The sequence below is a fragment of the Chanodichthys erythropterus genome, chromosome 9 (genome assembly GCF_024489055.1).
Source record: "Chanodichthys erythropterus isolate Z2021 chromosome 9, ASM2448905v1, whole genome shotgun sequence".
Taxonomy (NCBI): Eukaryota; Metazoa; Chordata; class Actinopteri; order Cypriniformes; family Xenocyprididae; genus Chanodichthys; species Chanodichthys erythropterus.
Genome location: NC_090229.1, coordinates 27,046,343 through 27,118,431, shown reverse-complemented (window position 1 = coordinate 27,118,431; position 72,089 = coordinate 27,046,343). Strand labels below are relative to the sequence as shown.

The 72,089-nt window shown below is 35.5% G+C and overlaps 2 protein-coding genes across 2 annotated transcripts; both read right to left on the bottom strand.

Moving 5' to 3' along the window:
* Positions 1 to 4,906: 4,906 nt before the first annotated feature.
* si:ch211-158d24.4 (uncharacterized protein LOC560966 homolog) lies at positions 4,907 to 8,663 on the bottom strand. Its single transcript, XM_067393961.1, has 4 exons — positions 8,293 to 8,663; positions 6,915 to 6,945; positions 6,725 to 6,790; positions 4,907 to 6,087 (listed from the first exon to the last, which is right to left on the bottom strand). Exons 1-4 carry the CDS (start codon positions 8,485 to 8,487, stop codon positions 5,657 to 5,659), a joined length of 723 nt encoding a protein of 240 aa, XP_067250062.1. The 5' UTR covers positions 8,488 to 8,663; the 3' UTR covers positions 4,907 to 5,656.
* A 10,757-nt stretch (positions 8,664 to 19,420) lies between these two features.
* si:ch211-158d24.2 (multiple epidermal growth factor-like domains protein 9) lies at positions 19,421 to 68,525 on the bottom strand. Its single transcript, XM_067393959.1, has 6 exons — positions 67,885 to 68,525; positions 53,497 to 53,695; positions 40,839 to 40,978; positions 37,382 to 37,531; positions 32,383 to 32,652; positions 19,421 to 21,506 (listed from the first exon to the last, which is right to left on the bottom strand). Exons 1-6 carry the CDS (start codon positions 68,327 to 68,329, stop codon positions 21,031 to 21,033), a joined length of 1,680 nt encoding a protein of 559 aa, XP_067250060.1. The 5' UTR covers positions 68,330 to 68,525; the 3' UTR covers positions 19,421 to 21,030.
* Between the last annotated feature and the right edge of the window lie 3,564 nt (positions 68,526 to 72,089).

Genomic DNA, 72,089 nt, shown 5'->3' with positions numbered 1-72,089 from the left:
TTCTTCTTTCAGATGAAAATAACAACAAATTGATGTCTAGCATTCAATAAATAAAAAAAAAAGGTCGCCCAAAATACTTGTTTAGAGCAATTGAAAGAATACAGTAACCAATGTAAACTTGAGGGCTTTAAGCTAACACAGAGAGTGCTTTTCCAACAAAAAATTAACATTGACAGTGGGAGCCAGCAGCCTGTCATGGTGTCCTTCCTGAACCAACAGAATTTAACATTTGTTGAAAACGCATATCTTACTGAAAAAAGTGCATCTTTTAATTCTTCATTCACATAAAAATAACATCAACGTATAGTAGTAATACACTCTGCCACTCACCTTTTTCTTAAAAAAAAAAATACTAATGTAGGTAACTAGAATTTAATAAATGGAACATTATTGTAAAGTGTATCGATTTGTTATACACGGATTCAGATGTCTCATGAGTTCAGTGTTGGACAGATCAGTTGTTTTAACCATTCATTTAAGTGAATCAGTTCAACTGAGTCATTAGTTCGTGAATCAGACATGTCATTATTGGATGTGTAAGCGCTGTATGATTATCCCGGCAGTTTATTTTTTAGCACAACTTTTCAGCAAAAAAATTATCTCAGAATGCTCCATGTGAAACTTTGTTCATCCCAGCCCTGGTACGGAAATAACTACAAGGCCTCTGGCAAATTGGCGCAGGTACCAATACTGTGACCACAAGTGACATATTGCATTTATAGGCAACCCTCACAGGGAAAGGAAAAAAAGGCGAGCTGAAGGAGCAGCTTGAGCCAGAAAAAAACAACGCAATTTTAGGTACAGTAATGTCGTAGTTATGAATCCAAATCCATTGTCATGATTGATTGACAAATCCATTATAATCAATGATTGTATTTCAATGTTATACATTGTCTATCCTGTTTTCATTCATCCCCATGTCTCTTTCCTGTTTTCACAGATGCAGTGAGGGAGCGATTCCCCAACACCGAGGTGGCAGAGATCCAGGCCCTTCTACGGAGGAAGTGCAACAATGAGAGCTACAAGGCCTCTAGTAACTCAAGTCAGAGCTACAGGTGCTGGTCATATAATTAGAATATCGTGAGAAAGTTACTTTTTTTTATTGTAAATTATTTTTAAAAATGAAACTTTCATATATTCTAGATTCCCTACATGTAAAGTAAAACATTTCAAAAGTTTTTTTTTAATTTTTTAATTTTTTTTATTTTGATGATTAGAGTGTACAGCTCATGAAAGTCCAAAATCCAGTATCTCAAAATATTAGAATATTTTCTAAGATCAATCAAAAAATGGATTTTCAAAACAGAAAAGTTCAAGTTCTTGCTTTAGCATGTTCATTTGTGCACTCAATACTTGGTCGGCAGCACATATTACAGCAAATGACTTGCTCCTAGCACAAATTACAGCATCAGTGAAGTGTGGCATGGAAATGATCAGCCTGTGGCACTGCTGAGGCACTATTGAGCCTTCAGATCATCTGTATATTGTTGGATCGACTGTTTCTCATCTTTCTCTTGAAAATATCCCATAGATTCAGGTCAGGCATGTTGGCTGGCCAATAAAACACAGTAATATCATGGTCAGCAAACCACTTGGAAGTGTTTTTTGCACTGTGGGCAGGTGCTAAAGTCCTGCTGGAAAAGGAAATCAGCATCTCCATAAAGCTTGTCAGCAGATGGAAGCATAAAGTGCTCCAAAATCTCCTGGAAGATGGCTGCATTGACGTTGCACTTGATAAAACACAATGGACCAACACTAGCAGATGTCACGGCCCCCCAAATCATTACTGACTTCAGAAACTTCCCTCTAGACTTCAAGCAGCTTGGATTCTGTGCCTCTCCAGTCTTCCTTCAGACTCTGGGACCATGATGTCAACATGAAATGCAAAATTTACTTTTATCTGAAAAGAGGACTTTCGACCACTGTTCACTGTCCAGTTCTTTTTCTCCTTAGCCCAGGTAAGATGCTTCTGACGTTGTTTCTGTTTCAGAAGTGGCTTGGTAGTCCTTTTCCTGAAGATGTCTAAGTGTGGTGACTCTTGATGCTCTGACTCCGGCTTCATTTGACTCATTTTGAAGCTCTCCCAAGTGTTTGAATCGGCTTTACTTGACAGTATTCTCAAGCTTGTGGTCATCCCTGTTGCTTGTGCTCCTTTGCCTACCCAATTTCTTCCTTCTAGTCAACTTTGCATTTAATATGCTTTGATACATCACTCTGTAAACAGCCACCCCATTCAGTAATGACCTTCTGTGACTTACTCTCTTTGAGGAGGGTGTCAGTGATTGTCTCCTGGACCATTGCCAAGTCAGCAGTCTTCCCCATTAGTGTGGTTTCAAAGAACAAGAGATACCCGGAATTTATACTGTAGGGATGGTCGTTTAATGAAACTCAAATGTAAATATTCTAATATTTTGAGATACTGGATTTTGGACTTTAATTAGCTGTATGCTCTAATCAACAAATTAAAAAAAAAAAAAAAAAAAAAACTTTTGAAATGTTTTACTTTACATGTAGGGAATCTAGTATAAATGAAAGTTTCATTTTTTTAAATAATTTACAATGAAAAAATGAACTTTTTCACGATATTCTAATTATATGACCAGCACCTGTAGATATGCATGTGTAGTAAGTTGTTTGCCATTGTTCTGTTCCCGGCATTTCAGAGAAAGTCGACTGTTCAAGGTTCCTCCTTTTGCCAATATCTGCTTTTGTGTGTTACTTTAGTGTTAATAATAAAGATCCTTTTCTGAAATGCAATTTGTAATCTGTTGATTTAATGTATTTGAACTGAATTGTAATGTAATACACTTGTAGTGTAATACCAACATTCATGCTTAAGTATAACAAAATGGGGATAAAATTACCAATGAAATGTACTTTCAATTTGTTTCTACCTTACACTATAACAACATTGCACTGAAAGTACGTGTCTATGATGTTTAGGTTGTAATTGAACTTCACTTCAAAAACATTATTATTGTCATAGTGGGACACTTTAAAAGCACTAAATATAGTTAGGAAGTGCATTTGTAGATCACTTGAAATGTTACAGAGGCATACTAAATTAACTGTTTATAGTAATTATAAGTATGATAGCAGTATGCACAAAATGTACTTAAACACAACTATAATTTGCACTGCAATGCCTTTTTAAGTGTATTTACATTAGAATAGCAATACAATGCAATTGTACTGTAAGTGTGCTTAATTGCTCATGAATCTTGATTTTCATTAGTGTATTTTAGTGCACTTGAAGTTTAAAAAAAGTTGTTCCATTTTAGTATACTATTTACACTAGAAGTGTAGTTAAATAGATGTTAAGTTGAAGTTAATACATAATTGAATACACTTAACTATACTTGGATTTGACGAAAATAGTACAAAATGTAGAAAATATACTTAGTACACTTTATTAAAGTATATTTTTAATATAATTCTTTTTCACCTGGGACAGTTAGGGTTATGGTTTGGTTTAGGGTTAGTTACTTGTAATTATGCATATATTTTTTTACTGTTATTACTATAGTAAGTACATAATAACGTGTAACTATGGCATTGTTAAAATGTTACCATAAATTGTTCCATTTAAAAATACATCTTATATATATAATACATAAGTTCCACAATTTGAGTTGAATTTCTGAAATAAATACAATTTTCCACGACATTCTAATTTATTGAGGTGCACCTGTGTATATATATATATATATATATATATATATATATATATATATATATATATATATATATATATATATATATATATATATATATATATATATGCAGTGGCATGAAAAAGTATGTGAACCCCTTGCAGAATCTGTGAAAATGAGAATTATTTTAATAAAATAAAAGGGGTAATAAAAAATGCATGTCATTTTTTGTTTATTACTGTCCTGAGTAAGATATTTTACAGAAAAATCCTCCAGCTCCTGCAGATTCATCAGTTTTCAAGCATTTTTGCATATTTGAACCCTTTCCAGCAGTGACTGCAAGATTTGGAGATCGGAACCAACAGAAGATACTTGCATGTTTCCTGGCAGAAAAATGAAGTACAATTTACCTTGATATTTGAATTCAAAAGTTTTCACCCCTCAGCTCTTAATGCATTGTGTTTCCTTCTGGAGCATCAGTGAATGTTTGAAGCTTTTTTTAACAGTTGTGTTTGAGTCCCTCAATTGTCCTCAGTGTGAAAAGATGAATCTCAAAATCACTGCTGGAAAGGGTTCAAATATGCACAAATGCTTGAAAACTGAAGAATCTGCAGGAGCTGGAGGATTTTTCTGAACAACAGAGCTCAGTTTAACTGCTCAGGACAAACAAGAGACTCATGAACAACCATCACAAAACATAAAAACAGTCGTGGATCATCAGGTAACCACACACAGTATTGAGAATCAATGTTTCACATACTTATGAATGGGGTTATTTTAATAAATGTGTGTGTGTGTGTGTGTGTGTGTAAAATAGATTTTTCTGACTATTATAAGATTATTAATTTTTCTTCTAATGTAAATGTATCATTAGAAATGTTTACTTATCACTCGACTGGTCCTCAGTGCCAACAGGACTATTTGCTAAGTTGATATTGTAGTTTTAGTCTCTTATCAGTCAGACAGCAATTCTAAAGCAAATGCTGTCAAAGCATTTTAATGTGTCTGGAATTATGACTATATGCTTTTACAGTAAAGATGAAACATTTGACTCTAATGTGTACTATATAACCATTTTCCGATATCAATCAGATGCCTGAAATATAATTGTTTAATATAAATTAAATATCTAGCAAATGGTTGTTTTTAAGTGACTATCTGGCATCTCGAAAGGCAGAAGAAAACAGTATATTAAAATAGTGTAAAATTTCAGACAAAATATTAAGAATTTTCTGAAACAGTCACAGCCTTTATGTAATAGTATTTATTGATGCTTTATGGCCAGAGAAATAATGCAATTTTGAACATGTATTCATATACATAAAGGATCTCTCATGCAAATCATTATGAAGGTGATATTGTGATTTCAGGAAACTGCTAGCCCTTTAAATCCAAAGTTATAACCTACTAATTCCAATGACAGCGCCCATATATTATATTACTGAAATTGTAATCCTTGCATTAACAGCCCAAATCCTTAACTAGCAAACATAAATAGCATTAAAAAAGCATGAAATAAGGTGACAATGGTATAAATATTATAACATCCAATATGTTTGTGCACATAAAGCTTTGACATCACTGGGAAGAAAACTCACTTTCATATTTTGGACCACTTCAATCAAACTAAAAACAAAATACTTTATTACAATTTCTCCTCAGTTGTAATGCTTTAAAATGTAGCTCTATTTTTGACATGTTCCATGTTGTTCTTGAAAAACTACCCTAGAAGGAAAGAATTTAAGTACTATAGTATATTTCAAAGTACACTGGTACTGACATGTGACACTGTCACTGTACCACATTATTTTTTCCTTCTGTACATGGCTCTGTTATTGATTATGTCTCAAATATATCTGACATCCAAATGATTCTGCTGACCTGACAGAAGAATTGGTTTAGATGACAAGGCAATCACAGACAAATGAATATGATGCATCATGGCAGCCCTTTCAACATTTATGCAAAGGAGAAATGTCTTTTTTGTCCTTTTCTCCAAATTCTCATGTGGAAAAATGAGGATACACCACAAAGACTGTTTTTTGTTCCAATTTTTCTCCAACATCAATGAGGGACAGACTGTTGGTCCACACCTTGAGTTTATCCCCAGATTCAAGAGGAAAAATACCTTCAGAGAACAGACTTTTCCTCCAATATGGGGACGTAAAGTTCACTGTTTCCAGGTAGGTGAGCAGAGGCAGATATCCAACATAACTGTCAGTATACCGATGAATATCATGCTGCAGAATTAAGGTATCATTGCGATTTTCGACTCCTCTGTACGTGATCTGCAAAGAAACTTTGTACGTTCCGCCACGACGGACCGTCAGAGATTCACCGTCTTCATCCAAGGTGAAGTATTCGGGATGGTCTGGATCTCTTGCATGCTTCCATGGCACATGATTTGGTTCTCTACCAAAAGCATCAGGGTTAGCTAGAGAGAAGGGAAATGTGTGATTACATTTAGCCAAAAATGTTATAAGAATCTTTGAGAATAAAAATTGCATATGATATGCTATTGTCAAAAATGACTGGATTAATCATTTTTGAATAAATCTCTTGAATGAATGGTTCAACGACAAATATAACTTTTAGTGTATGTAACTTTTCGCCACCTACTAAAGCATAAAACTGATCATTTTTATATGAAGCATATAAAATTACTCTATATGATCACTACTGTAGACATCTGTGTTTATATCCGAACTACACATTTTTATTCTAAGACCAATAATTTAAATTATTGTAACACAGAATTAGTGATTTGAATGTTTCTCTGTGATCGTACTTGTCAAAGTTTTAGTAGGCATAGCTGAATCGTTGTCATGTAGGAATAAGATCATGTAGGTGTTTGAATCAAGGTCACAATCTTTTTAATGATTAATCATGCAGCTCTAATTAATATTTAATTGTAAACAAATTTAAATAGATGCTTTCTATTTGAAGTGGACAAAATTACAGCAGGTAGGCTTAAGTTAACTGATTAAAGGTACAACTCTTGGTTACAGTTCGTCCTATCATAATGGCAAATTGTGTTTTGTATTTACTTCCACATATGCATTACTTCTTACCTGTCAGACGAGTGACTGAGATTGTTTGTGTCTGGGTCATTTCTTCACTTCCCTGATGCTGCATTCCTGTTTGGATGAAAAATGTGAGAACATGAATTTTCATACCAAGAAGTCATAAATGCATCATGGTACCGCAATGTAACAAACACTCAATGTTTACAATAACATTCAGCTTTAGTAATGAACTCACCATATTTAGCTGCTTCCTTAGTTCCATTTTCCTGTGAAAAGAGGGCAAATGTAAACAGTTTAATACTCACAAATTAATTGAATGAATTCTAAATTAATCAGTATATTGATTATCTCAGGCATAACTGTACATTTACATTTCAATCACTATTAAGTAAGCAAATAATGAGCAGCATATTTTTAGTTACCCTAGTAACTATGTGTCATCACTTCTTTATTAGATAGTACTTATATTTAGTTGCTATTAGTCATACATCCTTATTTTGCCATTGGATTTATTTTGGTATCAGCTATTCACTTTTTACAATTATGCATTCCCTTTACTACTGTCACTTGTCCTTACTAGTAATAAGGTATTAGTACTTACTAACTATCCCAATAGTAATAGTAATTATTTTTTTTCTTTTTCAAACTATGTGAATTACAATAGTTGGCTACACTAGTAAGCATTCAGTTAATACTAAACTTTATTAATCTTACACTCTAAAAAATGCTGGGTTAAAAACAACCCAAGTTGGGTTGAAAATGGACAAACCCAGCAATTGGGTTGTTTTAACCCAGCGGCAGGGTTAAATGTTTGCCCAACCTGCTGGGTAGTTTTATTTAACTCAACTATTGTTTAAAAATTACTGTATTGCTTAATTAAAATTAACCCAAAGTATGTTGGAAATGAACATTTATTAATGTTCAATGAATAATTATTAAACAATAAACAGTCTATGAAATTGCTTATTAATAAATTTATATAAATATTACATTAAACTATTACATTTATATGAATAAAATATTAAAGCTTATTAATAAACATTCACCTTTTGTCTATTATTGTTGCCTCTAATTGCATCTGGTTTTTAATTTCCCAACTATTTTGGGTTCATTTTAAGCTAGCCATATAGCAATTTTTAAACAATAGTTGGTTTAAATAAAACAACCCAGCAGGTTGGGCAAACATTTAACCCAACCGCTGGGTTAAAACAACCCAATCGCTGGCTTTGTCCATTTTCAACCCAACTTGGGTTGTTTTTAACCCAGCATTTTTTAGAGTGTAGAAAACACAAGCTGAACAAGAAGTTATTACAAGGAAAAAATCAGTTACTCGGTATAATGAAAAAGCAATAAAATATGTAGATTTAATCTGGATAGATAAATATCACTATTGGATAGGCTACTTGTGGGTTATTAAAACAATAAAGAGTTCAAGTTCATTCTTGTTGCAGTCGATATTAAAACGGTTATAGTCTTCTGCAGTATGTCATATTTGATTATTAGATATGAAATCACAGTATCTTTTGCAAAGGTGTGTTCAGAACAGCAAAAAATGACCTCCACAGGTTCACACGACTGTTTTACGTTGGCTTGGGAATGTATTTGCGTCTTACCTTGCACGTCGACGGGTATGAGTGATATATGACCGTGAACAGGCAGCAGGTGACGCAGAATAGCACGCAGATGGACTGGATGAAGCATAGCTGTCGCCGCAGTGAGCGGTACTGTGTCTTCAGACGGCTCATAGGCTCGGGCTCCATTAAAACCAAGTAGTCTTTACCAGCTATCTCTTCTTTTCCCATCTCCATAATGGATAGTTTAAAAAGCACCGCTTCATTCCCTCGGACTCCTCTATATATGCTATTTCTCCCACGTGTTTTCTTCAACGCCCAAAAACAAACAGCCTACTCATGAAGTTTCGGCACCTTGAAAACACGAGGCTCTCGGTCCAGTCAATCCAGTGTAGCTTCCTGCTTTTCTCATGTGAGACCTGTACTTGACTCACAGCCAAATTCTTTACGCCTGAGCAAATAAACAAACAACCCTACATGACATGTCGTCATTACTGGTGTTGCGTGTTCAAAGCGTTACAGTAAATGTTGGGGTAAGAAAGGATACAGGCAAAGAATAACTTATTTATTTTATTGTATCAGCACTTTTATTTTATTATTATTATTAATATTATATATGTTTCTGTGTAATCCATGAGAGCCCTCGGTTTCCTTTTAAAAACTTAGAAATGTGCTTAAAATCGGCATTATACTTTCATGAGAACCTGTTATAAACACATTGCATGACTTATAAAAATATTGCATTGGGGTTTCACAAGTTTGTGTGCCCATATAATCCTGGTGTAGCCTAACAGTTTTTGCTTGCTGTCCATATGGAGAAGCTCTGAGAGTTGTTGTCAAACTCAGATTTGTGCCCCAAATTTGCAAAGTAAAATCTGGACAGCAAGCAGGATTGAAATGCTTATTGCTATCTGAGTAAAACTGGCATGTGTAATTGGCACTGCAGCGGCAGTATCTGTTCCCCGAAGGAGCGGTCTTTCAACTGGATGTTTGGCATTGAGGTTGTTTCCTGCCACCAGAGTTGGGTGTAACGCGTTACAAAGTAATGCGCTACTGTATTAATTACTTTTCCTGACAACGCAGTAACGCATTACATTTTAAATTTATGTAATTTGATTACAGTTACTGATGTGAATAAAATTACGTTACTTGCGTTCAAGAAAAAACATATTAGGAAAAGTGCATTTCTAAAAGAAATTATGTTTGGCGCGGATGCGTCATTATGAATCACTGGAGAACGCGTGGAGGAGGATACCCGCTCCCAAGATGAGAGCGGTCCAACCTTGCCTAAACAAGCTAGATTGGATGTTTGTTCAGGACCGGGTGGGATGGTAACTTTTGAACAATACTGTTTTCAAATGTTATTATAAATGTTTTCAGCAATTTTTTCCTATCTTTAATGCAGTTACATACAAACATAAACAGTTAAGCTGCTACACACAGCAAGGAATGTTTAAGCAGTGTCTGAAACTGCTCACTCGTTCACTGATTCACTAATCCCTATGTAGTGTATGTCATTTGAGTGCACTATAAAGAGTGAACGAAATGAAGTGAGTGAATTTGGATGTATATCTGTGTGTCGGAGAGCTGGAGCTGTCACAGAAACGGATCAACATGTGATAAAACTACTTTTATCCTACATGTTACTTTATAAAATAATATTAATAACAATCTCAATTACTTTATTTTGTAATCATACATACATGCCAGCTTTGTAGTTTCATCGATTGTATAATTTTGTCATGCTTAATATGTTCATAATCATTAAATACTATAAAAATAAACACATTAACAAGTGTACAATATTTCATATTTATTAGTTTTAATAAAATTATTTTCAGTTTGTTAGAATCTCACGCTCACAGATGACGTGGTCGTTGAGAGCCCTCAGGCGACCGTTATGATTACATTAGAATGAATAAGCTACATATGATTAACGAATATTTTCAAGTCAAGTTGCTGTTTTCATACTTCTGTAATATTTTTCAGTCAGTATTAAATTACAGAAAGAACTATAGGTTTGTGGTGTATTTTTGTAGTTTTTATAGGTTTTCAAAGTAACTTGAATGTAAATTAGTAATCTGATTACTTTTTACATGCAGTAATTAGTAATGTAATCAAATTACAATTTTAATGTAGTAATTTGTAGTGGATTACTTTTTTTGAGTAACTTACCCAACACTGCCTGCCACTGCATCCATGACATGGAGCCTAGGAATTACATAACGTGAGTCTCGCCAATATCTCAGAAGGGGTAGGAGGTTAAGACCCAGAATAAGCCTGAGGACTCCAAAGTGGGCCACGGCAGACATGGCACACATGGCATTCCCATTCCCTCCTAATAGTTCTTCTGTATAGTTTCTGTATATAAGCACATACTTTAATTTAGGCTAAAACGCTTGTAGATATTCCCACTATTATTGCTCAGTTAAATGCAGCAACATTTGAAGGGATAGTTCACCCAAAAATGACAATTACCCCCTGATTTAATCACCCTCAAGCCATCCTAGGTGTATATGACTATCTTCTTTTACACAAACACAATCGAACACAATCAGGGGCGTGCTTCAAAATATCCACCATGCCATCTGACCTAAACTGGTTCTAATTGGTTCATTCTAAACTTATTCTAAACTTAATTGGCAATCAATAGTTGAAGCTATTAAGGTGTGCTGACCCCAAAATCTTTTACAAACCTGGGCCAAGTTTAAACTAGTAACCTGGCATCACAGCTGGCAAAGGGGCATGTCTGACTTTGACATGTATATATTGCCATTATTATGTAATGAAAATGAAAATTATTATTGCTGGTCTTCAATGATAATGTCAAGTTACTTTAATGTATTTGCACCAAAAAATGATAAGGATTTATGCTGATATCATCCAAAACCACACTTTGCCAGAAGTGTTTCCAAACATTTGGAGGGCAGTGTATATATATGACCCTGATGGTGAATGTGATTTCACCAAGTACAACATGTTGGAACAACCTATCAGATTTGAGGGAAAAGTTTACCTTTTATGTCAAGTTTTGGCTTACAACCTGGGTAAGGTGCTTTCACAGCAGTGTTACTCAACTATCATTTCCTTCTGATATTAGGGATAAGTTATGGGTAGGATTAGGTTTAGGGGTTGGGAAAAGGATACTAAATTTTCGGATAGGACATAATATGTTGATCCAGGAAAATGTCTTACTTGGCAAAATCATGGTGACCATATCTGATTGTGTTGATCTGAAAGAAGATAGTCATATACACATGACTTGAGGGTGAGTAAAGCTTGGTATAATTTTCATTTTTGGGTGAACTATCACTTTAATCATAAAAAAAAAAAAAAAAAAATTGGAACAGAAACAATGCACATTGCCAGGCATGTTAGATTTATAGGTATGTAGAACGTGTTGAAACAGCTGACAAGAGAGTTCTGTCAAAGAGTGTTTATTTTATTGTCATAATCACTCTGTTTGCATAAAGCTACATAACTTTAAATTACTGTTTGTATAGTGCAAGAAAAGAATTTAACCCGTACCTGTGAAGAATTTGTGTGAGAGGTCATGACATTTAGCCCTCTTTTAATTGGAATGGATTAGGGAAGTTTAGGAAATCAAAATGTCACATTTTTGCAAAGTTTCATACATTAAACACTTCCTAAAGGAGACAGCTTGGGTATTTTTTTCTTTTCTTTCCGAGCAGCTGTTATATCTCAGTTGTTTTAATGTGGGTCACAGAACTGCCAACCTTGGAAAAAAATTTGTATGCTACGTGACAGGAAGGGACACGGGATTGGGGGGGCAGGGGTTACTGGGTGGGTCACATATTGTTTTTCATAAATCATTTTTTTTTTTTTTTTTTGACCCAATTAAAAAACGGCACTACACCTGCTCAAAAGCATTTTTTTTTTTAAATTCATGATTAATATTAAATTGCATAATGTGTGTATATATACAAACTGACAACCACATGTGAATCGCATTCAATTATTTAATATGGACTAAAATATTTTTTTTGTTGTTGTTTGCAATTTCAAGTAGGCTATATTTACACACTAGGCTACGACTAACCTGACAGTCGAGTCTTTTATACAGGTTTTGTAATGAAAACTAGTCTAAAATTAAGAAACCCTTAGAAAACAGTAAACATTGAGTTTACATGTGATTCATTTAAAATACTTAGTTAATTTTATTATTCCAAAATCCAAATATGATACTAAATCCCACAGAAAAAAAGGGTTTATTTGTAACGTGCTGTCTTTGAATTATAAACAAGATAAACATTCGCTGAATAAAGGTTAGCAAATACAAATATATTTAGTATAGTAAACAGTTGACAATGAATAGAAAGGACCAATAAGAGCAAAACGTATCGAGCATAGGCTATTCAAGAATATCAAGTAGAAGTTAGTCCGACATATAACGAATCTTAAAAAACACGGATGGATAATTCAAAATGTTTTCTGACAGAAAAAAATAACACAAGCAAGAACAATTTTTAAATCAAGCACGGCAATTTTCATTTTACAATAATCTTCCCTCTTTGTGTGCGCGCGCGTTTGTTTATGAGAAGCTCGCGCGGCACTGACACAACGGTAGGCTACTTTTAAATGCATACCAATGTGCTAGTTTTCATAATAAATTAGGTAGGCTATGTAACATAATTGGGTACTTTAGTTAGTATTAACACAATAACACAACACATGTAGGCTAATACGTTTCTTCAAATAAATAAACGCCTGTTTCTCCAGACTCGCGCTTGTCAGTCAGTCAGTCACACGTATAGACTGTAAAAAGGTCACACATCACAACATTTTCATAATCACTAAGCCATATAGCGATTTCAATTTTAGTTAGATTTGTTGTTCCACATCACTTGAGCATTTTATACCCGTTTACCTCAAGGAGTTAAAAGTGTGCGACTACTGTACTGTCCTCGCTTGAGAATTCAGTCACTGAGACGGCCGGCGGGAGTGGAAGGAGGGAGATTGAGCGGGATTTTGTGTTGTTGTCGATTTGCATGCTGCGTTCCAATTCGCCTACTTATACTACGCCCTAAAAGTATGTACTCTTTCTGTGAACAAAAAGTACTTACTTTTGAGTGTGTAGCAAAAGAGTAGACAAGCTTTGGGACATACTAACACGTCATACAATCGCGTCTTTTCTCTCTGTCGCATCCTGTCACCGTAAACTGGCCTGTCAATCATCTTACTTCCTCCACATTTCATTTAGCTAATTTCCTACCGTATCGGAGTGAAATACAGCACGTTGATCTGCAGTCGCGGGTCTTTCATGTGGAGAACTCTGCTCATATTAATGCATAATGATGCATTTAAAAGTTAATGGCCATTATCGGATCTTCATAAAAGTCCACATTGGTATTTGCAGATGAAAAATAACACGGGTAACATTACATATATATTTTCTATCAGGTTAAACTGATTATTAGTCACTCAAATCTCTCAGCGTCGATTGCATATATCCGCCATGTTTTGTAGTTTTTTAACACTTTTTACTCGTGTTTGTAGTTCTGAACTGAATCCTCGTCCAATGCGCAATGGGTTGTGGGCAATATTAGCCTCTATAGTGTGCACGGATCCACACTTCGAAAATCTACCGGAAATAGTAGACCATCCGGGGACTTTTGCCATACTCTTTTTAACATATGCTTTGGGACACACTTATTTTAATCTCACATACTATTTAGGGTGGATAGTATGGACATTGGAACGCAGGGCCAGTCTCTTTATTGATAGGCCACATACGCATTTGTCAGTCATCCCCTCTTGCTATTCGGGAAATGAACCCAGCTCTATGATTGGTCAAACTATTTTTCTTTAGCTGGATTTGAGTACTACGTGTGCACAGAGCCAGGTTTTTAAGAGTGACTTGTACCAGTGACTTTGAGGTCAAAATGCGTACCCGCTACGCAAAATGCGTACTTGTTGGTAGGTCTGTGGTCCTCTAAGTGGAAGCATAAAATAAAAAAGCCCTGCTTTGGGACAATTTCACTCTTTTCCACAGTTAATCATAATCTCCTGGTTTAATCATTTGACAGTTTAGGCACGTGGTGCTTCTACTGAAACAATCAGGATATAAACTTTGCCCAGAACAATATGGGTAGTGCTCAGACCAATCTTGCATGAAAGGAATTCAGCTTTTCAGCACTGTTTCCCTCCTTTTTACAGTGCAATGTGTTTCGTTTCACTTTTGGGTAAAAAATATTCAAACATATGAGTGCATAAGGTACCTTTCATATCATTTTTGCTGCTCTGAAGGTTTAGTTAATAGTTTCTATTGAATACTTGTATGAACAGATCATAACCTCACACCTCATTTAGCACAAAGTGTTCCAGCTATTCATTTCCGCTCTGATCACAGCGATAGCTTTAACTAAAATAAATAAATAAAATAAAATAAACATCATATTTATAGGTTTTTAAAGAGGTAGTGCAGACAGACACAATAACTCATGGTTTAGTGGCATGATTCAACATTCAAATGTTAAAGATTATCATTTAAAGACATGTTTTCCTGATGTGCATATTGATTGCACATTTTTCTTCAGTTAGTAAGTCTTTATAAATCTGTATTCACTCGAGTGTTTCTTCATGAAGCTAAATTAAGCTAATTGTTTTATCTGTTTAATATGCACAGTGGGATCCGAAACTATGAGATCACAAGACTTGTTGCATTGTGGTCTTTGTACTAAAAGTTGCACAAATTTCATGTTTATGTAAGCCCTGATGATCACATAACCAGTGCGAACATGTCTGTACAGAGTTTGCATGCTCAGTATCACTAATTTACTTATTGATTAGTGATCTAAAAAAGGTGCTGAATCTATTCTTATGCATACAGCATAACAATTCATTAGTTTAGTTTTAAATTACATTTTATCCATGCACTAGACACCACTGTGTAATGAGCAGTGTTACAATATTGCGTTATTCCCTAATAAATAGTAAACTAAGTGCGTTACTTGGTTACATTTTATGGAAAGTAATGTGTCATTCTACATTTGTGTTACTTTTCTCACCTGAGCTCGACTTGGTTGTTTGTTTTTAATAAAAAAAACAAAATAAAAAAAAACAACTATTTTGGCAAATGTAAAGGCCCTTTCACCGGATGGATGGTGCATGTACAACAGGGTATGTGTGATAGACTTGAGCACTTAAAAACAAAGAGACACTAGACAGTGTGCATATGCCATACGCATCTTTCTGCACTCAGGGCCAAGAGAGTATAATTTGAAAGGCTCACCTTCTCAACTATTCACAAGACAAGTTGAATGCGAAAAATGAAGTATACACAGGCTTTAAAGGATTAGTTCACTTACAAATGAAAATTACCCCAAGCTTTACTCACCCTCAAGCCATCCTAGGTGTATATGACTGTCTTCTTTCTGATGAACACAATCAGAGATATTTTGATAAATATACTGATGCATCCGAGCTTTATAATGGCAGTATGTACTGAAGAAAGTGTCTCCATCCACATCCATCCATCATAAACATGTACTCCACATTGCTCCAGGGGGTTAAAAAAAAGCCTTCTGAAGTGAAGCTATGCATTTGTGCAAAAAAAAAAAAGAAAAAAAAAATCCATATTTAACAAGTTATGAAGTAAAATATGTAGCTTCCACCAGACCGCCTTCCATATTCTTACGAAGAAAGTGTAAAATGTTTCAATTCAATGTCTCTGTGTCCCTTCAGTTCTAGTCTCAAAGAAAAACTCTCAGAGTCACAGGAGTTTAACTTTATTGACTAGTAACAAAAGTGAGATGCCAGCTCCACATCTGAATCTCTCTAGCCAGGGCACAGTTTCATACATTTATCTTATCTGTTAAACAGTGTGAGATCCACCCCTACAGTTCTTTTCCATGGTCTCATTTACAGGTGCTCTCCTCTCTTTCTCCTCTCGGAGTATTCCAAGTACTCCCCAATATTTTTACCACAGTCACTTCTCCAGTTAAACTGCAGGTGTTGCTTATGCAAGAGATAATTCTCTTTGTAAGTGTGGCCGACTGTCAACTAGTCTACATCTTTTGACTTAATCTCTCATGGTGGTATTCTGACAATTAATGGTCAACCCCATAGGCAAAATGAAACATTGTGTCAAAAACAATCAACACTCCCGGAGGCAAGAAGCCTTCACTTGACACCCTTAATGATGACTTTATTCATTTCACAGCCACTTGTTGTCCGGTGGAAAACTACCAGCAGTGGCCAAGTTAACTCCTCAGACACATCTGTCCCTTACAGTCACATAGGCCAAGAGGCCTAGAAACATTTATAGCTTTTATAGGAAGCAAACTAATTCTACAATTGTTTTCTATAGGATAGATAAAATACTCTGTCAGTCTCGCGGTTCAAACAGCTTAAGCTATACCTGTTCCGTTTTTTTTCCCTGTAATTTGAATGCGGCAGGTGGTCTGGCGGAAGCTGGATGTTTTACTTAATAACTTGTTAAATATGGATTTTTTTTTTTTTTCCACAAATGCATCGTTTCACTTCAGAAGGCCTTTATTAACCCCTGGAGCCAGAGATATGTTTATGATGGATGGATGTGGATGGAGACACTTTCTTCAGCTCTACTTGTTGATCCTCGCTCACTGCCATTGTAAAGCACAGATGCTTCAGTATATTTAATAATATTTCTCCAACTGTGTTCATCAGAAAGAAGAAAGTCATATACACATATGGCTTGAGAGTGAGTAAAGCTTAGGCTAATTTTCATTTGAAAGTGAACTAATCCTTTAAGCCTCAGGCTTAATGCAAATAATACAAATTCATGCCTATACAGGAGAGGGAGCAGCTCAAATAAACCTTTCAGCAGTGCTGACATTCTTGCAGAAGCATAGGACACAGGAGAAGAATGTTCAACACTCTTAAACAAATAAAAAGAAAATGAAACAACTGTGATGTTGATCTAAAGTAATTTTTGCTAATTGGTGTGGTTGAATTGGATCGTTAAAGGTCAGCAGCAAAGACATTGATTAATAAAGTGAGATTAAATACATAAAGTATATGTATGTGATTTATTTTACATATTTAATTCTTGGAGGTTTGATTAATATTCTGAGGTTGTATTTTACAGTTTCTGTTCATTTTGAGGAATACTGAATCTGTTTTTGTGCAAGTAAGATGAGTAAATACTCACATTTCGTCTAGAACTACAATAACCATCATGTTCACACAGCGCACACAACACCTCTGAACTTACTCCTCATTTCTCTCAACATAGGGACAGAAGAGCTGTTAATCAGTACATGGGAAAACAACATAACTTATGTTACTTATTTAAGAAAATCATTTAAAATATGTTACTTGAAAAAAATAATCTGATTATGTAACTTGAGTTACTTCTAATGCATTTCTCCCAACACTGGTAATAAGTATTATATTTTATTTCGGTCATCAAATTTGATAGATTTTCAAGAGTGCCTATAGCAGCACTGGAAGTCTGGGACAAAACTGTTTTCCCATCAGTCCTCTTGTGTGCTTTACTAGTGGGACACATTTTCGGTGACTCATTCTGTAGGCTAGTTATGCCAATAGGTGGTGACAGTTGACTGAGTGAGTCATTCACGCATCCTGTCTAAAATATAATTTACTCAATATTAAGTTAATGTTGATCGGTTGAATAAATGCAACACTTGTAATGGTGCTGTTGACCTACATACACTACCATTTGGGGTCAGTGTCATTTTTTTTTTTTTAAGAGAAATCTCTTATGCTAAATAACGCTGTATTTATTTGATCAAAAGCACAGTATAATAACTTGAAATATTATGTCAATATTAAGAAATGTTAATTGCTGAATTTTCAGCATCATTACTCCAGTCTTCAGTGTCACATCCTTCAGAAATCATTCTAATATGATGATTTGGTGCTCAAGAAACATTTCTTACTATTATCAATGTTGAAATTAGTTGTGCTGCTTAATATTTTTATGGAAAATGTGATACATTTTTTTAGGATACTTTGATGAATAGGAAGTTCAAAAGAACAGGATTTGAAATCTTTTGTAACTATAAATATCTTTTCTCTCATTTATGATCAACATTATGCCTCCTTGTTGAATAAAAGTATTGGGGGGGAAAAAAAAAAAAAAAAAAAATTTAAATGGTAGTATATCAGCATGATACAGCCGAACAATAGCACTGTTACATTCACCCCTTTCAGGAAAAAAATCACACATTTGAAAGCAAACTCCATCTTTGATCATAATCAACTCATATCAGTATCTATAAAGATTCCAGACAACTATAGGTCTGGCCATCAACCAACATCTCTCTGGTGAAAAGGGTTGGGTAACAAAAACTCTTAGTTGAGCTGCACAGAACTACATTCTTGAGAAACAAAGGCTGTGCTGAATACAAAAACTTCCAATTGTCTATTTTTTTCAGTTCATTGTAAAATCAGATGCCTTATGATTTGGATTTCAACAGTAAGCTTTAGGGAAAGTACAGTGAAACCTAACAAACACACAGCTGCAGGGTGATCAGAGTGCAATATTTAGTCAGCTAATTTGATTCAATTTTTTTTTTTTCTTGAAAAATTATGCACCTATAAAATATATTCAATTACAGATAAAGATATCTTAAAAATGAAGATAACCAAGCATGTCTAAAGTTCTTCTGAATTGCAAAATGTCTAATTTCTGCAGAAATAATGACTATTTTCAAGAAGGATTTCCAAACACACTGCACATTTTCCATACATTTAGACAACTTTTATTAATGATTGCTATCAGGAGATTGTGAAGAGAATTATTTTAAAATGTTAGGTCACCCCAAAAATAAAATCCTGTCATCATTTACCCACCCTCATATCAAGACAAACCAGCATGACTACTTTCTTCCTGTTGTTGAACTTTAATGTTAACGTTTTTGTCCATACAATGAAAGTCAGAGGGGTCCAAAAATACACTGTCCCATTTACTTTTTTTTTTTTATTGTATGGACAAAACAGTTAACATTAGTTGTCTTTTTTATTTTGGAGTGACATACAGAATGTTCGTTTTTGGTTAAATTGTCTTTTTAACATCGGAAAAGTCATACCCCTTTTAAGCAATCCATTCACTCATTCAGTTTCAAAAAGTGACATACCATCTCTTTGAAGCATGACCTTTGATTCAATAATCCTTTATTTTCAGTCATTTGACAGCTCAGGAATGAGAAAATACAGCATTTTCCACCAAAATCCCATTGTATACTGTGAGTTATTAACACGTAACCTGACTAAATAAATTAGAAAGAAAATAAGAGAAGAAAATAAGACTTCCAACACGTCTTTGAGGTTGTGCTCACAACTCGGCCTACAGTTTGCATTCGGTATGATACACTGTACAATGCAGCATGAAGATTGAAAAAACATTGATAAAGTAAGACCACAGAGACAAACACAAAAGATAAATAAATAGGAATTAACAAGACGAATTAGGAACAAAAAAACAAAACAAAAAAAAACAGTTCAAACACCAGTCCTTTGTCCAAATCATCAAAATGATCCTGAAGAATCACATTTAAAAGGGTCCTTGCAGACAAATGGAGGAAAAAACAATGTGTCCACCGTCGTACCTTACAGGTTCCCAAAAAAGTCTTTCCACTTCACAAAGTCTTCTGAACACGCTCCTCGTGGGTTATTTTACACTTACATGGCTTTCGTGAGTACAATATTGTGTCAAACATTTGATCAGTTTTCGTGAAACTATGCAGCAGAAGAAATCCAGTCTTTTTGTACATTCCTGCGTAGAATCCAGCTCTACACAGTTAGATCTGAAACTGTCTCCACACTCAACACACTCTCTCTCTCTCTCTCTCTCTCTCTCTCTCCAACCACACACCCACTCACACACATAAATACAATAAGGCTGAAACAGGTGCTAGCGTTACAGGTATGACTGTTATGTAGCATGTTCAGTTTGGTACCAATCTGTGACAGGAATCGAGTAAAGAGGAAATCGAAGCGAGACTGCATTCCAAAGAAATGCAAAGTGCCGCCATCGATATATGAAATAGTCTCTGTCAAAGACGTACCCACACACAGGTTTCCATATCAAGGGCTTTTAACTGGCAGTCTTTGTTTCCTTGCTGATTAAATGAGCTTCCTCTGCCAAAGCCAAAGTAAATTTCTCAGTCGGTGCAATTGGGTGAGTCTAAAAAACTTTTTGAGTTTCCTATACAAACAGCAGTTTTATCTTGGCATGTGGGTCCTCTTTCATGTATGTAGAAGTAGCAACTGAAAGTTAGCGTCCTTACACCCAAACACAGGCTCATTTAAGAGGCAACATATTCGCAATTCATCAATTGTTGTGTCTGAGGGCTACCGTGACGTAACATGTCAATGGCTTGTCTTGTATTTCCTTGATTCCTCTTTAATGTTACAGGAAATATTTTACGAGAGAACACTTTGCATGAAGATATCACAAAGGAAGCAATGGGGAGCTATATAGCGTGTAGAATCAAAGAAGATAGCTTTGGCTCCCAGGGCATCTTTTATAACGTCTTTCATCATAATTAACGAGATAGTTCACCAGAAAATGAAACTTGCTACTTTACTCATCCTCATGTTGTTCAAAAAATGTTTAACATTGTTTCTTCTGTGGAACACAAAAGAAAAGATGTTGGACCACAACGACTTTCGGTACAAACACAAAAACAGGTCTTCACAATTATGTTCCACAGAAAAAACAAAGTCATACAGGTTTGATACAACATGAGAGTGGGTAAACACCAGAATGTTCATTTTATCCCTTTTAAAATAGATACAATCCTACCGATGACTTCACGCTTTGTACATGTTGGCGGCAGTGGCGAGCGCTAACTGCCCATTGGCCGCGACCACGCACGGCTCCTCCTCCAGTAGTCCGTTGGGATCGGCGTGCGGGATGCTATCGTGGTAGCTGCTGAAGCTGATGTTGTCCTCCTTCAGCTCAATGGTCCAAAACGGGGCATTCAGTTTTCGGTTGCGGTACTCACGATACGTATACACGCCTCCGACGAAGCCCATGAGGAGAACGACGACCACAATGATGACGGCGAGAATGATGATGTTAAACTGAGTCCAGGACACTACTGTTAGAGCAGAGGCTGTGCTGTTGTGTCCCGCAGAGTCTCCTGTGCCGGACTGCAGGGTGGGTAGGCTTGGGTGGGTGGTGGGGGAGGAGAAAGTGAGGAGACGAGAAGAAGAAACGGAACTTGTTGATTTGGGGAATTCTGTTGTGGAGGTCTTGATGTCTTGAGTTGGGGAGATCCTTACAGCTGAGAGAGAGAAAGCAAAAGAGTCAATGATTAAAATAGCTGGTGTGTCTGCAGAGGATATAAATGAAAAAATGATTAACTTAGAGTGATTAATTGAACAAGTATTCGAGATTTAATTTATACAGTGAAGATAATATGCGGTGTTATTTTATATTTGATTATTTTATTCATTTTCTGTACCTGAAAACTACTATAAAACTATACCTGGAATACCAGCTGTTGCTTGTAGTTTGATTATTTGTCCCTATTTTCTTTATCTTTATTTGACAGTTTTTTCCTATTTTCCCTGAACATAGCACATATACTGAACTGTACCGAAACTGTGACCCTAAAACTGTGCTAAAAACCGAATTGTGAGTAATTTGAACCATTGCACCCCTATAATATACACATAAAGAATACCGGCCGATATATAGATAGACTTTTCTTACTCCCTAATATCGGTATTGGCCCCCAAAAACAAAAAAAGTTTTACCATAAACATAAAATTATCCATTTAAATGATAAAGAATTTTTCCTGTTGTATGGCTGTCTGCTTGAGCTACTGAGAAATACAGACAATAAAATAAAAATACAATTATTTTTACAGGATCTATCTAAAGACTGGTCATTAATTTGCATATTGCCCTAAAAATAATCATCTTCTATTTTGTAATCAGTGATTACATCCTTTGAAGTGACACATAAAATCCACTGCAAAATGAGCAATCTAAATTTAAAATAAGATCCCCAAAAAGGAAGCAGAAAAAACATGACAAGCATTTGAATTAGAGTTTACCTTCCACTATTTGTAATATTTCCATGTTCATGTTGATGCCTCTATGACAGAAGTTATTAAATGCATTAATAAGCATAAAAGAAGTTAAAGAGGTCATTGATTGAGAAATCAAATTTTCCTTTTGACATACAAGAGGTCAACTTGAAACTTCCTCATTAGTCAGTTAAAAGTTTTTTTTTTATTTTTTTATTGAAACTAAGCTACCAAAAGCCATGTTTTGGATTTTGTCACATTATGGCGTAATGAAAGCCCTCCTCTGCAGAAGAAAATCAATGCCTACTTCTAGACCATTGCCTTTTTAGCCCTGCCCATCGATACGCACGTCATGTAGTGGTAAATACAAACGCAGCAACAAAACGACAGAAACCCCTCTGAGGAATACAAGAAGTTTTGAAGTGCCAAGTTGTGGAAAAACACAGTCTTTGCATTCCTTTCCTTGTCATCCTAATGTTAAGAAAGCACTGATGAACTTTATTTTTAACAAAGTTTTAGATCACATCAGTAAGACACTTCATTTGTTTGCTTCATTTTACTGCGGATTCATATTTACACAGCTCCGTTCGGCGCAGGCTCTTCAGTGAGCCTAAAAATAAAAGATGATTCAGTGACAGCTATTTTGGGTCTGACAGTAATGTTGCAACACACAAGTGTGAGTGTTTTTACCATGTGTCACTATTGCTTTGTCTGTTGCTACCAGGGTGCTTTTGTTATTGTTTTGACCTAGGCCATTCACTGAATTTCTGAATAAAAGTGAGCGAGATTTTCTGTGTTGTCATCAGTAAGACACACTACTGGGTAGTAACTAATTACATGGAATCTGGATCATGTAATGAGATTCCAAAAAAGTACTTTTTAATTAGATTATATTACATTTTAAAATACTCGTAATCAGATTACAGATTACATGTTTTTCTCACAATGGTGGTAAATTATTCATGAGCCTATCAACGAAAACTGAGAGTCACACAGCACTGGATGTATAGAAATCATTTCACTTTTAAGAAGTGTTTTCTCAACATCACATATCTAATTAGCTCCTGACGAACACTTTATTATTATTTGAATTCTCAGTCAGTGAGTCATTTAACCATGAATACCATTTTTGGAAGGCTTTTGTCTTAACATCATTTCTTTTTTACATCCAATGCAGGGAATCCCCAACTTTTTTTGTCAGCTGAACCTCTTTGACCTAATATATTTACTTGGTAACTTAGTAGCCTCTGAAAATTTAAGTTCATAAGTTAAAGACAGGTTTGCATTAAACTCAAGAACCCCCTGGAGTTTCATCAGAACACCAGTCTAGGAAACCCTGATGTATATATGAATATATATATATATATATATCTCTTTGTATATTTGTATCAGTATGGTATATGCAAATCAATGTGATAAACGAGTTAAGTCAAAAGCAGTGTTATAGTCAAGACCACTTAAAACGAGACTAAGACAAGACCAAGGCTAGTCGAGACTGAGTCAAGACCAAGAACAGACTAGCACTCCTCAAATTCATCTGAAAGAACCACATTTACTGCCTGAAAAATGTCTTATTTTTAATCAATAATTACAATTAGAATAATAAGACACTATATAGAGCTGTTACCAATCAATTGAAGTCACTAACAATAAAATTCTCTTTATTGAACTTTTGTAAAAAAAAAAAATAAAATAAAAAAAAAAAAATATCACATTTGCAATTGTGCTCATATTTGTGAAAACAGCTCTCTTTCTAGTGATATTGCTAATTATATCATATGTTATAATATAAATATCAAGATACAAGTACTTTTTTGCAATCATATATTGAATTATGTGGGCATTTGTATTAATTTTGATGACATTTTTTACATAATCCCTTGTTGATTTCTGACCCGGCACAACAGTAACAAAATGAATCATATTAGAAATAAGCTATTGATTGCATTTGAAGCAGGAAGTTTTACATCCAATCATATGAATGATGTTAAAGAAATGGGACAATTTAGCGATATCCCGGCAGTTGAGTTCTTACTCTTGAAATAAAATCCTGAGTCCATTTAGTCTGAGACCAAATGCGGCCAAGACCAAGACCTTCAGAAAATTGACCATTTTTTAAGAATCAAAAATAATCTAAAAGTAACCAAAATGTAGTCAGATTATATTACCTTAAATGTGTAATGTAATGAATTATTTATATACAACTTGTCATGTAATATGGAATCAGTAACTGATTTCAATTTGTAAGTAATCTACCCAGCACTGGTAGACATTACAACAACTATCATTTTATTTAAAACACGACACTGAACTAAACTATGAATAGTTAATAAGAATGAGTTAGCCTATGCAATATGCATAAATATTTCACAATGATGGCAAATGTTTCAACTATGTAACAAGATATTTTACAACATCGGAAGTTTTCAAAGCAATTCCATGTAATGGCGATATTTTTAATACATTTTCAATAAATTGAAAATTATTTTAATATGCAAAACTGTTATAGCAATCACAGCAGTGGGCATTTACTTCTAAGTCTTGCATGAGGCATGCCCATCAAAACTGAGTGTTTGAAAGAGACAGTCAAAATCAGGATAGAAAACAGCGTATTACTTCTAAATTATGTTGTGTTTTGATGTTAAAATCTTGATAAGTAGACCTCAGAGAATATTACAAAATAAAAAATAAAAAATGCAGTTTACTTTAAAACCAACTCTAAACCTTGAAAAAACACATAATACAAATATATACATTCAACTTTATGTCAATCTAATGTTAGACACCATAAATAAGGCGTTGTCAAAGGTATACAGTGCCTACACAGGAAATCTACACCAATCATAAACAACTGTCCTTAACATAGATCCATATCTCCAGTAAGGTGAAAGTGCGATCAGTGTAATAAAATCATTAAAAATTATCCAGGTTACGTCAAAGCTTGCAATCACTATTCGTGAGATCCCAGCAACCACTTCAACAACAAATTCACTCACATACCATTGACATGACATCAGTGTGAGTTACTAATTAAAAGAAATACAGTGACACATGCTTTTACATCAGTGGGACGACAGACTCCCCCAGTCTATCAATGACACCTTGATACTAGAGATGCACCAATACTAAATTTATCAGCCGATACCAATACTGATTATTCAGAATGATATCAGCCGACACCAATAGTTTGATTTTCTGGAGGAAAAAAAAAATCTTTTCAAACAAATGCTGTAAACTATACAGGGAACCCTCTCATTTGATACTGGAACATAGCAGACTTGTGGAGAGCAAAAATCTCTATTTGCAGAGATTTTTTTGTAGCAGCTGTGTAAATCACAGAGATGTAAGCCAGGTAGCAAAGTCCAGTGTCAAACACCAAGAAAGCAATCCAATCAGGGAAAAAAAATCGGAACAAATCCAAGAGAGTGCACGAAATAACTAAACAGATAATCCAACATCAAGGTAAGACACAACAATGGGAAAATGCTCAGAATTGCAGACCTTGCAAACAATACTTTGCAATGAACAAAGGGAATCAGGCCCCTTAAATTGGAAGGAATAAAACATGCGACAGAAACAGAGGATAGAGTTCAGTATAAAAGAAGAGGGCGCCCTCTGGTGGTTAGGAGGGGGAACCTCAGGTCGGGATGTTACAGGTTCATTGCTATAATATTATAACAGTCTATATTCAACTGCTATTTATTTTCAGATATAATAATTACACTATAAAACTGAAATAAAACTGAAATGTTTGTACATTGTAGATTGTACATTGTACATTGTTTATACAACTCATTTTCATAAACACTTGTCTTCATTACAAATTTACTCAATCATACGTATCTAATAAACAGTAGGGTAGGGTGAGGGGAAACGTCCCCTCTGTCATTTTTTTCTGTGAAACAAAAGTTAAATTTGTCGAGAATAGCTATCATAGTTTTAGTGACAATTACAAAAAATTATAAACCAAGTATGAAAAAAATATGTAGAGTTTTCATTAAATTTGCCAAGGGGCCGTTAAATGTAAAATGCCCCATGGGTGGGGTAAAATGTCTGACAAGTAGCTTTATACATTTACAGCAAAATCAGAGTACAGGCAGTCTTAGCTTACAATAGAAAAGAATATAATCAATAATTATGATTAAAAAACATTTAATATCATATTTGAAAAATATTGTTGGCTGATGTTAACTGGCTAGCTAACTAGCTACCTGATGCTAATTTGAGGTATTTTTTAAATATAAAGTCCAAATATTTTCTTGCATTTGATTGAACAACAAAGGATTAGCTGTTAAAGACTACAGTAACTATGATGTTGATTTTTTTTTTTTTTTTTAATTATATTCTGAAAATATAATTATATTTTCCTTAAATAGCATAGTCCAAAGGTGCAACAAAATGTATCTTGACTTTATCTAGTGGTTATTTTTTGAAAAAAAAAAAAGAAAAAAAAAAACTTTGGGGGGGGGGGGGCTGGGTGTTTTTTACCCCACTCTACGCTAAATAAGTTCCTCTCTCTCTCTCTCTCTCTATTATATATATATATATATATATATATATATATATATATATATATATATATATATATATATATATATATATATATATATATATATATATATATATATATATATATATATATATTCGTGCTCAAAATTATTCATATAGTAAATATGACCAGAGAAGGCTGTGAAAATAAATCTGCATCGTTAATACTTTTGATCTTTTATTTAAAAAAATCTACAAAAATCCAACCTTTCATTGGAGAATAATAATGTTAAATGGGGGGAAAATCTCATTATGAGAGAAATGTTTTTCTCTAATACACACTGCTCACAATTAATCATAGCCTTTTATTCAATACTTTTTGCAACCTCCTTTTCCCAAGAGAACAGCTCTGAGTCTTCACCTATAATGCCTGATGAGATTGGAGAACACCTGACAAGAGATCAGAGACCATTCCTTCATGCAGAATCTCTCCAGATCCTTCAGATTCCCAGCTCCATGTTGGTGCTTCTTCTCTTTAGTTCACTCCACTCATTTTCTTTAGGGTTCAGGTCAGGGGACTGGGACGGCCATGGCAGAAGCTTGGTTTTGTATTCAGTGACCCATTTTTGTGTTGATTTTGATGTTTGTTTTAGATCATTGTGAGATTTCCCCCCTATTTAAAATTATTATTCTCTAATGAAAGGTTGGATTTTTGTAGATTTTTTAAATAAAAGATCAAAAGAATTAACGATGCAGATTTATTCTCACAGCCTTCTTTGGTCATATATATATATATGTCATATATATATATATATATATATATACATACACACACACACACACACACAGTGTATATCAATACCGATATATATATCCAAGTAATACATGTGTCTTCTTTGAAACACAATGTTAATCTGAAGTTACACCTGCCTCCTGGTAGGTTTAATTTAAGCCTCAGTTTAGTCCTGGAGTATCTCAAGTCTTTTTTTTTTTTTTTTTTTTTTTTTCCCATCCAATGCAATGGTTATCACTATGTCAATAAACACAATTTTGGAATCAATCCCACATTTAAATATACACAAATCCGCCGCGAACTCTATGGGCGCCGCCATCTTGCCTGCCGCCATTACTGCGTGCCTGCGAAGTGTGACGGTGTGACACTTGCCGGTGCCCTTTAATGACATTTCAATGAAAAGCGTATCCTGCTCATTAAAGAAAATGTCTGATGAAAGGGAACATGGGTAGATGATGTCAGGCAGTGGCCAAAACTTACCGATAAAGGTAATTTATTGAAAACATAATGTAATAATGTAATGTAATTAAGAAGTGTATTAATTGATGACAACACTTATTGTGATGCAATAATAAAAATATTTACATTTTTTACGACCTACCGACCTTTTTTTTTGGCTGTTACGGCAAACCAAAATATTTTTAAGGATTAAAAATTTTATTGCTACCAGTTGTAGCAATAAAATACATGTTCTTACAGGTATTCAAGATTATTTTATTAATCATCTGGCATGCGATGAGCATCTCGGTTATGTGTTTCATCCACTTTTGACGCACATCTTGGTCCTCCACTCGACCAGGAACTCTGTGCAATCCGTATGGCCGTAAACATGGGCAGTCAATGTGCAACAAAGGTTCGTGGATTACACAAACGGTTTTATTCCAGGCCTGTAGTTTTGTGCTGTTGTTAAAACAACCAACCACACAACAAGCTCTTCTCGGCATCACTGGACAGCATACGAACTAAAAAAACTATATAGCTAACATCTACTACAGCCTACGGGACCAGCACGCTACTTCTGCTACAAGGCACGCAGTAATGGCGGCGCTGCTTTACTTCCGTGTTTCGCCGGATTTGTCTATAGATGTCACTCCTAAAATTTCGCAGTACTTGAAATTTGCAGCATGGCAAATAAAACTTGTATTCAAATTGTGAATGGATTATATACAGATAGCAAACAAAGAGTGTTCTATATAATCACTGAACCTGTCAATCTCTTCAGTTCAGAGCAGGCTCACAGAGTTCTGCATTCTTGCGAAAACTCCCATTATAATTAATGAGGCTGGCTACACTGCACAAAGAATCTTTTATTTACATTGTTTATACTTTGTTGGTTGCAATGAAAGTATTCACAAATGTGCAGAACTCAGTCATTGAGCTTGCACTGAAAAAAATCAGATGTTTAAGCGGTATTGAGTGGATTCTGACTACCTTAAACACATCTGATTGGCCACTGGCACTCACACAAATACGACTGGGAGTGTTTGAAAGCAGCTGCCTATACTTGATTTTTTTTAAAATCAAGTATAGACTTGACAACAATCAGAACTAAATAAAACAGGCTGTGTGACTGCTGTAGCTTGACATGCCAACAACATGCTTAAACCGTATCAAAACTATTAGTTAGCAAGTTACTGGATTAATGTTAACAAGGTTAAGTAGCTGCTTACCAGCTGACATTCGCTGCAAACATTTGGGCAGCTAATAACATTAGCAACATTAACTACTGCAAGGGTCAACACATCATCAAACACAAGAAGAAACTTCATCATTCAAAATTCCTCTCTAACATGTTAAAACTCAGCTGTCCTGTTTTGGGCCATTTGTTCTTGGCTCAAGAATAATTTTCCATGACAACAACATTTACAAGGTCATTTTACTTTCTTTTCCAGGACGTACTGTATGGTGCAAGATATTTTTTGGCTCTCTGTCACCCTGCTTGTGATATCATGTTCTGCTTCAGCGTGAGATCCGATTTCCAGTAATTGTTAAGAAGACTAGACTTGCAACATGATTTAACACTTGGCTCGGCAAACTAACAGTCAAAGGACTATTGTATATTCTGTTTTTGTATCCGTGTAAATATCCTCTGCTTTTCTGTATTAAAGGTCCAGTGTGTAATATTTAGGAAGATCTACTGACAGAAATGCAATATAATATACATAACTATGTTTTCAGCGGTGTATAAAGACCTTATATAATGAACTATTATGTTTTTATTACCTTAGAATGAGCCATTTCTATCTACATACACCATCTACATCTCCTTACATGGAATTCGCCATTTTGCGCCACAATGTTTCTACAGTAGCCCTAAATGGACAAACTGCTCCACAGAGCACGTTTGCTTGACTGGCTGCTCTCTGCTGTCTCAGACGACGACATCTTTGTCCTATGTCAGCTACCGTAGCTTCTCTAAGGGAGGGGTGAGCTGTGGACTTTCGCAATCTTACCACTAGATGCCGCTAACATTTACACACTGCACCTTTAACTGAGAATCAACTGAAATTGAATACTTACATACAATATAGTATGCAAAAAACAGTACGCCAACAAAGTAGTATGTCCCAATTCATAGTATTCGAAAAAAAGTAGGCGAAATAGTCCCTGGATGACCTACTACTTCTGGAGAGATTCTGAAGTGCGCATTTGATGGACACTACTATCCAATGAGGCCACCGGAGAGGATTTATGAATGGAGGTGAAGTGTTGCAACTAACTCTGGCAGGTCACATGATAATGACAACATGACAGATGTATTATGTCCAGATTACATTCATACTATATAGAACATACTTTTTCAATAGTTGCGAAAAGCTGTAGGTAATCAAAAAATGACGACCAACACCAGAGCTTAATTTTGTGCAGAAAGCCAAAGCTTTCTAAAGCATTTCAACCACAGCAAGTAAGCGATACCCCTAGATGATTACAGCATCAACCAATTATTGGAATTATTTGCTCATTTTTACGTCACATGACAAATTTTATTCTGTCCGCCGCTGCCACTGTTTATGTTAAGCTCTATTTGAGAAAACAGTTATTTTGAAGAATTAATGGTCAGTCTGTAAACTTATCGACCATGCACATATGCTGTAATTCTGCACAAGTGCTAAATTTTTCCCAAATCATAAGTTTAATACAGCCTGTTACATATATTTAATCGGCTACTGTGCCAATCGAATGATAATTTTTATTATCAACATTGCTTGTTTGTGGTGATGGATTCCAAAATGCCATGATCGCTGATCAGTCAGTGCTTTGGTCTGAGCGCTGTCATCGGCTTACAGTACATTTTTTTGGCTTTGTGGCCAGTTGCCACCATATTCGGAAGAAAACCACAGAGAAAAACAACCAATATGGGGAAGTCCCAGAGCAAGCTAAGGTTAAAAAGGGATAAACCATTGTGGTTGGGACAGCTCTGTGGTAATACAGCTAGGGATGCATCGGGATATATCGGCCACCATATTGGTATCGGTTAATTTTTAAAGGTGCTAAAGACATACATTTACATTTTTGCAATATTACTTGAAACTGTCTTTACAAACTGATAAAAGACTATTTATTAGGTGCACTGAAAGGAATAATATTAATATACATCTGTGCACGAGGTAGGGCCTTAAAAACATCAGCCAATCGTTTACGCGATCAACACCGCATGCAATGTTTTTGTCAGGAGACAGGAGTAACAACTGCAGATTATGAGTTACCTGCGGTGAGTCCGACATAATGAATCCACTAACACAATACAGCGAATTCCGGTGGTAAACACTCGTGTTCCAATACTCGTGCACGAGTTTTGGGAGGCGTTCCCTCGAAAGGAGGGGGGTTGTTCTTACGCATGCGCTCATTTAAAAAACTCAGTAACAGTCTTTGGTTTCTCAGTCGACGAAAAGATCCTCTTTATCACCTGTTATTGTTATCGGCCCAATAAAAACAATTTGGTGCAACATGTGCAGCACAAGTCTATCATATAGGCTTCATAAAATTATGATGAGAACATCATAATTGTGTGCTTGAGACATGGCAAAAATTATATAAAAATTTGGATTTAGATTTACCTGCCAATATATCGGTTATCAGCTTTCAAATATAAAGAATTATCGGTTATCGGTATTGGAAAATTTCGTATCGGTGCATCCTTAAATACAGCGTTGATAAGATATCTCTGGGAGAAATTGAAACCACGTGGTGGTGAATGGTTCTAGTGGACCCGAAGTCAAGAACCAACAACTGGACTGGGTTTAGTCTTATAGCTCCCCCTGGCCTATTTTATTGGAGACATTCAACAGATTATTCAGGCGCCTGAAGAAATCCACAGAGAAGAAAACAACCAATATGGGGAAGTCCCAGAGCAAGATGCATATGTTGTGTTTATTTTATAATTATTTTGAATTACCATTGTGTATAAAATGTGCTATATAATTAAACTTGCCTGTTCTTGCCTATTCCACTGAAATACACACACCGGTTGTGTGATGATGTAATTATTTGTAATGATGATTTGCATTTTATTACTTTTTGTTTAATTTTGTTGATAACTCTCACACTCACTCTGATGTTTGCTTGTGGCATTTCTTGTTAAAAGGTAACATGCAGTAATATAGAAGAGGACACAGTAAGTTAGACTGATTTCAGGCTAAGTTTACTTTTTTCCCGACGAGGGTGAGATTGCCAAGGTTCGAAAGTCACGGGTTGCTTGACACGCAATGTCATGGAATCTGGGTGCAGGTTTTTATCAGTGTTTCCACTGTTTGCAAGCTAGGTTCTTTAGGACAGAAACCCCATCACTATTGTCTGGGCATGTTCGTAACTATGCTCTCACATTGCTTAAACACTTGTCGTACCTCTCAGGGTGCAGTTGTGATAGCGGGCGTCCCCCGTGTATCCACGTGCGCAGATCTCACAGTGTGCTCCTGTTGTGTGGTTGATGCAGCGGTGGCAGTGGCCGGTCTCAGGGTGGCATATTTGTGGCATGGAGCGAGGGTCCGCATTCCCATTACAGTCGCAGGGCACGCACACACCTGCCGATTTAAATAAACCGTCTGTGCACACGTTGCATGTAGGGCCAGAGAAGCCAGGCTTACATTCGTCACATACAGGTAGTCCACTGGAATCTGTAAATGAGATCGAACAGATTTGATCAACAACTAAAGGATTAAATAAGGCATTCATAGCTTATCTTATAGAGCAAAGTTTTAGTGGTCCCTTCCTAATGCTGGACTCATGTTGACGTAGTAAGTAAGTTAAAAAGGTTTTCTTTTTATTCAAGCACTGAAATTCAGAAAATGTTTGCAGCCACTTGTAATTCCAACTCCAACAACAAGGTGGCATCACAGCACTAAATTTCAAGTGCTGTGATGCCACAGCACTTGAAACATTTTCTACAGAAGTGCAGAATAACATAAAATTAAGTAGTAATTGAGAATAAATAAATAAATATATATATATATATATATATATATATATATATATATATATATATATATATATATATATATTATATATATATATATATATATATATATATATATATATGAGCAGCAATCTGGTTTCATACTAAATTGATGGTATCAGATAGTAACACTATGATACTTTGATGTTTACTATGGCACTCAATGATTACCACTTAATGATTACATGGTCTTTATTACTCCAAGGTATCATATTATTACCATAGCACACACACACACACACACACACACACACACACACACACACGCATACACACAACTTAGCTGGTGTCAGCTCTAAAATATTTATGATAGGAAAAAAAAAAAAAACACACTTAGCAGGATGTATGAATGGCTGCACTGGATTAACATCCTGACCTGCCTGACACTCACACTCACTATCTGACCAACAACCACCTGCTATCAGGTTTCAAATCAATAAAATGATGTTCAGAATAAATGTAAAATCTTCCACACACACACACACACACATGCAGTAATGCAATCTTCTCTGCAGTTTCAATAGTCATGACACCACTGATCTGTTTTTTCAATGGCCGCTGTTGCCAGGGCAACCCGTCCCTGAACCAGATCTCTCCCCACACCACCAGCCTGACTGGCCTTACTGCCACAGTCTGTAACATGCACAAATCTGTCACGGGCAAATTAGAGATGCAGACACACTGCCGGGCAGTGACAGACGGAAGTGGCCAGAAGGTGGAGGAATTCATTCCGGCACTCCTCCCATTCAGCCATGCCTGTGCCAGCTTCATGGTCCAGCTACAGACAGTGTGATGCCAACATATGTGAGTTTACCACCATTAACATCACATGAGAAACTACTAAATAGTACAGAAATGTGCACACATGCATTTGGCCTCAAATTTGTGCTCTTTTTGAGTGTTTTTGGATCATGAAAGACCCCATGAAATGGCTTGACATCACAGTTTTCTTTCCTGAGTAAAGTATTGTTTGTCTGTCTGTATGTCGTTTTTCATAATTTGTATATCTAACCTAAATGTATCTTATTTTCTAACCACCATGGAGTACTTTTAGATGTGTAAACCTAAAGAAAGACATAAAACTAGGGGGAAAAAATGTAATTAATCTCATGATCTCCAACCTGTCTTTAGAAAGCAAAATTAAACCATAGTAATGTCAAATTCTGCATTTTATCTTATTTTATTGTTTTGTAGGGCTGGGTAAAAAATACAGATTTCTTGACTTTAATCGATTCTCATTTTTATGATTGGTAAGATATTTTTTTTTTTACATTTTTAAATAACTTTCCACAAAATAAACATTCCATCTAAGCAGGTAATTTAGCAGTTCCATGGAAATTTCCAGGACACTTAGCCTACTTATTATAGGAGCACTTCCCTTGGAGCAACCTGGAGTTAAGCGTTTTGCTCAAGAGCACAATTGCAGGATTTGAACCAACACATTTTCAGTCATCAGCACAGATGTTTAACCATTACACCACTCCACAAAGTTTGAACTTGAGGTGAAACGCGAGAGGTGCAGCTGTGGGCCAGCTGACACATTAATAATCACTGCTGATCTGCTTCATCTCCATCATTTTAAACTCCCTTTCATTTTCACTCTCTCTTCTATACAAGATAATAAAATAATTTCAGCTAAATTAATATTTAATGTCCACTAATTTATTTGTTTGTTAATAGCCATGAAATAAGTGGCTTAATGTACAGTCCAACGATAATCAATATAAATATAAATGATTGGCTGACTGTACATTATGCCCTACATATTTGACCTATAAATATATAAATAATACTGAGTACACTTATATAAGAGTTCTGAACTTTCAGTGCCCTCTCTCTCCCTCTCTCTCTCTTCCTCACACTCGCTTGTTGACTTTCCTCCTCAGGCTCCACTGACCGTAAATGTAAAGTGACAACCCAAAGCCACATCACCATGGCTGTTGCTGTGCAATTACATCCAATGGAAGAGAACCTGGGATGGAAAGAAGGTCTTTGATTGGCTCTTTGGTACCAAAGAAATTTTCAGTTGTAACCAAGATTGAAACCAAGGTCGTGTATCAATCCATCAAGGAATGAACAGGGCGTGGTGTAGGCTGGAAAGTGGTGATCGATGTCACTTGACAGGCGTGGTGTAGGCCGGAAGGTGGTGATCGAGGTCACTTGACAGGCGTGGTGTAGGCCGGAAGGTGGAGATCGATGTCACTTGATAGGTGTGGTGTAGGCCGGAAGGTGGTGATCGAGGTCACTTGACAGGCGTGGTGTAGGCCGGAAAGTGGCGATCGATGTCACTTGACAGGCGTGGTGTAGGCCGGAAGGTGGAGATCGATGTCACTTGATAGGCGTGGAGTAGGCCGGAAGGTGGTGATCGAGGTCACTTGACAGGCGTGGTGTAGGCCGGAAGGTGGTGATCGATGTCACTTGATAGGCGTGGTGTATGCCGGAAGGTGGCGATCGATGTCACTTGATAGGCGTGGAGTAGGCTGGAAGGTGGAGATCGATGTCACTTGATAGGCGTGGTGTATGCCGGAAGGTGGCGATCGATGTCACTTGATAGGCGTGGAGTAGGCTGGAAGGTGGCGATCGATGTCACTTGATAGGCGTGGAGTAGGCTGGAAGGTGGCGATCGATGTCACTTGATAGGCGTGGAGTAGGCTGGAAGGTGGCGATCGATGTCACTTGATAGGCGTGGTGTAGGCCGGAAGGTGGCGATCGATGTCACTTGATAGGCGTGGAGTAGGCTGGAAGGTGGCGATCGATGTCACTTGATAGGCGTGGTGTATGCCGGAAGGTGGCGATCGATGTCACTTGATAGGCGTGGAGTAGGCTGGAAGGTGGAGATCGATGTCACTTGATAGGCGTGGTGTAGGCTGGAAGGTGGCGATCGATGTCACTTGATAGGTGTGGTGTAGGCTGGAAGGTGGCGATCGATGTCACTTGATAGGCGTGGTGTATGCCGGAAGGTGGCGATCGATGTCACTTGATAGGCGTGGAGTAGGCTGGAAGGTGGAGATCGATGTCACTTGATAGGCGTGGTGTAGGCTGGAAGGTGGAGATCGATGTCACTTGATAGGCGTGGAGTAGGCTGGAAGGTGGAGATCGATGTCACTTGATAGGCGTGGTGTAGGCTGGAAGGTGGCGATCGATGTCACTTGATAGGTGTGGTGTAGGCTGGAAGGTGGCGATCGATGTCACTTGATAGGCGTGGTGTATGCCGGAAGGTGGCGATCGATGTCACTTGATAGGCGTGGAGTAGGCTGGAAGGTGGAGATCGATGTCACTTGATAGGCGTGGTGTAGGCTGGAAGGTGGAGATCGATGTCACTTGATAGGCGTGGTGTATGCTGGAAGGTGGCGATCGATGTCACTTGATAGGCGTGGAGTAGGCTGGAAGGTGGAGATCGATGTCACTTGATAGGCGTGGTGTAGGCTGGAAGGTGGAGATCGATGTCACTTGATAGGCGTGGTGTATGCCGGAAGGTGGCGATCGATGTCACTTGATAGGCGTGGAGTAGGCTGGAAGGTGGAGATCGATGTCACTTGATAGGCGTGGTGTAGGCTGGAAGGTGGAGATCGATGTCACTTGATAGGCGTGGTGTATGCCGGAAGGTGGCGATCGATGTCACTTGATAGGCGTGGTGTATGCCGGAAGGTGGCGATCGATGTCACTTGATAGGCGTGGTGTAGGTTGGAAGGTGGCGATCGATGTCACTTGATAGGCGTGGAGTAGGCTGGAAGGTGGAGATCGATGTCACTTGATAGGCGTGGAGTAGGCTGGAAGGTGGAGATCGATGTCACTTGATAGGCGTGGAGTATGCTGGAAGGTGGCGATAATAGTAAAATAATATTTCTGTGGAAAAACACTATACAATGATACACTACTAAGTTTTCTTTTGAAATTTTGGTTCAACAAGGAATCCTGAAAAAAAGTATCATGGTTTCCACAGAAATATTAAGCAGCAAAAACTGTTTTCAACATTGAAAATTATAAGAACTGTTATTAATAATTGAGCATCAATAACAATTAATAATAATTGAGAACAAAATTAGCGAAATTCAGCTTTGCCATCACAGGACTAAATTACACTTCAATATATATTAAAATAGAAAACAGTTGAAATTGGAATAATATTTCACAGTATTATTTTTTACTGTATTTTGATCAAATAAATGCAGATTTGGTGAGCTAAAAGACTTGTTTCAAAAACATTAAAAAATTTTGACTGGTAGAGTACATGTCAAGATCCATTAGTGCACGCTATTCTAGAGAAGAGACCTTATATGCCTTCTATTTTCTGCCCTCTTGAATAATTCCCATCCACTTTCAGGACATGATGTGCTGAAGCCAGAAGCTGCCCTGAACCCTGTCAACATGTCACAGAGATGCAGACCCACCGAGATGGCAGCTGCCGCTGGAGGTCTCAGAGGAGCAGGGACAAGGCAGACAGGCGTCCGTGGACCCCTCACCCTGACGCCGGTAAAATTTGGGCAGACACTCCTCACAGTTGTGGCCCTGAGTGTTGTTCTGACAGTCCAAACAAACACCTGGAACACAAGGAGAATATACAGAACAACTGATTATTAGCAATAGTATAGACAGAAAATGACACTTCCTGCCTTCCTGAGAGTCTTATGTAAATCGTTATATAAGGTGAGAACTAGTTTAGCACAGTGAGACTTCAAAAGCTGTTTCTAAAATAAAGAATTCTGCATTTTAAGAGAAGAGCCCTTCACTGAAGCTTAACGTGCTCTCATTCCTAAATGTGCACTGGGTCATTTTTTGATGATTAGGCCCCAGTCTGAGAAACACAGCACTATTTCTCCAATTAGCACTATTCAAGACCAGGGATTTTAAGTGGAGGTCTGTGGAGGTACTGCATGGGCTCCATGAAGAGATATGAAACAAAGTTTCTGTCAGTGTTTTTTGTTAACCAAAACTAAAACTATTCGAAATGTTTGCATAGTCTTTGCATATAAAAATCATTTTTGCATATTGTTGAGAGCTGAAATGAAATATAAATATTAGGTAAAAAAAAAAAAAATGAAATGTTACTTCGGCAACTAACTAAAATAAAAAAAAGTTGATGAACTAAAACTAAAAATCTAAAAATAAAATAAATTAAAGCTAATTATAAATAAAAATAAAACAAATAAAACAGACAAACATCACATAAAATTCCTCAAACTAAAATTCATATGAAAGCTGAAAATATAAAAATAGAACTAATTCAAAATATTAATAAATACTAGAATAGTATATAATAATACTAAACAGAGTTTTTAATTCATGACACTAAACATAAAACAACTAATATTACACAGAAGTTTAAAATATAGGTCAGTCAGTAATTAAATTTTTTTAAGCTATATTCAGTAATCAAAAAAAATATTATTAATATAATATTATTATTAATATAAAAAATATTAATAAATAAAAATACATTATTTAAAATATTGTTATATTCAAAATATATTTCTAAGTGTGGTCTGTTTTATAACTTTGATTATATTAACAAACAAGAAATTTATTATATTATATTAGTTTTTGGTCCATGCTTCTGATGGTCCATGAGGTTTGTAAATTATGCTACAAACATACTATTAAAACGTAACTATGATATTTTTATGGACTAACCATTTTATAAAAGTAATAAGCCCCATGAAGCCTGGTTTACAGTTAAGTTAGAACAGCTTTCATATTATATTATATACACCAATTTTGCATACAATTTTATGCTTAAGTATCTGAATGCAAATCAACAGATAATATTACGCATATATGTGATTTCATAATGTTTACAATATTAATGAAAACTTCAGATTGTTTTATAGAGGGGTCCCTGGAACAACACATAAGTGAGCAAAGGTTAAAACCCCTTGGTTCAGCACAATGTTAATATGTTGTATTTTTTTTAGCTCTGGTTTGATTTTTTGTTCATATTGTGGTTGATGAGAATATGAAATCTTGTGTTTTTATATCTATAATTTCAGTGAGATTTTACCATATTGTAATTATGTCGGAGTTCACTTTTCTATTCTTCATTCTTTGGTTTAATTACATGAAAATATCTCTTCAGCTTTATTGCATCTCAAGCTGCATGTTACAGTTATTCAGTAAGTGTTCTGTATGAAGAAAGACCGAAAGGCTTTGTTTAGTATGTGCAGTATTCTTCTGGCTCTGAGAGTTACTACTCATCTCGTCTCGTATGTGTGTGTTTGTGTGTGTTATTATGCTGTGGGGCGGGTGTGAGTCTATGAACTGTAAGCAGTCTCCGGAGATGCTGATTGGGTTTATGACTGAGGAAGGCTGTAAATCTGACTGTGGCTCTCCGCATCGGGGGAAAGGTTACCAACTACCATCTGCACACACACCGCGGAGGGAGAGAGAGCCAGGGACAGATGGGTTCCTAGACACATGCACTTGAACAAGCAGTTGACAAACACGTCTATGGCATCAGTGGACTGAGGCCTGGGTGAAATGATTTAAGGCAAACACTCCTACACTTCTCAGATGTCAGCAGGTTTGCTTAACAAATTAACACACACACACACACACCAGCATGAGCATTATGTTGATAGGGTTTTTTGGTTCTGATTCAAATTGAGGTTAATTAAGCCTGGGTTGCCTAGGATACAAGGATGGAGAGAGAAAAGAGAGGGAAGTGTGGAGGATGTTGTGATGGATCGCTCTAGGTGAGTCAATCTCAAGTCTGAAGATATCAGTTTAAAGGAACAGTTCACCTAATAAAAGAAAATCATTGTTATGTATTCATCTTCATGTCATAGTCACATCATGTTAACAGTGCATAAATCTTAAAAGATACAACTTTTGATCTTAAAAACATGTTAGTAAATGTTGAGATTTTCATTAATATTATTAAATGCTGTGAGTATTGTTTATTATTAGTTCATGTTAACTAATGTAGTTAACTAATGAGACCTTATTTGTAGTGTTTTATAACAGATCAGTAATTTATTTTTGCATTAAAAATTATATTATATTATATTATATTATATTATATTATATTATATTATATTATATTATATTATATTATATTATATTATATTATATTATATTATATTATATTATATTATATTATATTATATTATATTATATTATATTATATTATAACCAAAGCTGTAATGCTTTATGAAAACAAATTTTATGCTCGATAAGTCTAATGTTTGTATAACTTTATTTTGATACAATTTTGCCAGTAGTTTAATTATATTAGTGTATTAATGTGTTATGTTTTTATGAATACATTTTTTATTTTTTGATGAATTGCAAGATTAGTCTATCTAAAAAATATGCACACTTCAAAAATAACTTAAAAAAAGAAGAGAAAAAACACAGTAAAATACCGTTTTCCATTTAAAAAGTAATATACTGTAAAAAAAAAAAAAAAAAAAAAAAAAAAGGCATTTTGGATAATATTATTTTTCGTTTTCAAGAAAGTAGCCTATAGACTTAATTTCTTAAAATGACAAATAGTACCCAGGATAGATTGTTTTTATGATCAATCTCAGAATTTTTCTCATTTTCACCTAAGATATAGTTCACAAAAACAAATTATTAATCTATCTTCACATTATTCTAATTTGTTTTAAATAATATTCCATGTTTTCTGAAGAAACACAATAGTTTTGTGATAAACAGAATTACATTTAAGCCATTCATCTTCACCTACAGTGAGATGAACACGAGAACCAGGTCAGTTCAATTCATGAATGAATTAATTTTAACTGGTTTTGTTAAGGAAGTGGATAAACTTCTGGATATAATTCCTTTTCCCCAACTCAAAATTCAATGTTGAGACTTTAAATGATGATAAAAGTGTGCTGGACTGACCTGACTGAGGGTGGCAGTAGGTGGAGTGGTTGTTGCATTGACACAGTTGGCATCCTGTGCTGCTGAAGTGGAAGAATCCAGGGTGGCAGTCATCACACTTGGGCCCGTATACTCCTTTCTTACATGTACACATACCTGAACTGCAAGAGAGAAAACACAGAAAACACACTTGAACAAATCGAAATCTCTGCTTGACACTGGCAGTCTGGAAATTTTGCCTGTTATACAGACAACTATATAGCTCCAACTCCCAACATCCTCTTTGTGCATCCAGTTTTCTGTGGTATCTTATCACACACACATGGTTTTGCCCCAGACAGCTAACAATCCTGGTCTAAAATGCAGTCACGCACACTGCAAAGCAGTCTAGACCTTTCATTTTTAATTCCACCATTTCTACATGTGGGTACACATTAGGGACCTGTGGCGCAGACCACATTTGAAACCATCTGCTGCCTCAGACCTGATTCCAGGAATCCCTCTGTCTGTCTCTCTCACACACACACACTTGTGTTTAATTTCAATAAGCCTGTTAAGTTGTCAACCCCAAACAACAGTAGTCTGGTTACTGAAACTACAGAGGCTGTTGGAAGTGTTACATATGTAGGAAATCACAGAACCAAACAGAGAAAATCAGATACCCAGAACAAATTAAAATCTCACAAAGAACTTACAGTTCATCTGTTTATGTAGAACCAAAAATCACACAACCACTTATATCACTGCTTTCATAATAACTCTAGTTTTACATTTTCTGAAGAAATTGTGAATGGTGCTTGAAAAGCTAAGGCAATTAGTGTGATGTTATGCAGTTGTGTTGCATTGCTAATCAATTGCCAAGAGGCTGATAAGTTGCTTTTAGCCTGCTTTTAGTGCTAGGGTGTTCTGGGTGGTTGCTAGGGAGTTGCTAGGGTGTGATGGGTGGTTACTAGGTAGTTGCTAGGCCATTTCTAGGTGATTGTCAAGTAGCTGCTAAGGTGTTCTGATTGGCTTTCACCATGTTTGCTATGTAGTTTCTAAGGTGCTCTGTGTGGTTGCTAGGGTGTTTCTAGGGCGTTCTGGGTGGTTACAAGGTAGTTGCTAGGGCATTTCTAGGTGATTGTCAAGTAGCTGCAAAGGTGTTCTGCTTGGCTTTCACCATGTTTGCTATGTAGTTTCTAAGATGCTCTGTGTGGTTGTTAGGGCGTTGCTAGGATGTTCTGGGTGGTTACTAGGTAGTTGATATGATGGTCTGGGTGGTTGCTAGGGCATTGCTAAGTGATTTTCAAGTAGCTGCTAAGGTGTTCTGATTGGCCTTTAACATGTTTGCTACGTAGTTGTTAAGGTGTTCTGTGTCATTGCTAGGGCATAGCTAGGGTGTTCTGGGTGGTAAGTAGGTAGTTGCTATGATAGTCTGGGTGGTTGCTAGGGCATTTCTAGGTGATTGCAACCAGTCATGTCAACATGCGGGCTGGCTTTAACATATCATTAACTATTCTCTGAAGCAGGGGGGTCTCAAGAGAAGCCAGGTTATCATGGTTAATATGAAAAATCAGGTACATTTAGCAATATAGCAGGTGAATTATGTATATGATGTATATTACAATGTTATGATGAACTATATGCTTTTCTACAGTTATGTTCTAAGTTGTTCAAACTAGTGTTTCTAGGGATACAGTTTTTTTAGAAGGCAGACTGAGATGGTGTGTTAGCACCACATTATTAGCTGATATATAACGTAGTCAAGCAAAAGGTTAATCATATTACTGTAATTGTGTCCAACGTTGTAGCGAGCGATACATAAAACGAATTACCATTATGATACGTGGACTTGTAGATGAGCCTGTATAATTCACTCTTCCACTTCTTCTTCGGCATCGTTCAAACATATGGCTCAATTAAACCAGTATTTCCACTTGCCATTGTGCAGCGTTTAAACAGTTAAGTTCACCGAGTGGATCTCTGAGCTGGTGTGAGTGAGTGAAGGCGGGGCTAATATGCATATTCATGAATCTACGTATACTAAATAAAGCAAGGTTGTAAAAGGTATAAAAAGGTATAAAAAAAAAGAAATAAAAAAAAAACGAAGATGAGTTTAAAAGGATAAAATTATTGGCTAAAATTATTGGAAATACAATTATTAAAATTGTATTTCCCGGGGGTACTGTGCCCACAAAGAAACTGCCATTGAGATGAATGGGAATGCTAACATGTAGCTATATCCAGGTATTATAGACCTCCTTAGTTCAAATCCCAAACCCAACATATAAGCAATGGCAATAGTTATGCTTGTCTTAGCAAGCCCACTAATGACCCCTTGTGCTTATCACATTTATTTAGTAATTTTGCTGATTATCTTTTTATTTAATGGATGCTTTAGCCCTTACTCTTTCAAAACAGTCATTAGTCGACTCCCCATACACATAAACACTCCTCCATATCCTACAATAACACTCATACTTGCACCCCAGGGCTGTTGCGTCAGGTCTGGGGTGAAGGTTGAGGCGAGGTGGGGCTTCCAGGGGTTTTGTGATTGGTTCCTGTGTATGAGTGGAGCGAGTGATAGATGAGAGAGGGGCAACAATGACACCCGTGGGACAAGCTTAAGGCGCTCAGCCATGCTGACAGGATCTCAACACTGGAGACCCCAGAAAAACAACAACAGCCGTGATAAAAGAGCTGACGCTTAGACCCAAAAATAAAAAAGGAGATCTGACAGAAAGTAAGGAGATTTTGAAAGAGCCAAAAAGAGGGTGTAATTGAGGGTGTTTTTTTGCAATACAGTTTTAAAGGGAAATGTGAGTAACTGTCATTAAAATAACAAAAAGCTATAGATGAATGGTCCTAAAAATAGGGGCAGGAACAACATCATCAGTGTCATCATCACCATCCACCCACATTTACAGATCTACTGTCGATATAAAATATGGAAATTGTGACACATATACATATACATATATATATATATATGTAGCCTACATAACTAGACTGAGAGACCATTTAAAGGCCTTTGCAGGTGTTTTGAGTTGATTAGCTGATTAGAGTGTGTCACCAGGTGTCTTCAATATTGAACCTTTTCACAATATTCTAATTTTCTGAGATACTGAATTTGGTATTTTCCTTAGTTGTCAGTTATAATCATCAAAATTAAAAGAAATAAACATTTGAAATATATCAGTCTGTGTGTAATGAATGAATATAATATACAAGTTTCACTTTTTGAATGGAATTAGTGAAATAAATCAACTTTTTGATGATACTCTAATTATATGACCAGCACCTGTATACACACACAAACACACAGACAAACCAAAATTCAGATACCTTGAACATTTCATTTATTAATACAAGTTTATTCACTATAGTTTAAAAAAATGGTAATAAAATATGACAAGATCTCATAGTTAAACTGTGTCAGAAAAAAAAAAAAAAATATATATATATATATATATTATATATATATATATAAGTTATGTCAGATAACACTTTATTAAAACATGGTCAGGTCAAAGTATCTGAATAATTTTTGGCTCTAAATTTGTTTAGTTTTACTGGTAGTTTTACTGGTAGTCCACTGTATGAAGAAGTTTTGGGTATAATATGTCACAGTTTACTTTATTTTGTTATCCTCACTTACATAAATGAACTAGTGTCCTGCACCCAGTAGTAAAAATATTTTTTATATATCAAAAATGTCTGAATAATTTTTGGTTTGACTGTATATTAGTCAAATTGATTAATTGTGATTAAATCGCATCTAAGATATAAAAAAAAATATATATATATATTATATATATATATATATATATATATATATATATATATATATATATATATATATATATATATATATATATATATGTGTGTGTGTGTGTGTGTGTGTGTGTGTGTGTGTGTGTGTGTGTGTGTGTGTGTGTGTGTGTGTGTGTGTGTGTGTGTGTGTGTGTGTGTGTACATATAAATTTTCATGTAGTATATTTTTGTAATACAGTAATATTAATTTAATGTGTAAAAATTGCCTTATTGTCTTCAAAAAATAATGCTACAGACCTCATTTTCTTTATATTTTATATCTTATTATTTTCTCTTCATTCTGTGGTGAAATATAACCCAGACATTTCCTCATGACATTCTCCTTTCCCTTATTTTCATTTGATGTGAATATGGTCTATATCAAGTTGGTTGCTGCAGTTCCCATTCACTGGAAATGGTGTAACACTTCCTCACATCTTCCTAAAATATGTTGCCACCACAATATATATATTAAAAGCACCTCTGCATTGTTACCTAACACACCTCCTTTTAACATTTGTAGGGTGTTAGTAGATACATTTGCACTTGCTGTGGGAGAGCGTGTGGGTGGGTGGGTGGGTGGGTGCGTGCGCACGGGCCAGTAGACAGGTTGCCATGACGATCGTTCGGCACCCAGAGCATTCTGGGGAATGAGAGTGAAGTGTGACATATATGACCTATCAATCACAATCTCCAAAGAAAGAGCAAGGGAGATCAAGACAGAGAGAAAGATCGTCTGTTAACACTTTTTATACAACCGGAGAAAAGGGCTTTTGTGGTGGATGCAATACACAAACATCTGTCCTTCCTAAAAAACTACGGATTCAAAAAATGAGTCAGTGAGAACATATAAAGATGTCTGTTTCCTAAACACACACACACATACTGTATCACACACAAACAGTGATTATCAAGGTCAGATAATGATCAATCACACCCTGTCTCACGCCCTTCCCCTGCATTCACATTCATTAGCAGACAGACCCCTCGTCTGTGTCTGTGGGCTCTCTAAAGCCAGCTGTTGAACAGAACCATTCATTAGGGTGACACATTTAGCATTTGTGTAAACACCAAACAGGGCGGCGTTTTGTAGCTGTTAGCATCATGATGCTTATTTAAATGCATCCAACCCCGTTCTACAGCAACAAATTTAGCCTTATAAAAGCCATGCGTATGGATGGATAGAAACACACACATTATGTATTAGGACAAGCTGATAAATTCAACTTAGAAAAGGCTGTATTCAACAAAGCAGGCTGCTAAAACCCAGGATGGTGAAAGATGTTGGTTATTTGTTGTCATAATATCAGTAAAAATACTCGTAATACAGGAAATAAACCTGCCCGGCCATTAGCACCATCTCAGCTGTGTGAACATGGCATTATAGTATCGACATGTCATTTGTAATATGATACACCGTCACATAAACATTTCAGCCAAGTGTTACACTGTCAGCAAGCTAACTATCTGCAAGTAGACTTAACTCAGATCTGTGATTAAGATATCATTTTCACTTAATTATTTAAATTGTAAGTCGACCAAGTGTATAACTAAATGACAGTGCCGTGCAAGGACTCCACACAGCCTCAAGTTAATATTTTGAGTTATTAATTTAATTGAATATTTTTTAATTATACTACCATTCAAAATATAAAGATGCATTAAATTGATCAAAAGTTAACGTAAATACATTTATAATGTTACAAAATATTTCTATTTCAAATAAATTTCCTTTTCTATTCAAATAATCCTGGAAAAAAATGTCAATCAGTTTCCACAAAAATATTAAGCAGCACAACTTTTCAACATTGACAATAATAAGAAATGTTTCTAGAGCACTGAATCAGAATATTAGAATGATTTCTGAAGGATCATGTGACACTGAAGACTGGAGTAATGATGCTGAAAATTCAGCTCTGACATCACAGGAATAAATTACACTTTAAAACATAATAATAATGTAATAATACCTTTAAAATGTTACAGTTTTACTGTATTTTTGGTCAAATAAATGCAGCCTTGGTGAGCATAAGTACGGAAGAGGATTGGGGTAAGCAATAATAAAAAAATAAAACCATCTTGAGATTAAAGTTGTTAATTTTCAAGAAAAAACACGATACATTTTGAGAAAAAAGTCGAAATAAAATTGAGATTAAACTCATTAAATTATGAGAAAAAAACGTGTTAAATTTCGAGAAAAAAGTTTAGTTAAATGTTGAGAATAAACTCGTTAAATTACGAGAAAAAAGTCAAAATGAAATGTTGAGATTAAACTCATTAAATTTTGAGAAAAAAAAAAACGTTACATTTCGAGAAAAAGGGCGAGATAAAATGTTGAGAATAAACATTAAATTTAGAGAAAAAAGTCAAGATAAAATGAGTTTATTCTCAACATTTTATCTCAACTTTTTTCTCGAAATTTAACGAGTTTTTTTCTCGTAATTTAATGAGTTTATTCTCAAAATTTTATCTCAACTTTTTTCTCGAAATTTAACGAGTTTGTTTTCGTAATTTTAAGACTTGTTTCTCGTAATTTAATGACTTTATTCCCAACATTTTATTTAGACTTTTTTCTCGAAATTTAACAACTTTAATCTCGAGATGGTTTTATTTTTTTATTATTGCTTGGCCCTAATCCTCTTCCGTATATAAGAGACTTCTTTCAAAAACACATTACCATATATATATATATATATATATATATATATATATATATATATATATATATGGTAATGTTTTTATATGAAAGCCAAATTTACTTATTTGAGTTCTAAAACATGATATTTCAAGTAATGTTTAATTAGGATCATACTATGAATTAAAGAAAAATTAAACAATTAAATAATTAGCAAGGCTTTTTTTTTTTAATTAAAATGATGTAATCACTTGTCAGTGACTGTGCTTGTTTCAATAGAAACCCTTATAATTCACACACTAATATGGTGTTTGATCAAATAAAAACTCTTTAAAACAAAAATCGATCAGCATCAGGCAGCACAGACAGATTTTAGCCAAAGCACACACTAATGCAGCCGGCTTGACACATAATATGTCATAATAACATAACCAGGGGCTTCCTTAATCATTTGGATTGGTTGTTGGTGTGTGTGTACGGGTGTGTTTTCAGAGAGAGAAACTGCGTTGAGCAGGCAGCAGTAGCAGAAACCTCATTAATGTTTCAGAGACCCTGGGGCAGATCAGCTGCATATCAACTAGGTCAGTGTTACACAACGACTGGACCCCCTCTTCCCTCTCTCTCTCTCTCTCTCTCTGCTGCCATGGAGATGCCAGCATCATTCTTCTGCCTGCATCCTTCACAACCATGACAACCGTGGAACTGGGGTGCTCTAAACCTCGTCTGATGCTTTTAAAGTGAAAGGCTTAGATGTTTTCCTGAAGGGGGTAGAATTCAGTCTGGTTTCTAAGCAACTGAAGTTGTGCAGATACTAAAACCTTTACTTGCATTATACTTTACTGACTTATTTAAACCACACAGCACTAGTTCCAGTCCTTTAAATTTGGCATAAAACGGGAGTTGTGATGGTCTTTTCTTCCCTATTATGGGAGAAATGGCTTCTCAAACAAGAAAAACAGAGTGGAACTTGATTTTGTCAATCTGGATTTGATTAGATGGTTGATCATTGTGGTTTGATATTGCTGTGATGTCATGTGAGTGACAGGATGTCCCATCCTCAACAGTAAGCATCATCAGAGAAGAGATGTCATTGCAAGAGAGATGGGTTGTGGAGTTATTTACCAGGGCATATGAATTAAAATTAAAAGCAAGCTACTGAGCAACCTCTGACCCGATGTATGACGAACACGGACACGTGGAAGAAAGAGCAAAACAAATCACCAGTCATGAATTAGAAGTCTAAAATGATATTTTTTAAACAGAAATGGAGGATTTCGATATAAGAGAAGAGGGGCTTGAGTTTGTTGCACAGCCCTATTTGTTTGAACCGCGAAAGGCGTCTAAGCTTACGATGCCCCTACATCCTGCGTCATACATTGTATCATTTGGCGCAAGTCGACTTGTGCAGTATGTGTACGGCTGTCCGCCGGAAGCTAGTTATTTGAATTTATAAAGTTTTAAATATGGATATTTTTCTTACAAAAATGCATTGCTTCACTTCAGAAGGCCTTTATTAACCCACTAGAGTCGTATGGATTACTTTTATGATGGATGGATGCATTTTTGGGGGGCTTCAAAACAGGCCATTTTAGAGCTTTGTAGAGCCAGGATATTTTTAAATGAAGAGTTTGGTTCCAAAACACGATAAACGCCATTAAAAAAAAAAAAAAAAAAAGAGTTTCCGCCAAAATCAGTATTGTATCTAATCGGTATTGAAAAGTCATTTATTAATTCTGCGCAAAATGCAATATCCGTCATGTTATTCTGTAATGTTTTCTCCCTTTCTTTCCAAAACACGACAATTTTCTCAATTTTCTGCAGAACGCGATATATCCACTCAACCAATCACAGCGCACTGTAAACATTGAAGGCTTTTTTAAAAGCCGTTTTTTAATACCAATGTACTCGGCAAATGTGTTTATTTAACTGTGCGGTGGCGCCAGATAGTCTTTAATCAGTAATAACAAATCATTTATAACATTAACAAGATGATGACCCGTTGAATTCATTTTGGGAGCAATGGCTGAATGTATTTTTAGTAAAATGTCTGTATATAAGATAAATATTGGCAAAGTTTAGACTCTGTCATATATGTGAATCAAGTTACTTTGTTGTGTATTTTCAATTTGAAAAATAACTTTTATATTGATGGATTAATTGCATTTTGAAAAAAAAAAAAAGTGTCATGGATTTATTGCATTTTGGGGAAAAAATGATTTGTTTTTATAATAAACTTTTTAAAATCAAAATGTAGATTTGAACTTTTAATGTTTTTATAACCAAAAGATGCTATGTGAAAGTCTGAAACAGAAAATAGTGGTTTTCATATTGCCACTTTCTTCAGAAAACACCTTTTTACTCAAATTAATCAAAATGGAGTTATTGTGTTTTGGAACCAAACTCTTCAAATATATCTCCGATTGTGTTCGTCTGAAAGAAGAAAGTCATATACACCTAGGATGGCTTGAGGGTGAGTAAATCATGGGATAATTTTCATATTTGGGTGAACTATGCCTTTAATTTTACTGGCTGAACAGCCCTGTTGATATAACCCAATCCTTATAATGTAAAATTATAAATTTTACTTTAAAGTACATATGAAATTATACTGTTTTAACAATTTCTGTTGTGCCTTAAAGAAGTACACTTATTTTGATGTGTTAATACTAAAGTGCATATATCAGATGATTATAATATTAGTGTTTTTTTTTTGTTTTGTTATTACATTTCAACATAATATTAATGTACTAAATTGCACTTCATCATTACAAATGTGCATATTTTAGTTTTCCATAAATACTTGTCAGTACATTCAGTGGTACACAAGACAATAGAGTAATAATTAAATTAGATATAAAGATTAAGTCCTACTTAAAGGGTTAGTTCACTCCAAAATGAAAATTCTGAAAAGGGATGGTAAAGGGAAGTCATTATTAATTTAGAAATGTTAAAATTTAGAAAAAAGAAAGAAATATAACCCCAAGAGCCAATGTGGTGAAATGAAGTGCCCATAATGGGAATGCAGAACTGACATTTTACCTCCCACATATTGCATCAACAAAGTCAGATGCACACAAAACACACAGTTGGCAGGAATATAAATCATGCAATATACACATTGCAAATCATGAAATTCAGCTCTTCTGATGCAGAACTGCAATCACTTCAGTAAGATTACAATAATCATATACATTCTCTCCTCTGGAAAATTTGCATACAGTTTGTGTACACCACACATGCCGTTTTAGATGCATCTCAACTTAGGCACTATGCCGTTCAACGGGAAACTAATCTCTTTTAAGAACAAAAAAGCCTTGGAAGGTTGCTTTTGATTCGACCATTAGGCTATGCTAATATAAGAATTCATAATATGCAATGGATTCATTTTGGCTACTATAATTTCCCTGAGGAGCTCTTGAGGTATGAACACAGCAGGAGACCAACCTTAGCAGACCAATGGTTTCACAGATTAAACTGTAGCATTCCGTGTACAGAATAATTACAATTATTATTAGAAGCTTCATTACAAAGATCACACAACATCAAAGGTGGTCTACCTGAATAATAACTTATAGCTTGATAAACTCTTTCTCCCGCGAATCAACGTTTGGGTGGGTTTTGAGAAGGTATATAACGGATCATAAATTTTGACCTTCATAAAACGTGATGCTGAACTATCTGAAATGCTGCAGTTCAAAACTGACATTACTTGAGCAGTCTGCTAAAAAATATTCTCAAATAGCTAAGAAAACTATGCATTCGTCCTTAAAGAAATCTCAAAATTTAGCCTTAATCCTTATTATGGAATCATGGTTACGGGCTTTAAAAGCCAATTACTTTACGGCCTCATCCCAAAACAAAGCCGGGACCACAACAATCTGCTCCCTGCAGGGAATGTCATTTAATTAGGCTCAAACTGGAAATACTCAGCATGTCTCACTGTAAACCTTCTAAACAATTAAAGCACAGGACAAATATGCCAACAGGAAACTGATATGTCCTCAAGGTTTTGAGAGAGAGAAGCAATACAGGATTGAGCTAATCTGCTTGATTATCTGTTTACTTATATACTTTAGGGAGAAAGTTAGCTAAATCAGACAAAACCCTGCCTCTTGGGATATCTGGGAACATTCTTAAAGGTAAAAAAGATTCATAAATATATATATATAAAAATGTGTCTGTTTCTGTTTTAAATGGACAATGGACCAACTCTTAAAGGATTCTACTCTAGGGGAAACTGATTCATAAGTTAAGGCTTTAAAAAATTATTTCTGAGCAGCTGGGAGAAATGGAAGTTTTATGAAGATTAACACCAGCCAAAAACTTTAAGAATATCATTTCATACATATTTATTATTAGTTGAGCAGATACCCTGTGTGTAGTATCTTTTAGTTATATTTAAATTATATACACAACCATTCAAAAGTTTCAAAAAATAATAATAACTTTTATTCAGTAAGAATGCATTAAATTTATCAAAAATGACAGTAAAGTGGGGGTGTAACAATATATTCAACAATATATATGTCACGATTTGGTACGATACACAATACTGGTCTCATGATATACAATACTCTCATTATACTTGTCTTTGAACGAAGGGAAAATGGAGTTAAAATATTAAAAAAAAAAAAAAAAAAAAAAAAGGATTACATCTAACATGCATAGTGAGAGTAAACAAAAAGTACTGTTCATTAAAATGCAAAATTTGTCATTACATCAGGGCTGGACCTGAATAGGTTTGAACTTTGACCTTGTCTTCTATGCACACAGCAATGGTGACATCAGGAAAGAAATTAATGATTCTGCTTAGCTAAAAAAAATATTAAAAAATGTTAAAAGTTTTAAATGTAATTTTTTATTAAATCATGTATTTTATTTTTCATTTATTAATAATAATGAATAAACTTGGAAGCTCATATGTGTGACCTTCTATGTTTGTTTCCATATTTGATGTGCCATTACCATATTTGATGTTAAATTAAATCAGTCTAAACTTGTATTTGGGGTAAACTATATATACGGCACATCCTTGATAAATATTGTGATATATTTTGACACAGTATATTGTTACACCCCTAAAGACGTTAATGTTAATGTTATGATTTCTATTTCAAATAAATGCTGTTCTTATGAACTTTCTATTCATTAAATACTGAAACAAATGTATCACAGCCTACACAAACATATGAAGCAGCACAACTGTTTTCACACTGATAATAAGAAATGACACATTTCTTGACACATTGTTTCTGTAGGACACTGAAGACTAAAAATTCAGCCATCAAAGATATAAATTACATTAAAAAATAATAATAATAATTTTTAATTGTTTCACAGTATTATTGTTTTACAGTATTTTTAATCAAATAAATGCCACCTTGAGGAAACATTAAAGGTGCCATCGAACGTTTTTTTAGAAGATGTAATATAAGTCTAAGGTGGCCCCTGAATGTGTCTGTGAAGTTGCAGCTCAAAATACCCCATAGATTTTTTTTTATTCATTTTTTTAACTGCCTATTTTGAGGCATCATTAACTATGCGCAGATTCAGGCTGTGGCCCCCTTAATTGCTCGCGCTCTCCGCCCCCTCCCGAGCTATCGACTCTATCACTGCATAAGCAAAGTTCAAACAGCTAATATAACCCTCAAAATGGATCTTTACAAATTGTTCATCATGCAGCATGTCTAATCGCGTAAGTATTGTATTTATTTGGATGTTTACATTTGATTCTGAATGAGTTTGAGAAATACAATTTACAAATATCACTAAAAATATCATGTTATCATGGATCATGTCAGTTATTATCGCTCCATCTGCCATTTTTCGCTATTGTTCTTGCTTGCTTACCTAGTCTGATGATTCAGCTGTGCACAGATCCAGACGTTAATACTGGCTGCCCTTGTCTAATACCTCGATCATGAGCTGGCATATGCAAATATTGGGGGCGTACATATTAATGATCCCGACTGTTACGTAACAGTCTGTGTTATGTTGAGATTCGCCTGTTCTTCTGAGGTCTTTTAAACAAATGAGATTTATATAAAAAGGAGGAAACAATGGTGTTTGAGACTCACTGTATGTCATTTCCATGTACTGAACTCTTGTTATTAAACTATGCCAAGATAAATTAAATTTTCAATTTGATGGCACCTTTAAAAACCTTTAAAAAATCGTATAGGCCCCAAACTTTTGAACAGTATGTTTTTGTAATTCTGAAAACTGAATTTAATGTTCCACAATGCCTCTTACCTGTCACAGCTTGAGCCGTCCGCACCGAAGGTGTCACATGCACAGGGCAGGCAGCCAATGGTGCCGTTGGTGAAGTGATCTTCCTCACACTCTTCACACTGCAGCCCAGTGTAACCCGGCATACAGTCACACTGACCTGTTTCACGTTCGCACTCATCAGGGTCCGACACTCCTTCACCGCTGCAGTTACACACCAGCTCTTCAGAGGAGACAGACAAAGGATTCCTTATGAATATTTGACAACCAAAGAGGGGCAATGTTAAGATCATCAAATATTGATATAAAAATACAGACAAATTCACCCTGCACCCTGCACACTATAAAAAAAGGTTTCTTTAGATTTTTAAAATCTAAATAGTTCAAAATAGTTCTTCTATGGCATCACTGCGAAAAAACACTTTTAAAATTATTATTGTTAATAAGAGTGTATATCTGCTCTCCTTAATATCTTATTGGTTTAAGAAAGCATTTCTCATCTTATAAACCCCCAAACACCCTTGAATGAGGCTCAAGAATCACTTCAAATTAACATCAAACCAGAAATGTGCTCAAATTATGACATAACTTCAAAATATGAATATTATTAAAGACATGTAAAAATATATACTGCAATGGATGTCATAAATTCTTTTACAAATGTATCATTGCAATTTTTTTTTTCCTTAAAGGGATAGTTCACCCAAAAATAAAAATCTGGTGTGTATCTGCTTACCCCCAGGGCATCCAAGATGTAGGTGACTTTGTTTCTCTGTCATATAATGCATGGCAATGGTAACAAAATCTATGAGATAAAAAAAAAAAAAAAAAAAACATGCACAGACAAATCCAAATTAAACCCTGCAGCTTGTGACGACACATTGATGTCCTAAGACACTAAACGATCGGTTTGTGCGAGAAACCGAACAGTATTTATATCATTTTTTATCTATAATACACCACTATGTCCAACTGCCTTGAGCATCTGGTGTGTGAGGTCTGAAAACGCGCTCTGATGCCGGTAGTGATGTGTCGTTCTTGAACTTAATGCGACTCGGGAAGAACGAGTCATCTCGGGGGATGATTCGCTCAGTCGCGCATGCACAATATTCTATAGGTTCTGTACTGCTAGTAGTAGTTCACCTGTTTCAGTCAATGCAGTCTGAGCCGGAAAGAGAATTGATTCATTCATTTCATGAGTCTTTTGGGTTTTTGAGTCGTTCCTTAATCACGTGACAGACCCATACGCTAAACCAATGTCATTTAATTTATGTCATTATGTCCTTTTTGAGCAATCTTCTTATACATATATTAGACCAATATGTGAAGTCTGCCTAGGAAAAGCAATTATTATACCAGCAAACTCAAAATTGGAGTAAAAATGAACAAACTAGGCTATAAATACTTTGTATTGCAGGCTTGGATTATTATATTATTATATAGCCTAGTGTTTATGTACAGATAGACAGTAAAAAAGACAAATTAATCAATATTTTGTTTATAACAGGGTTTTATTTATATATTTATAATAATAACACACCAAAGATCCTCAAGAAACAGAAATGTCAGAAATAGCGTATGGGTCTGTCACGTGATTAAGGAACGACTCAAAAACCCGAAAGACTCATGAAACGAACTAATCAATTCTCTTTCCAGCTCAGACTGCATTGGTTTAGCATATGGGTCTGTCACGTGATTAAGGAACGACTTAAACCCGAAGGCTTGTCAAGAGGTGAGGTGAACTTAATCAGCTTATCATAAACTGAAGACCCAGGTAAAGAATGAATTAATCTTTTCTGTATCTTATAGCATTGTAGTTTTTTATTGTTTGTAGTGTGATCAACATTTGTGTAAGTAGTAGATGTGTTGGGGAAGTAACACGTAACATTTTAATTACATTTTGCTAAAATGAACGAAATGACTATAAACAAGATTTGTTCATTTTGCTGAATGAGACTCAAAAGTCTGAGTCTGTAAAATGATCCGAACTTCCCATCACTAGATGCCAGAAGTGATCTCTCCTGCGTATGGTCAATGAGTGCGAGAGATCACTTCCACGTCAGAGTGCATTCAGACCTCACAGACCGGATATTAGAAGTAAAAATTATATAAATACTGTTCGGTTTCTCGCACAAACTGATCGTTTCGTGTCTTAGGACATCAATGTGTCGTCATGAGCCGCAGGGTTTAATTTGGATTTGTCTATGCATGTTTTTTTTACTCTTATAGACGAAGTTCCCATTGACGCGCATTATAAGACTGACAACTGCAACGGTTGGAGTTAAAAATCATCATTTGTGTTCTACTGAAGAAACAAAGTCACCTACATCTTGGATGCCCTGGGGGTGAGCAGATAAACATCAAATTTTCATTTTTGGATGAACTATCCCTTTAAAAATGAACAAATATAAATATATTACATAAGTCATGATTAGTTATATTTTTTTCTGTTTTGTACACTCTCATGGCAATAACTATTTTACATAGTGAATTAGAAAATTTTGTCACTCAAAACATACAAATTAATATGAATTTCTCCTATATCAAAATGTAAAAGAGATTTTCCATTATATCTGGTTGGTTTTATGCGCTATAACTTACTTAATTTTATTCAAGTCAAAAATATTATTTAATATCACTGAATCAACTTCTATATAAGGTTACAACAACAACAACAAATTTATGGCTATATTAGGTTGAAGTAGCTCCATACGACAACACTCAAACTGTGTTGCAAACCCTGGTTAAAAAACTGCAACTAATGGAGAAACCATGATAAACTGTCACCCGTAGAGCGTTCAAACATTAATGCAGCAATCCTGCTCTGTAGTAAATTTCTCCTTCAAGATCAAGTCTGCTACGCATCACTCTACTCCATCTTGCTGATCTCTGCCAGCTGTAATGAATGACTCCCTCCAGCCTGATTCTTTGATAGCTCATTAAGTTGATATTAGACTGAGAGAGTGCAGATCTTTAGTATCAGGAGAGGATGTAGAACACAACCTCTAAAGGCAATTCAGTGACATTATATTCCAACATGGCAGCAATTGCCTGCTCAAGGGAACAAGTGAAGCTTGTGTAATTGCAAATCTATACCAACTGTGATCAAATCGAAGAGGATTTTCCAGCAATGTTGCTTTAATATTTAAATATTGATCTGAATTTAGTCCGGAAACTATTCGTCTCAGCATTATTGAGTTGATCAGCAACATCTGTATGTTGAATCCAGCTGTGATTAGGCTTAGAATTGAATATAATTGGTTGTAAATGTTCCTTTCTTATCACTACTAGAGAGCCTGATGTGATTGAACCTGCTTTTCCCTCATGAGCACCACAGCTCGAGTATGTGATAACTTACTAGGACACTGATTCGGTTTGCTAATGATCATGTGTTTGATCTAAAAAGCAAAGAGGGCTGTATTTATAAAAATGTAAATCTGAAAGAGCACATTTGAATCCATCTTTCATGTAATACATGTTTTTATTCATCAGCCTTTGTTCATCCGTGTATACCCGAAGCAACCCTTTTATCCCTTAGAGGGAACGGCTTATTCCCTTTGGTGGTCATTTAGTTCAGGGGACAGAAATCAAAGCCAGGCGAGGTGTTAAAGGAACAGTTAATCCAAAATTTAAAATTCTGTCATCATTCCCGTCATGTTGTTCCAAATGCTGATTTCTTCCATGGAACAAAAAAGGAGAATTTCAATGCTTGTCGACCAATTACATGCAATTAGTTTCCATGTAGCTACAAAGGCTTCAAGCTTCACAAATGAAGCAAAAACACAATAAAAACATCACAAAAGTTGTCCGTGCAACTCATGCGCTATATTTCAAGTCTTCTGAAGAGATTCGAGAGCTTTGTGTGAGGGACAGACTGAAATGTAAGGTTTTATTTAATGAAAATCCAGTGAACTGTAACCGGATCATTGAGTGAACTCAAGAATCAGATGAGCTAATCAACTGATTCATTGAAAAGATCCAACTCAAAAGAGCAATTTGTTCACTCATGAATACATGTACCACAAAAGAATACTGAGTATGTTTACACGACAATGATATGCTTAAAACGGAGATGTTTTTCCTACGAGTTTTCCGCATACAGACAACACCGTTGTCAAAATCCCCATTCACACGAAACCATGAAAACAACTAAAGACACTGTATTCTGCTGGCAGGCCATTAGATGGCGATGAAACACTATAGACTGAACATGTAATTCACATATGCATGACGTCATCGTTTTCACAGATTCACGTTTTTTGTGGTTTACACAGAGACTGTTTTCAAAACCTTCCACTTTGAAACCCGTTTTCAAAAGTTTGCGTTTTCAGGCACCCAAAACTATAACGAACTGTTCATTTACATGCCAACGGAACTGTAACTGTTTTCAACTAAAAACATTAAACATTTATGTGTTTTGACAGTGTCATGTAAACAGCACCTAAGTCATATGGGTTTAGAATGACAGAACACCCTACTGTTGATCCAAACCTGTATGACTTTTCTTTCTTTTGTTTTTTGAAAGAAATATAAACTTTTAGGGTATTTACGTGACAACAATGTACTAAAAATGGAAAAGTTTTACTTTGCTTTTTTAGGGTACAGATGACAACCTTGTGAAAACGATCCCCGTTCACACTGTTCCACGAAAATTACCAAAAGCTATGTATTCTGCTGCCAGGCCAGTAGTTGGCGATGTCCCTTTGTAAAGAAACATTATGCACTTATAGACACTAATGGCCCTATTTTAACAATCTAAGAGCATGGTCTAAAGTGCACGGCATGTCCGAATCCACTTTTGCTAGTTTAATGACAAGAAAAATGGTCCGCGCGCCCAGCGCATGGTCTCAAAGGGTTGTCCCTATTCTCTTAATGAGTAATGGGTGTGTTTTGGGCATAACATGCAATAAACCAAACAAAGTCTCATCTCCCATTCAATTTAAAAGCCAGTTGTGCTTGTGCCATGGCGGATTCGCTATTTACATGGCAGGATTTGCAAGTGGAAAAACTGAACGCTTCTCTAGCGAGGAAATGGATCTGCTCGTGCGCGAGGTTAAAGCGCGCAAGCAGACCATCTACAAGCCAGATTCCACCAAAGGGCAATTCCACGCAAAGGTCATCTTTACTATGAAAAAAAAAAGTTTTAACCAAAAGAACAAAACCCTTTTTAAATTGTCCATTTAGGTCTGTAATATACTGTATTAATGTGCTCTAACAGAAATTTTAAGAAAATTGCCTTGTTTATCCACAATATATGTGGTAAGTAACAATGCTTAAATTAAATTTTCAACCAACCATATTTCATGCTTTCAAAAAAGGGATCAAAGACCCCATTTTTTAAACTTTAATTTTAGCAGTAAGCATTGTGTAGAAAGATGGATACATGCCTGAGAAATAAATACACTCATTTAGTCATAACAGCACTGCCTGATGAATTTATAAGGGCTAGAATAAAGAGGTCAGGACGCTTCAGTGCTCTGTCACGTCCGTAACGTTTTAATGATTAAGTTTATGTCATATAACAATTATAAATGCAAATAACTTGAAACTTTATATGCAAAGCTAAATTATGTTTATGCTTATTAGGATCAACAATTCATTTCACTACGTTGCTGTGAACAACCATAATAAGCGTTACGGACGTGACCGTTACGGACGCTTCATATTAAATCCTATGAGTTTGCTTCTTTATATTGCTATCATCTGTTTCAGGCTTACCATATCAGAACATACCCAATAATCGCAATACTCTTTGTGCTTTGTTAGTTTTAATATGAAAAAGGTTTAACTTTCAAATTCAGTCGATTTTATTATTTTTTTTTTTAAAAAAATAAACAATAGATGTCGCTATTTAATATCCTACGGCGTGTGACAGATTAGCTTCTGCAGCGCCTGTAAGCGGCGGATCAGGCGCACATGAATCGATCTTCTCTTCCTCTTGCCAGAGAACGAAATATGAACATCAAAAGGTAGGCCTATATGATACAGTACAACTTATAGAAGAGCATTGTGTCTCATAGGACACTTCCCTCGGGAATTGGGATGTCGCGTTACCTGTTGGTTAAAAATGAATAGCCTAGCCTATAATGATCACAATCCGCGCGATCAAACAAAATGAAAATAATACGATTGCAATAATTTTGACTTGAAATAAAGTTTGATCATTTTGACTCAAGACTCCGCTTTAAACTCTGAAAACTAGACGAAAAAAACCGTGTGGTCATTCATACACAAAACATAAAACTGACATGATTGCGATTGGCAATAGTGTCAATCGGTTCACCTGACTGTGGGGAAAACATGCGATTTTAAACTGCTTTATGATAAACATTAATATTTGTCAATGTATTTTAGCATGCAGTTCTGTAAGAAGGAAAATCATGGTCTCTAAATTGATTCTTGAACAACGCACATGCTTGTCAACATGAGAAATAGGTCTAATCTATAACCTTTTGCACTACAGAGTATAACGTTACATTTGTATAAAGTTTAGTAAAAAGTTGATCAATTGTGGAGTCTTACCATACTGGTATCCCAGATTTCAATATTTGGTGGTGTACATGCTTGCTTGAGGTCTCTGTGAAAGTTTTAAAGCAGTTTTAAACCAGTCTTCTGTGCCGCTTTCAGACCGGTCACATCCGTAACGGAAAACTGTCACATCCGTAACGTTGTTTTTTCCTCATTAATGCGAACACGAAAAATGAAATAAAATTATTATTTTATGCTCTGTGGAGAGCCAACCCTTCTTTATTCGGTGGGCAGTATTACTTTTGGTTTGCGCAATGTAATTCACAGAATTCTTAAAAAATATGTTGTCACCCAAAACTTAGTGACTTTTTTTGTCACGTCCGTAACGCTGTATATTTCCCTCATCTAAAAAATAAAACAGTTGAGTAGACTGACATTTTTCTAATGTCTGGACTCCTTTAGTAAGGGATTATGAATATATAAATAGACGGTTCAATATGTTGCTATTAAATGCATTCTTTGAGCATTTATATTTCAAGTTTTGACTCCAAATGTCACGTCCATAACGCTGGAATTGCCCCAAAGCATTTATATATCTTTATGCACACACTCCTTATGCACAATCTTTTACATTGTGATCCTTTTATTTTGAATATTTGCCATGTTTGTGTGCTGCTGCGCATCCTTGTATATGTGTGTAATAAGCAAAGTATGCGTGCATATTACTAACACGCTTTTTTTTTTAACAACAAAAAAATATTGCACCATTGACTTTAGACCAGGTTGAACAATTGGTCAATGGAGCAGTCTATTTCAGTTGCCTCAAAATATCAACGCGCCAACAATGCACCTGAACACACCTTGTTTTCAGACCAGCACGCCCATGGGCGAAAATGATAACTTGGTCAGGCTGAAACTAGCAAAAAACACTTGCATCGCGTCTGCCGTTGCATTGCACTGGGTGTATGATAAGGCCCTAAACATGTAATACGCATGCGCATGACATCACCGTTTTTTTCACAAATTTGCATTTTTGTTGTTTACATGGAGACGATAATGATATTGTTTGCCTAAAAAAATACTTTTTTTAAGCCACCAAAATACCATTTTTTTAAGCCAATTTTCTGTTTTTAGTTAAAAACGGTGTCGTGTAAACAGCCCCTAAATCAGCAAGGATGCATAAAATTGAAAACAAGTGAGACAGTAAAGACATTTAAAATGTTACAAAAAATTATATTTGAAATAAATGTTCTTTTTAACTTCATTTATCAGTGAATCATGAAAAAATCGCTTTCCACAAAAATATTAAGCAGCACAACTTTTCAACACTGATAAAAATAATAAATGTTTCTTGAATACCAAATCAGCATATTAGAATGATTTCTGAAGGATCATGTGACTGAAGCCTGGAGTAATGATGCTGAATATTCCGTTTGCCATCACAGGAATTAATAATATCTTAAACATCAATAATTTTATCCCTTAAAACTCATCTTTGATCATCAAAATGACATATTTAAATGTTTTTTTCCTGTGAAAAAAAACTTCTTCATGCCTTAAAATAGCTTGAATGTGACTCTACACCCTTGCCTCATTTAATATACGTGGATCAATGAATATGCAAATTAGCCCCGCCTCCACTCACACCAGCTCAGAGATCCACTCGGTCAACTTACTGAGGTAAATTCTGCACAATGGTATCGCTCTTTACAACATCGGACACATAACGGTAATTAATATGATTAGCCTTTTTCTTGGCTATGTTATCAAACAGATAATGTGTTGTTAATGTTACACTAACCATGTTCCAGTTCACCATGTCAGAGTCAGACAGCTGCTTTCTAACAATCAGTATCCTTACAATCGCTTTGAATAACTCAGAACGTCAATGGAGAAAGGCATTTGGTTCATCATAACATCGTAATATACATCATACACCCACCATATTACTAAATCTACATGATTTTTCATATCAGCAGAAAAATATACCAGGATAAGCTGCGAGACTCCCCTGCTAGTTTGCTGTTAATGATATGCTAAAGCCCGCCGGCACGTTGACATAACTGGTTACAAGGTAATATAACATTTCACAATATTACCGTTATGACTGTGTTTTTGATCAACGAAATGCAGCCTTGGTGAGCATAAGAGATATCTTTCAAAAGCATAAAAAAATCTTACTGTCCACAGACTTTTGAACGGTTGTGTACATATAACAACACAATAATCAATGCACTCAGACATATCTATTAAAGAACATCATCAATGTAATTTTACCAATAACATCAACAATGGCATGTTCGTCGTGCAGATTAATGCATATGACTGAAGATTCAGATCAATGAACTCCATTAAGAGCCAGACATCTTTCTGTGAATCTCTCATGCCTTCATCCCCAAGACCCCATTTTACCAGATTTACTGCAGTAGGTCACCCAGAGGGGCACCTGCCGAAAGCGAAAAACATCATTTGTATGCACCGACAGACACACCTTCTAACACACAGAGCTGTGGAGTGTGTACGAAAACACCTTCTGCTCCTGAGGGGGGCTGTGGAGGGTGCGGATAAGAAGCTTACACATCACAGTCTGACAGATTATACAAACATCCATGTAAATGAGGCTGCCGACCAGATTCATCGCTTTATGAGAATATTCTGAAAATATTAAATATGACAGTGCGATTACAACTGAACCATCTTGAGAGGATGAACCTTTGATGTGAGGTAAATGTGTTGTGGCTTCATTCACCTTGGGCGTATGATAATGAACCATCAGTAAATAAAAACATGAACTAAACATGAACTTGTTTACTGTGAAGAAGGGTGCCGTTGTATATTAGGGGTCGTTCCATGTTAGATATGAAGCTAAAAGACAAGACAGACACCGAGTGTCAGACAACAAAAGAAAGAACACAGGTTTCTCAGTGTGAAAGAGTCGCATCTTTCAGAACAAACATATTCTTCTGTACATTAGTTCCAGTGGAAATGGCACTCATCCCACTCGGGCACACAGACTCGAGTCAGACAGTTCACTGGGCCATCTAATGCACAGCTGCTAGCATGTAGGTCAAACTCGCTCACCTCTAAAATCATACTCATCATAAAGGATTTATCTGTTTCCATTAGATTATTTCACATGCCACTCTAGCTAAAGTCCTATACATAAGAAAGCTCTGATTACAGTAAATGCATCTAAACAGATTATACCTTTTATAGGGTTGTGCAACATTCAGAAGTGGATCACCTTTGTTTTAAAAAGAATGCCATTTAAATTAAAATGGAATAAAATGAAAAGAATTACATTTTATTGTCGTTTTCAATAATAATTTCATGTTTCTGTATGAATTCATCCATAAAACAGAGTATTGAGTACTTCTGGAAACAAATTAATTTAATTTAAACACTTAAATTACATACAGTACCATTTTCTTTTTTTTCATTGATTGCAATACAGTTTAAATAAAATTAAAATGTAAATACTAGATCAAAAACATAAACTTAAAAAACTTGAAAATTAGAAATGTTGCCCTGGCAACTAAATGAAATAAAGTTTAAGTTGAAGTACTAAAATTATAAAATTACTAAAACAGAAATAAAAAAATAAGCAAAAGCTAAATAGAAATATTTTTAAAAATAAATAAAAAAGACAAAAGCAAATAACAAAAAAACTAAAAATTCAAAATAATAATACTAGGCCTATAATAGTATAAATAAATAATACTAAAATAACATGACTGTAAAAAATAATAATAATAATAATTTGTTGCAATTAGTTATCACAGCTTAAAATTTAGTGGAGGTTTTATTTTTTTATTTATTTATTTTTTTTGTGACTCAAAAACCCAAGTTGATTAAACTTAAAATGTTAAGGCAGCATGAAAACGTACTTTTTTTTAAGTTAAAACAACATATTATTAGTTATTCTATTAGTTATTAAGTTTTAAGTTGTGAAAACTACATGCAGCAGTATGTTAATATAAGGATAATATAAACACAATATATACAAAATAAATGGAGTATTTCATAACATATGGAGTATTATATATACAGAACATATAGTATAGGCTATTTATATGTATATGTATACGATCTTTTCTAGAAATTTTCCATGTTTTGTGTATGATAACATGGGTAGTTCATAAATTAAATGATTATTGTATTGTTTAAATGAAAGTTACAATTTAAAAATTAATTTAAATGCATTACTTTAAAAAAAAAAAAAAAATATATATATATATATATATATATATATATATATATACACCAGGGTGAAATTATTTTATGTATTTCACAAAGAGAAGCAGGTCCGTTTTGTTGTTGTTTTGGACTAATAAAATCTTTGAATGTGTATTCAGTAAATGTATCTTCCTCTCAATGTAATTCCAGTTCAAAATTCAATTTACGTGGCCAATTCAGTTCAAAATTCAAAACAATTCTTAAACTCTGAATTTGCCCAACCCAGTCTCTTTACAATAAAAATGCCTTCTGGACATTTTTCTTCAAGATGCTTGTTGTATTGATGTGAAATATATCAATCTAAATGGAAGTAGTTCTATGTAGTGTCCACTCTCGATTTCCAGCCCACTTTCTCTGACCCTGCAGAGGTTCTGTTATCTGAAGGGCTCGCCTAGCACTTCCTGTGTCCTAATAACAGCAGGCTTAGACAATGCAAAGCTTTTGTGGACATTGTCTCCAAATTATAACCTCACCATCAGGAACAATAGCAGTGGTATGTCTAATCACAATGGCAGGGCAGAGAAGGGTTAAACATCTGTAGTACATGTTGCCTATTTTTACTCATCTGGAAATGTGTTAGTATTTTTTTAATTTGGTTTGGTATCATTTCTTTGCATTTTGGTTGGGAGTGTGGTTGAAGATTAGTGCAAGAAAGCAAATTTAGCCAAAATGTTATGCAGAAACACCCCTATGCGATCCAGCTGCTTTTCTTTGTCCCCAGTTGTTCTTTTGAAAGTGGGTATAAGTTTCGAAATATCTACAAACATCTAAGCCTATATGAGTGTAAACTCAGTGGGGTCAGTGACCCTTTTGTCAGTGCACTGGTGGTAACTGTTAGTTTTGTTGTCTTGGGGATTTAGCATTATTATGGAAAAGTAGGCCAAGTCTATTGATATTTCCATAAGAACAATTGGTGCACCCAAACAACCATGTAAATGCAAGATTTATGTAGACCTCAATCTCATTAACAGTGTGACCTGGTTCTTCTACACATACACACAATGGATAATCTACTAGCAACATAGCAATGAAACCATTCCACTAAGAATGTTAACAATCCCAGCTGGAAATACGGGCTGATATTCTGGAAATACTGGTTGATGATGTCCTTTAACTGATATAGCTCACAGCTCCTGAATCCCTTCATACTGAAGGGTTAAAGTCAGGACAGACAGACAACTGGCTAGTTAGGACAAATACCCCACAGTTCAATCAATAAAGAGCCCAGGAACATTAGAATATGATGCCATATTATATCAATGGATAAGCCCATTAAACATCATAAGAGCCTGTTACATAATAATGATATATAAATAAAATAAAGGTCAAGTTGTACTTTAAATCAATGCATTCAGATGATGGAATGATAGATTTAATCTGGATGGATGGATGGATGGATGGATGGATGGATGGATGGATGGATGGATGGATGGAATAGACATAGAATGATAGAATGACAGATAGAATGATAGAACGAAAGATAGAAAGACAGATAGAATGATAGATAGAATGATAGATAGAATGACAGAATGATAGATAGAACGACAGATAGAATGATAGATAGAACGATTGATAGAATGATAGAACGATAGATAGAATGACAGAATGATAGATAGAACGACATATAGAATGACAGATAGAATGATAGAACGATAGATAGGATGACAGATAGAACGATAGATAGAACAACAGATAGAACGATTGATAGAACGATAGACAGATAGAATGATAGATGGAACAATAGAACAATAGATAGAATGATAGATAGAATGATAGACAGATAGAACGATAGATAGAGGAGAACGATAAAATGATAGAATGATAGAACGACAGGTAGAACGACAGACAGACAGAATGATAGAATGATGGATAGAACGATAGACAGAAAAAATGATAGATAGATAGAACAATAGAATGATAGACAGAAAAAAATGATTGATAGATAGAACGATAGATAGATAGAACAATAGTTAGAACGATAGATAGAATGATAGAACAATAGATAGATAGATAGATAGATAGAATGATAGATAGAATGATAGATAGACAGAATGATAGAACGATAGATAGATAGAACAATAGATAGATAGAACGATAGAATGATAGATAGAATGATAGATAGAACGATAGATAGAACAATAGATAGAATGATACATAGAATGATAGATAGAATGATAGATAGATAGAATGATAGTACAATAGATAGATAGATAGAACGATAGAACGATAGATAGATAGATAGATAGATAGATAGATAGATAGATAGATAGATAGATAGATAGATAGATAGACAGAACGATAGATAGAATGATAGTACAATTGATAGATAGATAGAACGATAGATAGATAGAACGATAGAATGATAGACAGAAAGATAGATAGATAGAATGATAGTACAATAGATAGATAGATAGAACGATAGATAGATAGAACGATAGAATGATAGACAGAAAGATAGATAGATAGAATGATAGTACAATAGATAGATAGATAGAACGATAGATAGATAGAACGAAAGAACAATAGAATGATAGATAGAACGATAGAGAGAACGATAGAACGATAGATAGATAGATAGATAGATAGATAGATAGATAGATAGATAGATAGATAGATAGATAGATAGATAGATAGAATGATAGAATGATAGACAGAACCATAGAACGATAGATAGATAGATAGATAGATAGATAGATAGATAGATAGATAGATAGATAGATAGATAGATAGATAGATAGATAGATAGATAGAACCATAGAACGATAGATAGAACGATAGATAGATAGATAGATAGATAGATAGATAGATAGATAGATAGATAGATAGATAGATAGATAGATAGATAGATAGAACGACAGAACGATAGATAGATAGATAGATAGATAGATAGATAGATAGATAGATAGATAGATAGATAGATAGAAAGATAGATAGATAGATAGATAGATAGATAGATAGATAGATAGATGATAGATAGATAGATAGATAGATAGATAGATAGATAGATAGATAGATAGATAGATAGATAGATAGATAGAACGATAGATAGATAGATAGAATGATAGAATGATAGCCAGAACGAAAGATAGATAGAACGATAGAATGATAGATAGACAGAACGATAGATAGATAGAATGATAGATAGACAGAACGATACATAGAATGATAGATAGACAGAACGATAGAACGATAGATAGATAGAATGATAGATAGACAGAACGATAGATAGAACGAAAGATAGACAGAACGATAGAACAATAGATAGATAGAACGATAGAATGATAGATAGACAGAACGATAGATAGATAGAACGATAGAACGATAGATAGAACGATAGAACGATAGAACGATAGATAGATAGATAGATAGATAGATAGATAGATAGATAGATAGATAGATAGATAGATAGATAGATAGATAGATAGATAGATAGATAGATAGATAGATAGATGTGAGGTGTTGATCATCATGTCTCATGGCTGTGACTGCTAATGGAGTGATTGTGAGAGGCAGACGGCGGACTGCAGGAATGATGTTTGTTCAGGACAGGATTATGAAGCAGAAGGCAGGGAAAGGCCTGATGTTCGCACTGATTAGATAGAGCTACTAAATCACATGCTTAATAAGAGTATTCTCGTCATTTTTGTTGTCATAAATGTGATTTCTAAATTGTACTATTCAGTCATTTCGTTATCCATTTGAACTCACCTTGAGAATTGTCAGAGGTTGTGCTAAAATCGGGCACGATTCCTGATCTGTCTGCTTTATTATCAGAGATCTGCGTGTCTTTCATCTGCGCTTCAACAGAGCTGAGCTTCCTCCGATCAAACGCGGCCATGTAGCTGGGATTAGACAGGGATGGGGTGGAGGGGTCCGTTGTTGGTGGTTTAATGGTGGCTGCTGGTGAGGCGACATTTATCGGTTTTCTGGCGGACGCGATCGTGGGCGCTGGTGTTAATGCGACAATACCGAGCCGGTACCCTGGAAACTCGTTCGCGCTCGTATCTGGATGCTCTTCGGCGATTGTACGAGATTTCCGTAGTACTAACGGCAGCGCATCGTAGGAATGAACTGCCTCGGATAACCCCATGCACACAAACACGATGAATGGGAAAGCCGGAGATGTAAACATCATTAAGGCAAGCCACCACATAATAATAATCTCAACGCTCCATGAAAACCTCCTCAAAACGGACTCCGCAATGCCTCCGTCCTCCAATTTCCATCGGGTTATTCCAAACCAGGTGGTTTCCAAGCCGCCCCGATGTAGCCTACTCCACCATATCCGAGAGAGACCCCCTTTTTCTCAATGGCTCTGAACCGACTGCAAGGTGTTTGATGCGCACCGACCTGTAGTAGCAGCGAAACGCTTTAGAGTGGCACACGTACTGGCCAATCAGAATGCAGGATGAGATAACCGCTGAAGAGCGATGTGTTGTTTTTCTCCCCGCTTGACAGACGGTGAGGCGTCTGATTGGTCAAAACCAGGCGCATCGAAACCTCGCTGGCTGGTTCATGCAGTCAGGCGATCATTACAATATTTTCGTTTTATAGCCTATTGTTGAATCAGCCGTGGAGAAAAAAATAAGAAAACGCGTTTCGAAATATTTAAGGACTTTCAAAATAACATTATCGCGCAATTCTACTTCATTCTGCGCCCACGCGAGCAATTATATTCATGGATTAGTGACATTATAACTAAGGTTGTCTGTAGGGATTCTATATACACCACACTGAACAACGACTAGCTTAATAATTTCATTATTTTCTATTTTATTATAGTTTTATATAATTATTTGTATTATATATTGTATCATTTATTTATTATATCCTATGATTTATTTATTTATTTATGTGTTGGTATTCTGAGCTCTGGATTGGTTTCCTGCAGTATCAGTTTCCAAGCACTGTCAGGATATTATCATCAGCAGCACCATCTTCTGGTTGTGCAAAAGAATGAGGAACATCTGTAGTGCATGTGACACTCTCCTGATCCAGCCATACAAGATGGAGAAGTGCAATTGTACTGGACTGTAATGCCAGCATTCTAAACAGAGTTTTAAAACAGAGCCTCCTTTACAATTCACCCACAATCCTGCTGTGTTGAGACCTCATCATTGTGAAGGCCAACATCCATATGGACATCTCATGTGTGGATGAACACATGGGGCTCAGGCAGTGAGCTGTGACATTGCACAGGTGGAGACACACAATAATAACCAGAGATTTCCGTTGACACAAATCTTAAATTTACTAAATAAGGTAAAATAAAAGTAGACTACAAAACAAAAAATGTGTTGGTAGGGGTGTGGGAGGCTATATCTATAGATACAGTATGTAAATATTGTAACTTAATGTGTTTTTAGGTTACCTATTTACATTTTTAAATAGAGATTTGCATTGATTTTTTTGCTATAGATTTTAGATAAGTAATAAAACACGGATAGCCTATTGAAATTCAATATACCTGTATTATTGGAAATTGACTAAGGGACACTGTAACACAGTTCGTAAATGGGAAGAAGGAGGTGGGAACCGGCGAACATTCAACGTAACTTTAATTCAAAATAAACAAAGAACAAAACGAAAGTAATGCCGGCAGACCCTCGCGGACGTCTGCCGGCCACACAAACATAATAAACCATAAAATAAAGTCCAGGCCTGGTCCTCTCTCGTCCTCCACGGTCGTCGCTCCTCCTTTTATGCTCCCGGAGCTCCTCCGTGAGAGACTCAAGGCCGGTGCGCCTCCCAGGTGATGCTTGTTTGTTATCACTTGCGTCACCGGCCTCGCGCCGTTCCCTCACGGCTCTCGCCCGCCCTGGTCGCCACAGACACATAATCAAAATAGTGATTCTCCAAACATCTTCAAGGATTGTATAAGCATTTCTGTCCACGATTGAAACAACTTCTATTTGTTTTTAAAATATTTAGAACTGAAAGGCGTTATTGTTATTGGGACAGGTTGTGATTATTACAATACAATTAAACAATTAAAAGAGTCCCAAATGGCATTGTATTATGCACAATGTTAACAGACTCTCCCGCTGAAGGACAGTGCTGTTTCTCCGAATATGCATGTTCATGGGCCAACAAGTGATATATGATGGCCAAAACAGTCCACATGCTTACACAACCCATATGAGAATATGAGATCTTAAAGGACTGCATGTGGCCAACTGTAAGCTGACAAAAAACAAACAAACAACAACGGAAAAATCTTCAGCCCTCACATAGAGATCTTGAATGTCTTCTGTTAAAGCTGTAGTCAGTAACTTTTTTTAGTTAAAAATGATCCAAAATCAATTTTTGAGCAAGTACATAACCAGCCAGTGTTCAAAATCGCATTATCTTAGCTCAATTCACAATGGTAAGCTTGTAATAAGGTTTTGTAATAAGAGCGACATGGTGGATTTCCACGGGAAATTCGAGCATGCAGCAGTTCGTCTGTGCGTCATTACGTTACGTAAACTGAAAAAAGAGTCCAGGCAAGTCGGTTTTATCACGTGAGGATGCTGCTGGTAGCGGAGCATTTATAGCCTGTTCTCACAGCGGCTGAAATAATTAAACTTATCATTTTTATGGTGGATTGTAATACAGAAAGATCCAAATGACAATCATCAGTGACAACCGGAGATTCACACGTAGTCAAAAAGCAAGACTTTGGACTGCAGAGTGGCTGCAGAAATTGAAATCTACAGGTAACGCTAATATTTTTTTGTAGGCCTAATGCTTTTTCCTCAGTTGGTCAAAACAAAAGTGGCAGAAATGTTACTTACTTGTTCAGATGATATTTTCCAGTGAAAATTCTTATATTGGTCATACTTTCTAGACGTAGAATCTGTGATTCTGAAGTACAGTATCCACACCGGTGTGGTGACTGACAGCAAGCATTAGATTCATCCGCGCTGACGAGCTGTGCCGAGGCACAACGCACGTACAGATAACTGTTCCACATATGACTGCAATTGCAGGTTTCAAACAAGAGATGGCGACAAAGAGGAAAAATCGCAGACTGCAGCTTTAACTGTCACCCCTATTTTTTTTTTTTTTTTTATAGACATGAAAATGTACTTTCCAAGCTTAATTGGTTGTAATTCAAAAATACTTTGGAATATAAACAGAAAAAAAGTTGTAGAAGTTTAAGTTTATGAAAATGTAAAATGTAAAAATATAATATTTTATATAAAATATATATTTTACAAAACAAGTTTTACTCTAAAACTGCAAGGAAATCAAAGCCAAAATCTGAACAAGTTGTGTTCCAAATTTTAGGTTGAAATCTCAAAAAATGAGCTTTCAGTAAGATTTTGTTTGGGCGCAGTACCACACTTTTTCACTAGATGAGAACCAAGCTCCATTACTGACCATATAAAGGCACCTCCATTTCCATATATGGTATGAGTGATCTGAACCATATATTTCCATTATTTTCAAACAATTTATGAAGTAGACATCCTATATAGAAATAGTATGGGAAGTTTAGCAGAATTTGATATGAATTCCTCTAATAAACATAAAAACAACATGTATATGGGTTATAGCTCGTCACCACAATCATACATTTATTTTTTATTTTTTTCTATTAAAAACATTTTCAGACTTTTTTCTCAGATTTAATGGATGTTATCTTTTGAACTCTTGGCATGAAAACAAACATGTTTCATGATTTTTCATGTTCGTCACTATTTCAAAATAAAGGTCTGAACATGCCTTATGAGTATGATAATATGAAAAGTAGAAAAAGAATAAAAAAGGAATGCCGGAATTTACAAATCTCGTAAACTTATATTTTATTCACAAAAGAATATAGATAACATATCAAATGTTGAAAGTGAGACATTTTGAAATGTCATGCCAAATATTGGCTCATTTTGGATTTCATGAGAGCTACATATTCCAAAAAAGTTGGGACA

What these genes read in the sequence shown, in the direction of transcription:
- si:ch211-158d24.2 (XM_067393959.1), bottom strand. Translation starts at nt 68,329, where the DNA reads ATGTGGTGGCTTGCCTTAATGATGTTTACATCTCCGGCTTTCCCATTC. An exon ending in GACGGCTCAAGCTGTGACAG is followed by an intron (nt 40,979 to 53,496) that starts GTAAGAGGCATT and finishes TCTCTCTTGCAG; the next exon opens with TTCAGGTATGTGTACATGTA. An exon ending in CAGCGGCAGCTGCCATCTCG is followed by an intron (nt 32,653 to 37,381) that starts GTGGGTCTGCAT and finishes TCTCATTTACAG; the next exon opens with ATTCCAGTGGACTACCTGTA.
- si:ch211-158d24.4 (XM_067393961.1), bottom strand. Translation starts at nt 8,487, where the DNA reads ATGGAGATGGGAAAAGAAGAGATAGCTGGTAAAGACTACTTGGTTTTA. An exon ending in TAAGGAAGCAGCTAAATATG is followed by an intron (nt 6,791 to 6,914) that starts GTGAGTTCATTA and finishes TCATCCAAACAG; the next exon opens with GAATGCAGCATCAGGGAAGT. An exon ending in CTCAGTCACTCGTCTGACAG is followed by an intron (nt 6,088 to 6,724) that starts GTAAGAAGTAAT and finishes CCTTCTCTCTAG; the next exon opens with CTAACCCTGATGCTTTTGGT.